Source organism: Toxorhynchites rutilus, chromosome 3, assembly GCF_029784135.1.
Source record: "Toxorhynchites rutilus septentrionalis strain SRP chromosome 3, ASM2978413v1, whole genome shotgun sequence".
Taxonomy (NCBI): domain Eukaryota; kingdom Metazoa; phylum Arthropoda; class Insecta; order Diptera; family Culicidae; genus Toxorhynchites; species Toxorhynchites rutilus.
Window position 1 is genome coordinate 34,482,411 of NC_073746.1, and position 72,089 is coordinate 34,554,499.

Consider the following 72,089-nt stretch of genomic DNA (forward strand, 5'->3'; position numbering starts at 1 on the left):
TTCAATAGCCTGTTTTGAAAACAATTTTAAGACTATTGAAACAAGTTTTTGGATCAAAAAGTAACAAGTATAGAACGCGTAGACATTTTATCTTTCGAATGAAGTGTTTATCATACCATTTCGTTCAGTTGTTTAGGAGCTATTAACGCTCAAAATCTCGGTCTCCGGCGTAACGCTTTCGTTTTCGAAACTTTGATTTTACACCCCGGTATAGAAATGAAAGACGTAGTCCTACGTCAAAAGCAGTTTTTCTGCTGAAGATGAAATGTTTTCTGCGAACGCTAGTTTGGGTGTAGGATTTCGTTATTTCGCCAGAAAATCCATTTTCACCTTCAAACAAAGATCAATTCTGCAAGCGCAAATAGGGAATGGACTAACAACGCTTATCATGATGTAATTTTCGAACATATGGGTATTCAATTTTCCGAACTTTCCGACCTTCTTTTAGAGTTTTCCGAAAAATTTCCGACTATTCTCTCCTCTATATTGATCTATGGACAGAGATATACAACAAAATAAAGACGGTTCAAATCGGACTATTCCTTCTTCGGGGTCTGCGCTTAAAGGGTGTGTCACATCAAATTGCATCACGGAAAAAACGCTGTAGAAATTCGCCCAGTAGACCGATCCTTTTGAAAATTTTAGACAGTAAAATAAAAACTATGAAACAACTTTTGGCATTTTCTTTTTATTCATACTTCGAGCCCAAACCCGTATGCTCGCACCTTCCTCTTTACCCCGTCCATAAGGTTCTGTACAACGTCAGGTTGTAGTTTTTTTTTTAACAGAAATCCATTTTCTCTTGAAGTCCGCCTCCGATTTGACAACTTTTGGGTTCTTCCGGAGGGCCTGCTTCATAATCGCCCAATATTTCTCTATTGGGCGAAGCTCCGGCGCGTTGGGCGGGTTCATTTCCTTTGGCACGAAGGTGACCCCGTTGGCTTCGTACCACTCCTTTGAATAGTGGCACGAAGCGAGATCCGGCCAGAAGATGGTCGGGCCCTCCTGCTGTTTCAATAGTGGTAGTAAGCGCTTCTGTAGGCACTCCTTAAGGTAAACCTGCCCGTTTACCGTGCCGGTCATTGTTGGCGCGTTCCTCAGCGCCAAGGCAGTGAACTGTATAAGTGGAAGACTGGTCAACTGCGTGGAAATAAAACTCTTCTTCCGCCTTGAAAAAGGCAGGCAATGGTTTCCACAGCAGTCTACTAGCCAGATATCGATGGTGCGAAGGTTTGCTCGGAAGGCAAGAGTGCAGAATGGAAGTCAAAAAAACACTGGTACTTTTCTCCTAGGTTTTATTTAACGATGTTGTGTGTATAACGCGTAAAAACTGAATACCATAATTCCTCGACCGCCACATCATTTTATGTGAAAGTGAACGTGTGGCGCTAGCGATGTAATTCGGTGCACAGTGCTGTCGGCGATGAATAAATCTGCCCCGCGCATGTGTGCATCGATGACGTCATTCCGGAGCGGTCGAATCGGGCGCGAACAGTCATCACGAAGGGGGCGCTCCGCTTTCCGCAAGAGCAGATCGCTTGCCACACCATGTACTTTTTGGCAAACTTGGATAGTTTTGCTTGCGAATCTCCTCCGGAACGCTGAATTTGTCCTCTGCGGAGAAGAACAACCAGCCCGGCAGCTGACGAAAGTCCGCTTTGACATAGGTTTTGTCGTCCATTACCAGTCAATGCTGCTTCGTCAGCATTTCGGTGTACAGCTTCCGGGCTCGCGTCTTCCCCACCATGTTTTGCCTTTCGTCGCGGTTAGGAGCCTTCTGAACCTTGTATGTACGCAGGCCCTTCCGCTGCTTGGTCCGCTGGACGAATGAACTTGACAAATTCAGCTTATTGGCGACATCCCGCACCGAACTTCTCGGATCACGTCTAAACTGCTTAACTACGCGCTTGTGATCTTTTTCACTGACGGAGCATCCATTTTTGCCGTTCTTCACCTTCCGTTCGATGGTTCTCGATGTATCGTTTTAGTACTCTGCTGACCGTGGATTGGACGATTCCCAGCATCTTACCGATGTCCCGATGTGACAACTCCGGATTCTCGAAATGAGTGCGCAGGATAAATTCACGACGCTCTTTTTCGTTCGACGACATTTTTCCAAATTTACGAAAAATTGACAGTGAAGCATGGCCAACGTGATCTATACACTCTTATCTGATTATAAGCGAAAGCTGAAGATATAATTCCTAAAAATTAAATTTCTGCAGCGTTTTTTCCGTGATGCAATTTGATGTGACACACCCTTTAAACACTGAAAAATACATTCGATATATGTTTTAGGAAAAGTAGTGTAGGCAAATGATGTTGTGACAATGTATTTTGCAAGAAAGTTGAAAAAGGGTCATTTGACCCCTCGTGGTAGGTTTAGTGTTAAAACTCTGAGCTAATATTCATCAGTAACGGTTTGTTCAGATGGAACAAACTTTTTATGGATAATACTTTTATATAATTTAAGTTTCGGAACTGATTTTTCATGCAAGCTGTGCTGTGACAAAATGCATAAAATGCTGATAAATTCGCCCAAGCTAAATCGCCCAAGCGTAGAATCCATCAGGAATGGTTTCACACATACTTTCATCATCGATTGATATTTGATATTTGTAATTTTATAACGAAATTCCCTCACCCACTAATAATTAAAACGAACGGAATGATAACCTCTCTCATGTGATGACGGTTTAATTTTCGTGAACCATTTGCTATGGGTATTCAATTATTCCCGATCAAAATAATTAAAACGAGGAACATCAATAATATCCACGTTTGCGTTCAAATCTCGCATAATAGCAGCAATAATGAAACTAGAGTATTTGTCGCGCTCGTTGTCTACCCAGGCAGGAGGATGCGTATCCCTCGACATTGTCGTTCTGTGCACCCAATGTATCAGCGCGTTTAGTGAATAGATGAGTTCAACGGGTGCCACGTGTAGGGGAGAACTGCACAAAACGCACTGGTGGGGTAAAATAGCCCAACCCATAGATTGTTAACAATCTTTGCATTTGTCATATGAAATGATAGATTAAATCAAGATAATGAGATACAAATGGAAGAATACTAATGGCTTTGCATTTGCATACAGGCATTTATATTTACTGTTTTTCAAGGTTTTGGCTAATGTTCTGAGTGCAGGATATTTTCACTCTACCTTCACAACAAATTATTGAATTTTATAACCACGCCTAAACATTTGAACAACTTCTTATATTTTTACAAAAAATGCCAAAATTTGTCAAAACAAGAATTGGGCCATAATCATCTTATATCGTTTTTGTTCATTCGTTTTGACGTAAAATCAAGAACGACAATCGATCGCATCAGATCTATGACAGCGCGGTTCGCGCTCAAACGAAACCCATCCCAGGTTCCACTATTCGTCGAAGGCCTCCCAATCCATGGTAGGATAGCCAATGTTCCAAGCTTTTTGTGGAAAAATCGAATGCATTTAAAGCTTTTCGGAAACGTGGAACCCCTGATAATTTTCAAACGTATTTATCCCTTGAGAACCAGTTCAAAAATTTGATCAAAGGGAAAAAACGTGTTTATTGGCGAAATTTCGTGGGAGGTTTGTCACGAGAAACGTCAATGAAAAAATTATGGAAAGTGGCTCGAAACATGAGAAATTGCTCTTCAACGAATTAAAGCGAGGAATATTCACATCGATGGAATTTTAATTTTGCACGGAAGGTTTGTCCTGATTCCGCTCCTGTGCAAAAAATAGTTCGAGATATACCACAAGATATGTGCGATTTTGATTCCGAGTTTTCGATGGTAGAATTCTCTCTTGCTCTGCTTTTATGTAACAATTCTGCTCCGGGATCGGATAGAATTAAGTTCAACTTGCTGAAAAACCTCCCTGATGTGGCGAAACATCGCTTGTTGAATTTATTCAATCGGTTTCTGGAGCATAATATTGTTCCAGATGATTGGAGACAAGTACGAGTTATAGCTATTCAAAAACCCGGAAAACCCGCGTCCTACTTCAATTCGTACCGCCCAATAGCAATGCTGTCTTGTATACGGAAATTGTTGGAGAAAATGATCTTGTTTCGCCTTGATCGTTGGGTTGAAACGAATGGCTTACTCTCAGATACACAATATGGGTTCCGCAGGGGCAAGGGGACGAATGATTGTCTTGCGTTGCTTTCTTCAGAAATTCAAATAGCTTACGCCGAAAAAAAAACAAATGACTTCAGTATTCTTGGACATAAAGGGGGCCTTTGATTCTGTTTCAATAGAGGTTTTGTCAGACAAATTACAATCTCGGGGTCTGCCGCCTCTATTGAATAATATGTTATATAACTTGCTTTGTGAGAAACATTTGAACTTTTCTCACGGAGATTCGGCAGTAAGTCGGGTCTCTTACATGGGACTCCCCCAGGGCTCATGTTTAAGCCCCCTTTTGTACAACTTCTACGTAAGCGACATTGACAATTGCCTTACACAAAATTGCAGCCTAAGACAACTTGCAGATGATGTAGTGGTGTCCGTCGTAGGATCAAACGAATCCGACCTGCAAGAACCCTTACAAGATACATTGAACAATTTTTCAACCTGGGCCATTGGGCTAGGAATCGAATTCTCCACGGAGAACACAGAGATGGTGGTTTTTTCTAGGAAGCATAGACCAGCAAAACCAAAGCTTCAACTTTTGGGTAAACCGATCACTCATGCTATGTCATTCAAGTATCTTGGGGTCTGGTTCGACTCCAAATGTACTTGGGGGGCCATATTACCCATATTAGGTATCTGAGTAGAAAATGCCAACAAAGAATAAACTTTCTCCGCACAATTACCGGCACCTGGTAGGGAGCCCATCCAGAAGATCTTATAATGTTGTATCGAACAACTATTCTCTCAGTGATGGAGTATGGCAGTTTCTGTTTTCAATCAGCTGCCAAAACACATCTCATTAAACTCGAGCGAATTCAGTATCTTTGTCTCCGTATTGCTCTGGGATGTATGCCCTCAACGCATACCATGAGCCTCGAGGTTTTGGAAGGCGTACTCCCACTGAAAGATCGCTTCAATTTATTATCTCTTCGGTTCCTCATCCGGTGTAAGGTTATGAACCCATTGGTGATCGGAATTTTTGAGCAGCTGATCGGGCTAAATTTTCACTCCGGATTCATGAGTTCATATCATGAATTCATCTCCATGCAGGTTGATCCTTCTTCGTATATTCCCAACCGTGTTTGTTTTCCTGACTACATCAATTCCTCTGTGCATTTTGATCTTTTCATGAAGGAGAAAATCCATGATATTCCAGATTATCTTCTATCGGGGATCGTTCCTACGATCTTCAATGCAAAGTATGGGCGTAACAATTGTGATAATATGTACTTTACTGATGTGTCCACTATAAACGAGTCCACAGGATTTGGAGTGTTCAACGAACTTTTTAGCACCTCCCACAGTCTTCAGAATCCTTGCTCAGTTTATATTGCTGAATTGGCAGCAATACACTGGGCGCTGGACAGCGTCGCCTCACGACCTGTTGAACACTATTACATTGTAACGGATAGTCTTAGCTCTGTCGAAGCTATCCGTTCAGTGAGGCCGGAAAAGCACTCGCCGTACTTCCTTGAGAGAATACGAGAAATTTTGAGTGCTTTATCCAGACGCTGTTATGTCATTACCTTTGTCTGGGTCCCTTCACATTGCTCAATTCCGGGTAATGAGAGGGCTGACTCATTAGCAAAGGCTGGTGCAATTGATGGCGACATTTATCAGCGTCAAATCGCCTTCAATGAATTTTATTCTTTAGTTCGCAAAAATACCATCGCTAACTGGCAACTCAAGTGGAATGAAGATGAATTGGGCCGGTGGTTTCACTCGATTATCCCAAAGGTAAGCCTCAAACCGTGGTTCAAAAGTCTGGATTTGAGTCGGGACTTTATTCGCACCTTCTCCCGACTCATGTCCAATCACTGTTCGTTAGATGCACTACTCTTCCGTTTCAATCTTGCCAGCAGCAATCTCTGCGTTTGTGGCCAAGGTTATCACGACATTGAGCACGTTGTTTGGTCGTGCGAGGTGTATCTGGTCGCCAGATCGAATTTAGAAAACTCCCTTCGGGCCCGAGGAAGACAGCCCAAGAGATGTGTTGGCTCGGTTAGACCTTGATTACATGTCCCAAATATATGTTTTCCTTAAAGCTATCGATGTTTGTGTGTGATTATCCTTATATCCTTATACCCTGCTTTTCTTCCTTTACGAGTAATTGGTCCCCTTGCTTTAATCAGGAGAACAAGTTGAAATGTATATTCACAATAGATATACGAATAGATTTAAGAATTAAGTGTGTGTGATTATCAACATTGTAATAATTTCCTTATATCCCATCCTTTTCCTGAAAAATTATGTCACCCTTCTTAACTCGAGTCCACCGCGAGTAATCGGTTTCCCACATTACTAACCATAGATTTTAGAAAATTGTTTGTATATATATAGTTTTAAAAACATATTTAAAACAACATTTAAACATTAATATATTTTCCAATTAACGCGGTTTTTTTACGCGGATTTTGGTATTAACGCGGTTTTTTTACTAGGTACGTATCTCCCGCGTAAAAAAAGCCTGGGTGTATGAGAAATATACACTTCACTGCTCTACACAAAAAGTTTGGTTTGCTAGGAGCGTCGTGAGAAGTATAGGGATTTATGATATGTACAATGCACATGTCACAGCCTCATTGAAACTCGCAAAACAATTAGCATAACTGTAAATGTAGCACTAGCTGGTTGCATATTGCATAAGTTATTTCGAAATTTCTATACTAAAATAAATCGCCAAAATGTTTGTTTGCGCATCGATCGTCGGATAAACTGTCTATTTTTTTGTATTCCGCTTCGCCCAAGGAGGGTTTATACAACGAGAAACAAGTTTTAATTCAACGCACCTATGACGCAATGACGCATTTATTAACTGGTTCAATGGGTTTGACTATTTATTTCAAAGGAGAAACTATTCCTCCATTGTCCATGTACACTTTTCATAATTTTATCCATACATAACGCAGGAGTCACCTCGTTCAGGGCCATATAGGGCAGTTTTCAGTATTTCTCATTTCGTCATCTTTTATCGTGATTTGCACCATCCAACGACTATTTATCATGCCTCTGCTATCATCACTGGATTGTAGCATTGATGGAGTGAACAATCAGTATCTAACAACCAAAACTGAAGGGCCTCTTCAGGACCACATAATTATGAAAATATATCCAAAATCAGTGTGAAACAAATAGCCTAACGTAATCAACTATGCTATGCGGTCGTGTCTCGGATACAATCCTCCTGCATTATCGAGATGTTAATATATGGATTTGGATTAACGCACAAAGGGTATTCTAGAACTCGCGTACCATATGGCGAAAAAAGATGAATATTGATATATCCAATCAGCGTGAAGTAACACTGATTGTCTAGTAAGCATTTTTCTAAAGAGTTCACCATGCACCCTCATTGAAAATATTATGCTATACCATGCATGCCATAGAAAACGGATAATATAATACAATTTCAAGTTTAGGCCCGTTGTAAAGGTGGCATTTCGCACAAAAAAACATTTGTCTTTTTTGTTTGTTCCATTCAGTTGTGAGTTACGGGGTGTTAAAATGGAACTTTTTCGTGAAATTAATATGGTTTTTGGATACAATAGAGCCTTCTTTTTCATTTGACTACAAAAATTGATCTACGGATACATAATCATGGTGACAAACTAAAAATATGTTTAATCACATTTGTCTCAAATTCCGAACACCATTTTTGTCACTGACTCATATTCCGAACATTTTTGTCTTAAATTCCGAACAGCGAAAATGCAATTTTATTTAAAAACCATAACTTTTGAACTACTAGACCGATTCATATACTCGATATATTAAATTAAAGTCAATTAATCTTTTTTGGAAAAATGTTACACTCGCAAAAAATTTGGATTTTATTTGCGTAATTATTGATTGCATTTGTTTTTTATAGTTAACATGGTTTCAGGACCAAGGTCGCATATTTTTTTCTTAAAAGCTGAGGTTTTTTACATAATATATCGAAAAATCGGAGATGTGATCTTTTTTCGTTTACGAGTAATGATTTTTCAAAATTAAGGTGTTTTGGTTGCGGTAGCTTATTGGACAGAAGATAGGAACATGGGAATCCCATTTTACTGAAGGTCTAATATTTTTTCAAAGAAGATCGGTTAATTAGTTTTAATTTAATATGTCGATCGTCTGAATCGGTCCAGTAGCTCAAAAGTTATTAAATAAAAAAGTGATTTTCAAAAAAAGGGGAAAAATTTATTTTTCTGACTAACGGTTAACTTTGAAAACCCATAACTCAAAAATCACGTCTCTGATTTTAGGATATCTGATGTGAAAAAACCTCAGCTTACAAGAAAACCATGTACCGTTTGTCACAAATGCGTCGTGCGTTGGAATTTGATTCAAATTCCGAACACTACTTAAATGCTAATTTTAATTGAAATTTCTGCATAAAAAATATTTTTTTCATCCATTTATAGTAGATTCTCATCTTTTCTAGCACTTAACATGAAGACAGCAAACAAAGTAGTTGAAACAACTGCCAAAACTGAAAAACTCACGATGCTTGCTTTTTACGGAATTTCACTGTCAGGGTTTTCATTATTCAATTAATCGTAACATAAAAGTTTAGTAAAATTACATTTACAAATGAAGTGTTCGGAATATGAAACAAAACGGTACGTGCAATTTAATTAATTTTAATTTTTTTTTTAAATTGTTTTTTTTATTTTTTTTCAGTGCAATACACATCTCTACTGTCAACAAATGGACCGTTTGAAGCAAACGATTGACCAGAAACGTTCAGAATTGGCTAACAGAAGAGGCGTTGTGTTCCATCAGGACAATCCAAGGCTACACAATTCCGAGAGTTTGATTGGGATGTTTTAATGCATCCCCCATATTTTTTTTCCAAAATATGTATTTTTATGCCGGAGTTCAATATTTTGACAGTTTTTCTTATTATCTATGTTAGTAATATGTAACCGATTACTCGCGGTCGGCTCGAGGTTAGTATTACAAGTGTTCTCGTAATTGGGATGTTGCTGTCTCCAATGCTCTGTACGTGTGCCCGACACGGGATACTTCCTTTTGGGATGCAGCTGACCCCCCTAGTAAAGGGTGTGTCACATCTAATTGCATCACGGAAAATACGCTGTAGAAATTTTATTTTTAGGAATTATATCTTCAGCTTTCGCTTATAATCAGATAAGAGTGTATAGATCACGTTGGCCATGCTTCACTGTCAATTTTTCGTAAATTTGGAAAAATGTCGTCGAACGAAAAAGAGCGTCGTGAATTAATCCTGTGCACTCATTTCGAGAATCCGGAGTTGTCACATCGGGACATCGGTAAGATGCTGGGAATCGTCCAATCCACGGCCAGCAGAGTACTAAAACGATACTTCGAGAACCTAACCATCGACCGGAAGGTGAAGAACGGCAAAAATGGATGCTCCGTCAGTGAAAAAGATCACAAGCGCGTAGTTAAGCAGTTTAGACGTGATCCGAGAAGTTCGGTCCGGGATGTCGCCAATAAGCTGAATTTGTCAAGTTCATTCGTCCAGCGGACCAAGCAGCGGGAGGGCCTGCGTACATACAAGGTTCAGAAGGCTCCTAACCGCGACGAAAGGCAAAACATGGTGGGGAAGACGCGAGCCCGGAAGCTGTACACCGAAATGCTGACGAAGCCGCATTGCCTGGTAATGGACGACGAAACCTACGTCAAAGCGGACTTTCGTCAGCTGCCGGGTCTGTTGTTCTTCTCCGCAGAGGACAAATTCAGCGTTCCGGAGGAGATTCGCAAGCAGAAACTATCCAAGTTTGCCAAAAAGTACATGGTGTGGCAAGCGATCTGCTCTTGCGGAAAACGGAACGCCCCCTTCGTGATGATCGGCACGGTAAACGGGCAGGTTTACCTTAAGGAGTGCCTACAGAAGCTCTTACTACCACTATTGAAGCAGCACGAGGGCCCGACCATCTTCTGGCCGGATCTCGCTTCGTGCCACTATTCAAAGGACGTGTTGGAGTGGTACGAAGCCAACGGGGTCACCTTCGTGCCAAAGGAAATGAACCCGCCCAACGCGCCGGAGCTTCGCCCAATAGAGAAATATTGGGCGATTATGAAGCAGGCCCTCCGAAAAAACCCAAAAGTTGTCAAATCGGAGGCGGACTTCAAGAGAAAATGGATTTCTGTTCATAAAAACTACAACCTGACGTTGTACAGAACCTTATGGACGGGGTAAAGAGGAAGGTGAGAGCATACGGGCTTGGGCTCGAAGTATGAATAAAAAAGACGAGTGGGTAATGTCGGGGACATAACCGGAGTGACGTAGGACTATAAAAAGGGGACAGCTTTTGTTAAATATATATTTTAAATATATTGTTTTATTTTCTTCTCCTACGTGAATACCTACCTATCTACCTGAAAAATGGATTAGTTTACTGTTTACTCTTTATGAATATGTTGATGGTTCTGAAAAGAACCTTTGATGTTGTGTTTTTGTTATCACTCGATATTCCCATCTTGTTCGGTTAAACCTTCCTGTTTAGCTATTGCGTTTGCCACTCGCCACAGCTTTCACAGTTGGAAAATTTCTTCCCATCCAGCTTGTGACATGTTGTTCAGTAAATTACATTTAATGCGACGTGCCGGAGAAACACTTTGCCACTCACTGAAACTAATTGTTGCCTTGATGAGCGCCGAACCGAAGCTGCTCTGTTCTTGATGCGGGTTTTCTGATTGTCGTGAGCAGCTTTGCAAGCCAACTCGAGCACTCCGACGGCCGAAACTCTATAATCGCTGTTAGGTATACTGGTGCTCCGGCACCAATCCGTTCGGCCTAGTTACCCTTGCGGAGCAATCAGTGAATGCGACCAACAGGGAACTGGAGACCTGTACGGTTCGAGTGAGACTTTGCCTTTCCCTTAACTTGTCCTCCTATGTTACGTCACGATGCCGATGCCGTACAACCACACGGGTTTACGGTTTGAAAGAAAATAAGATATTTTTTTGGGGTCCGCGTGTTTTATACTCTAGCGGTACACACTCACAGGATAGAGACAAATCGGCAGACTCAGCCAGAGGGGCGAGTCCAACGAGATGAACGAATGAGCGTTAAAAGGGAGCGATGGCAAAAAAATACATTCATTACGATTTGTTCGCTCGTTGGATTCACATGCAGGCTAAAAAGGGTCCTTTTCAGGATCACAAAATGATCTTCAATCTAAAGAGTTTATTGTTCTGTTATCTCTCGATATCCCCATCTTGTTCGGCTAAACCTTTCTGTTTAGCGATTGCATTTGCCACTCGCTACAGCTTTCACAGTTGGAAAATTTCTTCCCATCCAGCTTTGTGACATGTTGAACAGTAAATTACATTCAATGCGACGTGCCGAAGCACCACTCAGGGTCGCATTGGAGGCGATTTTAACCTGTAATTGAACATTTGCGATGACAGTGGTACAGTGTCGACTTTCAATTTGGGTCATAATTTGGATCTCTATGTTTACAAAAATGTCCAACTAAATAAGTCACATTACATGTCCGTCCAATTAGCTAAATGTCGAACTAATTGTAAATTAATGTACTTTCAATCTGGGAACAATTTAAGAATTGGTGAAAATTGAATAATCAGGAAAGTCCCCAACTATTAAGCTCAGAACAACTGCCAAATTCACATACTCATCAGATCCTGGCAAACAAATTATGAAAACATCAATTTGTGTTTTATTATTATTTTGGATAATGTTTTAGAAAGCATTGAACTTTATTTCCTAAACTCTTTTTTGGAAGGTTTAATGGCCCTGAAAAGCGCCTTGTTTTATGGAATGGTTCCAATTTAGAAAACTTAGTACTCGTGGTTTTGAAAAAAACCATTTCGAACGCCCTCGAAGCCGCCTTGTTCTGGATTTGCCACCAAAGCAGTTTATATAAAGAACAAACTTTTTTCTTCTGCTACCTGATGCCGTTTTGCGATTGCGTTTGCCACTCGCCACTCGCTGCAACTGCCTGTTGTCTTGATGTCCACCGAACCGAATGTGTTCTGTTCCAAATGCGGGGTTTCTTATCGTCGCGAGCAGCTTTGCCAGCTAACTCTGATCACTTCGGCGGCCGAAACTATATAACGCCGGCTCGGCCTAGCTACCCTTGCGGGAAACTCCAGACCAACACGGTTCGAGCGGGATTTTGCCTTTCCCTTCACTTTTCCTCCTTTGCCATGTCCAGACATGGCTGCTTGGGTTGGTTTGTTGATGTGTTGTGATGCGAACTGATGTGGTGTACGGTTTGAATGAGAATGATCGTTACGGAAGGAAGGTATTGTATTATAGAGACTTTAAACTTTTGCAGTTCATTCGTCTCTAGCCTTGAGAAAGGCCCTTTGAAAACTCTACTCTACTTTACTCCAGCGCTACCACCTCCGCCCTCTTGCCTTGAGAAAGGCACTCGATCCCTCGCCGTCCAGCTCGTCCAGCAACGATGTTGTCCAGTCGGTGTCCACACAAAGAATGATCGTTACGGCAGCGGAGCAGGGATTTTTAAGCTGACTGGCTGGCTCGAGAATTACGCATGTGTGAGACTGCGACCAATGTTTCGTTCATATTTTTTCTTTTTCCTTTCCAATCGTGCTTCATTCTATTTCGCTGCTGCTCTGGTTGCCCGTTTTGGTCGGTACGATTTGAGGAGTACAAAATGGACCAATCAAAAATGGGCACATAGTGCATTTTGACAATGCTTGATATTTCACAATTATTCAATTATTTATCTCAAGAAAAATGAAATGTTATTTGTTATGATAGATGCGTAGATATATTTCCTATCAATTGATGCAAAAACCTTTGCGATCTATTGAGAAATGCTCGAGTTATAAGCGTTCCAAATCTTGCATTTTTTCCTACTTGTTCAGTGCCTAGATTTCCATTTCACCCCCTATATCTTCCGGTTAGACGTAGTCCTACGTCAAAAGAAAATGCCAAAAGTTGTTTAGTAGTGTTTATTTTACTGTCTTAAATTTTAAAAAAGATCGGTCTACTGGGCGAATTTCTACAGCGTTTTTTCCGTGATGCAATTTGATGTGACACACCCTTTATGTACCCCATATCTAGCGTGGTGCGTCTTCTCGACTCGAGGAATCCAGGATAGAATGGTCACTAGCCGGCGCAATCATCAGCTCGTGTAGAGTTGTCATGAGCGGTACAACCTTTGGCTCTTGTTGAATCATCAGTGGACTGCACAACCTTTGGCCCGTGCATCTGTAAAGAGTGTGTGTATGTATTGCCGCGACTAAGTAAAAGTTTATCGATCGGATAGGAGGGATATGAAACAGGGACACAACGAAGGAAACATCATTAAACGTTGACATCGGCGTTTCTGAGGAACAGGTATAGATGAAGCAGAAGATCAGGATCACGGCTACCTAAGATATCCCGGACGGGGATATCCGATTGTCTGCCTTGTGCTCTCAGTGCTCTAGAGAGCTGAGAGCGAGCAGCATGGAACCGGATACACGACCAGACAACATGCTCGATGTCGTGGTAGCCATCGCCACAATCACAAAGATTGTTTGCTGCGAGCCCAATGCGATAGAGATGCGCGTTTAGGTTGTAGTGATTGGACATAAGCCGAGATATCACGCGAATGAAATCACGACCTACATTCAATCCCTTAAACCAAGCACTCGTCGAAACCTTAGGGATAATCGTGTGTAACCAACGACCGAACTCATCTTCACTCCACATGCGCTGCCAACTTACGAGCGTGTGCTGACGAGGAATGTGGAAAAATTCATTATAAGCAATTTACCTTTCAAAAAGTGTGCCTTCTAAAGCGCCCACCTTAGCTAGCGAGTCCGCTTTCTCATTCCCCGGAATCGAGCAATGAGAGGGAACCCATGCTAAGGTAATCTTGAATAATTTTTCGACCAAAACACTCAATAGTTGTCTTATTCTTGTTAGGAAATAAGATGAGCGTTTATCAACCTTCATTGAGCGGATTGCCTCTAATGAGCTGAGACTGTCTGAAAATATAAAATAGTGGTCGATGGGCAATGTTTCAATGATCCCCAGTGCGTAGTATATCGCACCCAGTTCAGCGACATACACGGAACAAGGATCTTTGAGTTTAAAAGAGGCACTGGAATTTTCATTGAAGATGCCGAAGCCAGTGGACCCGTTTATGTATGAACCGTCAGTAAAGAACATTTTATCAGATCCAACTTTCCCATATTTTTCCGAAAATGAAAATATCAACGGAATAACATTGGAGCGTAGGTGATCTGGTATTCCATGGATTTTTTGTCGCATAGACAGATCAAAAATGACAGAGGAATTGCAGAAGTATGGGAAGCAAACTTGGTTGGAGATGCCTGGTGAAGGGTGCACGTCGTGGGTAAGGTACTCATGGTATAAAGACATAAAACTTGACTGAGGAGTCAGTTGTAGTAGATTTTCGAAGTTATCAATCACCAATGGATTCATGATCTTGCAACGGATGAGAAATCTGTAGGATAATTCTGTGAACCGAAGAGTAAGCGGGGGTACTCCTGCCAAAACTTCGAGACTCATCGTATGTGTCGAATGCAAACACCCCATGGCTATACGCAAGCAACGATATTGTATCCTCTCCAGCTTGAGAATATGAATCCTGGCAGCTGATCGGAAGCAAAAACTGCCATATTCTAACACTGATAATATCGTTGTTTTGTACAACTGGATGAGGTCTCCTGGATGGGCACCCCACCATGTTCCGGTAATTGTTTGGAGAAAATTGAATCTTTGCTGGAATTTCTGTTTCAAATACGCAATGTGTCTCCCCCAGGTACACTTAGAATCAAAATATACACCCAGGTATTTGAAAAACATAGAGTGTTGGATCGTTTTGCCGGATAGGTGAAGCTGGAAAAACGACCATTTCAGTTTTCTCCGTAGAGAATTCGATACCCAGCTTGAGAGCCCACGTGAACAGATTGTTCATGGTATCGTGCAACGACTTTTGCAGAGCGACGGGATTAGTACCCGTGATGGAAATAACTCCATCGTCTGCAAGTCGTCTCAGCGTGCAGTCTCTAGTTAGACAATCATCTATATCATTGACGTAAAAATTGTACAAGAGGGGGCTTAGGCAGGAGCCTTGTGGTAGGCCCATAAAACTGTAACGAGAAGATTTTGAGTTGCCATGAGAGAAATTCATGTGCTTTTCTGACAGTAAATTGTACAGGAAATTATTGAGAATTGGTGAAAGTCCACGATTATGAAGCTTCTCTGAGAGAATTTCCATGGAAACTGAATCAAATGCCCCTTTGCTATCGATAAAAACGGAAGCCATTTGTTCTTTGCGAGCAAATGCGATTTGGATTTCAGAAGATAGCAGCGCGAGACAACCATTTGTCCCTTTACCTCGGCGGAAGCCAAACTGCGTATTTGACAGCAAATTGTTCGTTTCGACCCACTTGTCCAAACGAAGTAGAATCATTTTCTCTAACAATTTACGAATACAGGATAACATTGCAATCGGCCTATACGAATTGTGATCGCAAGCCGGCTTGTTGGGTTTTCGTATGGCTATCACTCTCACTTGTCTCCAGTCATGCGGGACAATATTCAGCTCCAGAAACTTGTTGAACGAGTTCAGCAAACGCTGTTTTGCCAAGTCGGGAAGATTCTTCAACAAGTTGAATTTAATCTTGTCCGACCCCGGAGCTGAATTGGTACATGAGAGGAGGGCAATTGAGAATTCTACCATCGAAAAATTCTCATAATCGCATTGGAGCGGAATATCGCGTACGACGCTTTGTGCAGGAACAGAATCGGGACAAACCTTCCTTGCAAATTCGAAAATCCAACGGTCACAGTATTCCTCACTTTCATTGGTATGGTTCCAGCCACGCATTCTCCTAGCCGTATTCCAAAGAGTACTCATAGCGGTCTCCCTTGACAAACCATTGACGAATTTCCGCCAATATCCACGCTTTTTTGCTTTAATCAAACCTTTTAGTTTGGCTTCTAGAGCTTGGTACTTTCGAAACCATTCCACTAATCCAGTTTTCCTGAATTTTTTGAAAGCGGATGATTTTTCAAGGTAGACCTTTGAACACTCCCTGTCCCACCAAAGTGATGGAGGACGACGTCGGAAAGTGGTAGCCGGTACACGTTTCTTTTGAGCTTGAAGTGCGCTATCGTAAATCAAACTTGATATAAAATTATACTCTTCAAGGGGAGGAAGTTCATGCATCGAAATGATTGCTTCAGATATTAATTCTGCAAATTTTCTCCAGTCAATATTCTTCGTGAGGTCATACGCAATATCGACTGACTCACGAGAACCTGATTCATTGGCGATCGATAAAATTATTTGTAGGTGATCACTACCGTGGGGATCTTGGATTACCTTCCATGTGCAATCCAGGGATAATGAAGAAGAGCAGAGAGATATGTCTAGCATGCTTGCCCGTGCAGGAGGGTTGGCTATCCTAGTTGCTTCCCCAGTATTTAAAACTGTCATGTTGAAGTTGTCGCACAGATCATAAATCAACGTGGCACGGTTGTCATCGTAGAGTGACCCCCATGCTGTTCCATGGGAGTTGAAGTCACCTAAGGTTAACCGCGGCTCCGGCAATGCCTCGATAATATCAAAGAACTGATGGCGGCCTACCGTAGTCCTGGGAGGAATATATATCGAAGCAATGTAGAGTTCTTTGCCATTGATTTGTATCTGGCAAGCGACAACTTCAATGCCTGTAATCGATGGGATAGTGACTCTATAGAAGGAGTGACGTTTTTTGATCCCCAATAGTACGCCACCAAACGAGTCGTTACGATCTAGGCGAATAATGTTGAAATCGTGAAAATTCAGCTCGTCGGCTGAACAAAGCCATGTTTCACAGAGAGAAAATACATCACAGTTAGAACTGTGAACTAAAAATTTAAATTGGTCTAGTTTAGGGATGATGCTTCTGCAATTCCACTGTATGACAGTAGTCAAATCCTTGACCTCTTGCGCTGAATTAGGCATCGAGGGAAATGAACGCTGCTAAAAAGCCACATTTTTCTTTCAAAAATGTTCTCACAACCGGAAGCAAACATAATACTATGCTTTTAAGAGGATCATTTTTATTTAAAGCATTTAAAATGTTATCCACAAGGTCTGAAAGCGCAAGCAGGCCAGGTAGTGGCTGTTGCTTCGACCGCGAAAATGGAACAGACGTGTTCGTTGTTGTTCCGGGAAGTGCTGAGAACCCCTGGTTGGTTCCTTGACCACGTAAACCGGGAGGTACTTGCTTCGGCCTATTCTCAGCACGTTCAGTTCGAGGCTTCATTCCAACTTGGGTAGTTTCGGTATTCTTTCTGGGGAGTGATGGAAAAGAAGTAATTTTTTCTTTTCCTGATGGCACCCTGCGATGTACCGGAACATCCGGCATTGGGAGCGTCAGCAACAGGCTCGTCGTTCTGCAGAATGGAGTAGGGATTGTCCTGTGTCGTTGGCACGGAACTCTCAAGCATTTCTGCAAAAGTCCGCTTGGAACGTTCCTTTAAGGAACGCTTGAGTTTTTCCCCTCGTTGTTTGTACACCGGGCATTGAATAAGATCATGAGGAGTTCCGCCGCAATGAAGACACTTGTGCTCTTTCGCGCAAGGATTCTCATCATGACTCTCTCCACAATCTGCGCAACGTTTTTTATTGCAACAATAGGCGGCCGTGTGACCGAGTTGCATACATTTGTTGCATTTCATTACCCGGGGTTCAAACAACCGAACAGGTAAACGAAGTGCCCCTATTGCAACGTAATTTGGAAGGGCGGAACCCTCAAAAGTCACACGAAAAGAGTTTGTCCGATTGAGAATTCTTTTGTCATTTTTATGTGACACAGATTTCAGTCGATCGCATGCAAGAATCTTCACAGTTTTTAGTGTGGAGTTCTTGAAGCGACCGACACCATCGATTATCTCTTTTCGGGTCAAACCCTTTTCGGTTATTACGCCGTCTATTTCGACGTTGCAACAGGGTACGTATACACGATACTCAATCGCAAAGAGGTCGCAGCGCGTTATTTTGTTCGCTTGGGTCCTGCTTGAGACGACAACTCGTACTTTGTCTGGCCCCATCCGTGTAATTTCGGTAACGTCAGAAAAATGTTGAGTTAGTTCCTTGGAGATGCGAATGACATTGAGAGGTTTGGATTTTCGTCTAAAGAACATAATGAATGGGCCTTTGGAGCCTTCAGGGTATTCTTTAGGACGAAAATCCTGTTTTTCGCCGATTTCCTCATCTTCGGAACTATCAACTTCGTAAACAGAATTTTCTACCTCAATTTCTGCTTCATCCTCCTGCTCTTCAAGAGGAGGTTCGGTATCAGAAATATTCAATTGCGTCAACGGGGGGTCCTTTCCGCCCTCAGCCATATTAGAAAAATCGGCCAACTGTTCGATATGAACAGAATATAATAATTATCAAAATGAATAAGTAAAAAAAAATATTATTTGGTAATGCTGCGGATAATATTTATATTAATTTATTTTATTTATATAAAATTCTAAAATGAAAAAAAGTTCCAATAAAATTTCAACGGTAATGTAACCAAGAAAAAATAGACACCCCTAATGCCAACGTTTGCCGATTTGGTAAACACACAGATGAACAATGGTGTAAATCGAGCACAGATGGTAGAAGGAATGATAGGAGGACAAAAGAAAAATAAACTTATACTTGCCGCTGCTGTGTGGCGTGTGTGATAAATCTGTCTGAATTGTATCCTCTACGTCTCGGTCGCGCACCACTTTGAGCTTCGCTCTACTCGCAAGCGCAACCGATGAAAAAAAAAACACAGTCTGAATCGATGTGGAAAAAAACACCTTTGTTGGATCGTTTCGAAAACCTGTCCGATCTACTTGCGAGTTATCGAACGAATGTTATAGTTTCGTCGGAATTGGTTCGGTAGTTCAAAAGTAAGGAATTTTTAGGGGTGGAAAAAGGGGAAAACATTATTTTTCGGACCGTCGATTAACTTTGAAAATAACTCAAAAACGAAAAAAACGCCTCTTTGATTTTGAGATAAGTTATGTAAAACATTTCTCAGCTTTCAGACGAAAATATTTAAAAAAATAGTACCCTTGGTCTAGAGACCATGAAAACTAGTAATAAACAAATACAACCGATTTTAACGAAAACAAAATTAAAATTTTCTGCAACTGTTGTATTTTTCTAAGGTTTTTCTAATAGTCAAAAGTTATGAATTTCTGAAAAAAGTCATTTTTTAGAAAAAGGCGAAAAAAATTGGTTTTTCGGACCACCCTAAAATGGAAATGAGTAGCCTAATAACAAAAAAAAGCTAAAAAATACGGGTCTAATGTTTTGCGATAAAGAACAAAATAACCACTTTTGACCAAAATCTGAGAACCACTATATCGGTTTGGCGTGGAATGGCTGATATTATACATGAACCAATTGCAACAAATTGCAATTATTTGCTACAACCTGGAGTTTTGTACCATTCTCCCCTTTGAAAAAACCTGATTTTGAAATGGGGCGCTCCTACAGGGGGTCGGCAGCTCTTTCATTGAATATTAGTTTGTGGTTGGATTGCTGATTCTGTGCCACGAATAGTGATAACCGATATGGCGACAGATAATAATGTACTCACATTGGTTTCCCACTTTCTAATTGATTTGATAGCTCTCTCCGCGACCACTCCTTGTCGTCATAGATGAATCTGATGGAGCCAAATAAATTATGCACCACCATTTTCGCCAAACAGATCACGTCCGTACATCATTCATCCAAATAATCAATTTACAAATGACGTTCAAGTTCAATCATTGAGGTGATCAAACAGAGGCAACAGCATAAATAAATAGATTTTGTTCTCAATCAATGGAAAATTAAATGTCTGCGTCCGTTCTTCTATCACTTTGAGTCACTCAGAAATTTGTAGTCTACTATTTTCAACATTTTTATATTTTGCTTTATGAATTGTACATAATTTCCAAATGTGCGGACACCCCCAACTGTCATTATGCATAACGATGATGTTTTCCAAGCTCCAATCAATTCACTCAGAATCCACTCCGAAACATGATCTCAGCTCCCATCAATTCACCTCAATTCAATTAGTGTGTAATAAGGCACAAAAAGCACCCCTTCCGCCGCGCAAAAAGTTGTTGGAAGCAGTTCCATCGAATCAAACGCATGATTTATTGCGCTCCTTTTGCGCAACCATCATCGTCACGGTTGATAACGGACTCGCGATGCTGGCTGACGGCTTATTTGGGTACACGAGGCGCTGGTGCTCAGCCAAACGCCGTGCGAAACTTTGCCAATCATGCAGATGGAAAGAATTAATTCATCACTCTCTGCCTGCCTGCCAGCCAGGGTATTCATTCACCAAAAGCGGCTAACGAGGGAGTGAAGCGTGCAATCATTGCCAGATTGTTAATGGGCGGTGAACATATGTTTATTCGGTAAGCGATATTGATATTTGTCGGTGGGGGAGGGATTCTATCATCCGGTTGGAGCTACCGTATGAAAAAAAGGTAGCGAACATGTTACGGTACACAGGAATAACTCAGTTCTTATTCAGATCTGTTCTATCCTCTGGAACTCCACTGGTGGGGATAATCGCTTCAATTCAACGACCAACTACGTGGTCTATGGAATCAATAAACCACATTAAACCACAGTAGTTAAAAATGAAAGCCCGATGCAAACGATCCGACGAGACCAGTGCTAAGCGGTTTCCCATCGATGAGAGTATTAACACATTATCGCAAACATGGTTTTTGAAACGTTGGGTCTCGCGAAATAGAGCAAAAAAAATATCCCGATGAGGACTTCTGAATGATTTCAATCTATTCACGGTGTTTATCAACGGGTAAATACAGACCCTGCAAAATTTATACTACTCCGCAAGCTTTGTTATTAGTTTTGTTCTACTCGTACCGAAATCAGTCCAATCTGGCAACTAGTCGCAGTTCGAGAAAAAATCTATACCAAACTGCCAGGTGTCCAGTGTTCAGTGTGCTCGACAAAAACATTAAAGTAACAGAATGCGAAGCCGAAAATTTTTAGAGTTTTTCACATGCTTTAACTTCGTGAAAAATCAACGCGTAAAGATAGAATGAATATCATTTTAAGCTCCAACTTTTGGGTATTAGAATATTTCACGCACATATTTTAATCTTGGTGTGTGTGTGTGTGTAGTGAGCAACAATATTGGAAAGAAATAAAAAACCGAATTTTTCTTGTTTTTTCAAAAAAAAATCTGGACTAACACAAGTTCTTTGCTAGCCATTTCAACAGCAATTCCAAATCTTCTTCTTCTTAAATGGCTCTAACGTTCCTAGAGGATCTTCGCCGTCTCAACGTAGTATTACTTGCGTCATTTTTATTAGTACTTAGTTGAGATTTCTATGCCGAATAACACGCCTTGAATGTAATCTGAGTGGCAAGCTGTAGAACACGCGTGACCATAGTGCAAGTCGGAGAAAATTTCTTTGACGAAAAATTCTCCCGACCAGAACGGGAATCGAACCCGAACCCCCAGCATGATAATGTGTGACGCTAACCACTCGACCACGGGAGCACCAATGTTATGCTTAATATTGTTTTTCTACATAGCTTTCAATTTCCCATGATTTTTCCGATTTTTCGTATTTTTGGATTAAGCTGTTATGCTTAATATTGTTTTTCTACATAGCTTTTAATACGTTATTCTTAAATTTTTTTAAGTTGCGAAACGTGATATAATCCGACAGTTTTTCCGTTTAAATCTTCCAATAGATAGCAAAACTCACCTACTTTTTTCTTAACAATTGCTTCTACGAATTTCGGTACTAATTTGGCTTTTATGCCTTTAGCTTTATCTGATAACAGATGATTTTTCCGTAATAGTTTTTGCCCTACGCCAAATTCGACTAGTTTTCCCGATCTCAAATTGTAATTTTTGGAATATTTATCGTAAGCAGTTTTCAAATTTCTTCTGACTTGTTCGTAAATTTTCATCATCTTTTCGTTATGGTCTTTCTCACTTGACCCTATTTCACTATTTGTGTCCCTTAATCTTTGGTATTCCGTACCCGAACTTATTTGGTTTCTCCCAAAGTTAGTAAAATATGGAGAAAACCCACTCGACGTGTGTGTCGCATTGTTAATTGCATTAGCAATTTTGTAAATATCCTCATCCCACTGATCATGATTCTCCTTCAATAGGGCTCGAATCGCTGATGTTATGACGCGATTTGTTCGTCGGTATTATTTACCTGTGGGAAATAAACCGGTGTGAGCCATTGTGTTACCCCATATTTTGCTAAAAGCTGACGAAATTCTTTCGAGGTGAATTGTACCCCGTTGTCCGAAAGAACTATTTCCGGTACTCCAAATAGCAAAAACACCATATTTTCTAAAAAGAATACTAGTTGTTTAGCTTTAGCCTCTTTTAATGGCTGAATGATCACAAACTTGGTGCAAATATCTGTGATCACTAGCAAGCATGTATTACCGGACCTTTTTGCCCGGGGAAACGGACCAACATAATCTATTGATATTATCTGCCAAGGTTGGGTGGCCAGCTTTTGTTTGCCCATTGGAGGAACATGATTTATGTTGTCAGATTTAGATTTTTTACATGCCATACAGCCGTTAAAAAATCGTTTGATTTCACTGTACATCATTGGCCAATAATATTTTTCTCGAATTTTCTGCAGAGTTTTGTCAAAGCCTAAATGTGCCTCCTCATGCGTCTCGCGTATTATAGCCATTCTCTCTTCTCTTTGTGGAATTAATTTCCACTCAAAACGTTTGTCAGTTATTCTCGATTCATCTCTTACCAATTTGTATATTTTGTTATCCACGACTTTAAAATCACGGTATTTGTCTGGGTTGTTTATTATTTTGTGGATCATCATTTTATAATCTGAATCCTCCCATTTTGTTTGAATGGCATTCACTGACCTTGAAAGGCAATCCGCGGTAATATTTTCGCGACCTTTTCTATAGGTAATGCTGAAATCAAACTGTTGTAATTTTAAAGCCCATCTACAGAGTTTAGCTGATCCTTTTTCAGCACTCACTCGAGAAAGCCAGACTAAACTTCGAGCGTCTGTAATTACTCGAAAATGAGTTCCCTCAATGTAATTCCGAAATGCTTCGATGGCCCATAAAACTGCAAGACATTCTTTCTCTACTGCCGCATATTTTCTTCGTGTAGAGTTTAATTTCTTGCTAAAATATGCTATTACTCTTTTATTATTATCTTGCATTTAAGTCAATACAGCACCAACTGCCAGATCCGATGCATCTGACTCAATAGTGAATTCTTTTTCGAAATCAGGATTCGCTAAAATTGGTGGACTAATCAAGGCTTCTTTTAATTTCCCTAACGATGTTTCGGCTTCAGCTGTCCACGAAAATTTATTTTTGTCTTTCTTCAATAGGTCCGATATTGGTGCCGTTATTTCACTAAAAAAATTTATAAACTTTTGGTAAAAGTTCGCTAAACCAAGCAACCGCCTAATGTCTTTGACCGTTTTCGGTGTTTGGTAGTCCAATATTGGTTTTACTTTCTCCATATCAACGGAGATTCCTTTTTCTGACACTACATAACCCAGATAACGTACACTTTTTCTACAGAATCTCGATTTGTTCAGACTTATTGTGAGATTAGCCGCATTGAGTTTCTTTGCAACCTTTTTTATCAACTCATAGTGCTGATTGAGCGATTTTGTTGCTACGATTATATCGTCCAAATATACCCAAACATTTGGTTGTAGTTCTGTCCCAATCACTGAATTCATTAATTTGGACATTGTGAAAGGAGCACCTTTTAAACCGAAGGGCATCACCTTAAACCTAAATAATCCATTTTTTGTTCTGAATGCCGTATATTATTTCCTTGATGATTCGGAAAGTGGAATTTGCCAATATGCATCTTTTAGATGTATAACGCTGAAATATTTCGCTTTCTCTATTCTATGTAACACTTCGTGTAAGTTGGGCATTGGATATGCATCATTCTTTGTTATTTCATTTACACGTCGTGAGTCGAGACATACCCTAATCTTTCCGTTTGCCTTTTTTACCGGAAGAAGAGGACTTGCATATTCCGAATTACATGGTTCGATAATGTCCATTCTCTTCATTCGTTCGATTTCTTCATCCACAAATTTCTGAATGTAAGGCGAACAACGATACATAGGCGATGCCTTTAATTCAGCTCCAGGAATCAAATTAATTTCGTGAGCTAATATTTTAGTACGACCTATTTTCTCATCTTCGGAAAACTTGAAATTACCTATCGCGTTAAGTAGTAGTTGGCGATCGTGTTCCGCGAGTTCATGTTCTGTTTCTATTTTATCGACAGATATGCACTGAAAATCGAGTGTTGGAATTTCAAGTGAAATGTCTTCCTTGTCATTTTGCTCCTCTATAACCGATCCTACGAATCTTGAACATTTTAGCGAAATTTCTTCATTTTCGTTTGCGTTCTTCTCTTCACAAAGTACCGAGTTTATGATCTGCGGATTGTTTATATTTTTCAAAATTTTCACGCGATTATTAACTGTTCTCATCGCTGGGACAATTTCAAAAGCTTCCCAGAAATTCACTCCGAGTATGAGTGGTTTTGTGAAGTCTAAGACTATATATACACGAAGTACACGAGTCATATCATTGAAGGTAATTGGCAAATTAACAAATCCGATGCATTTATGATTTGATTTCCCAGCGGTGTCTATCGTAATATTCGTTTTGTGTAGTTTAAAATTATATTTTTCTGCGATTTCTAATGAATTCGACACCGATATTTCTGCGCCTGAATCTAAAAGTGCGTTTATTTCAGAATCAACTACTTTTACTCTAATATGAGGACACTTCTTTGGTTTCACCTGTAGTTCAAAAATTTCTACCTTTTTGAGTGTTGTTTGAGCACTTTCTGTAGGGTTTGACCAAGTTTTTGGAAAAGAATCACCCTCTATTTCTTTTCCCTGATTCCGTTTTTTGGACCTCGAGAAAAATGCTTATTTGGACAGGTGTAGTAGGTTACTCCTGGAGTCCCGCAAGCATGGCAAAATAAAAGTTTTTGCTGTTTGCAGTCTCTCCAAAAATGGCCGTATTTTCTGCAATTCCAGCAAAGTGCATTGGGTTCTTTGAATGTTCTTTTTTCTGCAAACTTTGGTGAATTTGGTTGTGAAAATTTATTCCCAACCGGCTTCCTGTCTATGTCAACAGCGCAAACTTCAATATCATCTTAAGATGACGAACCGGAATCCGAGGTTACATCAACCTGCCTAATGTTCTTCTTTACTGGCACCAAAGTATTGGCATATATTCGACCACTGTCTTTGTCTAGTCGCTGACACAGCCTGTTCAGATGTGCAATGTTCTTAATTTTGAAAAATGATAATTTGGTTTTATATGACCTACGCATGTTGTTTTTCAACACCTTTAATCTTTTCCGTTCTGAATACTGTTTCGTCATTCTTTCAAACATTCCTTCAATTTCCGAACAAAACGCTACAAAAGCCTCACCTTTTTCCTGTTTTCTGTCCTTAATTTCCTGCAAAATTTTCTTGTCTTTATTAGGATCTCCGAATCGAATTATTAATTGTTTAGAAAATTTATTCCATGTTAAATATTTTCTTTTGTAGGTGAAATACCATCAGGCAAAATGTATGCCTGATCCAGGAAACAGTCATCTGGAATTCTTTCGGCAGTTATCAGTTCATTCACTTGGAAGACGAAGTCGGAAACTTCCATTCCCTGAGGATCACCACTGAACTGGATACCCCATTTATCCAAACGGAAATGGCGAAATTTATGATCTCGTCGATAAGATTTTTTGTCCTTGTCCGGCAGACTATCTAACGAGGACGTAGATGAGGAGCTCGTTGAAAGCAAACTGCTTAAAGAGTCCAATGAAGAGCTCTCTGAGTCCGGAGACGAACTCTCGGGTAATTTCTTCTTTTTATGTTTCTTTTCCTGCTTGTTTCGTTTCTTATCCTCTTTTTCAGATTTCACATTCCTCTTATTTTCATCGCTTCCTGCTGCACCTGATTTTTCCGCTACCTTACTATTCTCTGTATGGCCTCTTACCTCTTTCCTGTCTACCTTTTCCTGATCATGTTTTTTTGATTTTACCTTCTGGTCCTTGCTGTGATCTTCAGAAGTTTCATCAGCTGTTTTAATGGGAGAAATTTTCCTAACTTTCATCCTTTCTTTTATTCCTTTTGCAAAGCTACTCTCAAATTGTAAGCTTTGATCCAACAACGTGATATTTTCTTCTGCCTTTACTTTACTTTCCGGCGATTCCGATTCCCCGTTTTCTTCTCTATCACTCAAGTTCATCAACCTTCTCGCTTGCGTTTTATACGTCTCTATTAATTTCGAAATTCGTATTAGCGTCTCAAATTTCTGATCTTCTTGTGCCAAATCTATAGTTTCCTTTTTTTTAATTCTTTCTCGCCAATGACGCAATTGCGAAATCCATTTCACCTGAACATTTTCTTTCAAACCTGCTTCGATTTTCTTCAATTTCCTATTTACCAAAGGTAATTCCTCTCCCATATTACTTTCTATATTCCATGTATTACTTCCTTTTTCCTCACTCTGAAAAATATTTCTCAATCGTTCTCTTTTCTGCTGTACTGATTCCTTGATATTCTGTTTTCTAATTCCCAACTCATATTCTAATTCATTGTCGCTTAAATCATCTGGATTTATCATCCAAATTTCACCTTCAGCCATAATGCTAAATTGATTCCCTTTCTTTTCTTTTCAGGAAGTCAACCCAAGCAGAATGTAATCGAAAAATGATTAAAATAACAATAAAAAGAAAAATGTCCCACTACCAAAAATTTAAAAACAAAATAAACCTTCACCACAATTTCCCGAATTCAATCTATTAATTTATCTACCTAATCGAATCAGACTTAAATTTTCTAAGTTCAAATTATTACTTACAACTAAAATTTCCTATATTTCAAATATTAAAACTACTTAATAAGAAATTAACCTAAACGTAGTTCACAGGGTCGTGAATTAACAGTTGGGCGCCAATGTAAGGGGGATCCTGCTCGGGTCTTCAAAATCTCCGACTTTCGCGCCAGAGGACCACGGCCCTCTGTCGGGATTCAAAGTTATGGTTGCCCGGACTAGCGTTTTCGCTTGGCCACGCGACAGTATCCACCTTCAATTGACCTTTCAACCAACTTACCAACCAACTTACAACCGATCCGAAATTTTCGATTTCGGAAACAACCAAATCGACCAAATCAGAGAATCGAACGATGACGTTGCAGCACCGGTGATGGAACGATGGAGCAGCCTGATGTTTGCTGATGCGCTCGCACACCGTTCAGCAATTCCAAATAACATAATCAATTAGCTTTCATCTGGTTACTTGAGTATTTCTGTAGGAGGATTTCTGTAGGACCTTTCCATACAGAGCTATTTCTGAATGGAAAATTGCCAAAAGGAAACTGGATAAGGATGTCAATCCTATCTGTATGCGTTGATTTTTCACGAAGTCACAGTATGTCAAAAATCACTCAAAATTTTCGATTTCGCACTCTGTTCCTTTAATTTTTTTTTCGAGTGAATATTAAAATAACTATCCTTACATCAAACGTTCTTGAAATATAACAAATTTGCGAATAAGTTGAAGTACTTATTTAAATGCTGCTTGGTTCACAACATTACTTTCTACAACTCTTCTTGCATTTGAAATAGCACTGATTGCACAATGTTCCCAATTGTGTCGCAAAATTATACTCTTCAAACTAGTACTGGTAGTACTGGTACTAGTACTAGTACTGGAACAAGAACTATAACTATAACTATAACTGATTGATGCATTGCTGGTACTTCCTTTATATATGCTGAATCGGAATGCGCCACATAGTTTCGGAGGAACGCAAGTGGCGCGTGTTGTCGCTCGCTGGTGATGTTTTGTTTTCGTCTTCATCGGTACAGGCAGGTATTTCTGGAACTGATGACAGATGTTTCGGCTGACATCGATTCGTTGGTACTGGGTGCATTGATGAAGTTTTCCGGAATTGGATGTTGTGGCTGGTTTCGATTAAATATTGTGGTGCTAACTTGGTCTGGTGCTAATTGTTGAATGTTGTGGCTTATTATCTGGTGCTAACTCTCCCCCGTTTAACATTTTGCGGACCGCTCACGAGATTTCTCGTGTTTCGCGTTCCGTCTGTCACTGATGGATCACGAAATAATCCGTGTTTTCTACACTAGATGGTTAAATCCTTGGTTTGCCAAGAATATAACAAAGCCTGCCGATGGCTCGCCTTCGTCTCATCCACACCGAAGGAATCGATCCCATTCGTGGAATTTGAACAAATAAAGCGTACAAGTTTGCCCCAAAACGTGCCGTCCTTAATATGTTAAATGACTTTGCTCTTAAAGTCAAATAGGTCGATCCGCAGTCCGCATTCTCAAAAAATTATTAATTTGTTGTATCCTCTCTTTAGAAATGTCAGGATATGATGATTTGTCGGGTTGATTTTCTTCAGGTGCTGATGCATTTTCTTGCTCACGTAAACTAATTTCGATATTAGTATTTCGAGATTGCTTTCTTATAAAGATGAAGTAGACAGTAATTATAATTGCTATCGAGAACAATGTTGAAAAACTGATAGTTCCATATAGGTGAAGTTTCCATTTGAGTAAATTGTTCTGCAAGTATACATGAATTATCATTGATCTATGCTTCAATGTCAAATTTGCTAAATATTCAGGTGGTGGGATATCAATAATGTCGTCTTCATATGCTAATATTCCAGTTGTTGGTCTAAATGATTTCTTTGGGCTCTCCATGATCATATTTGTATATGGGTTGTGTTGCATCGTTGATTCTTTTAATTATTCCCGTTGAATAAACTTTCTCATATATGCAGTTCGCATGGCGTAGTTGAATCAAATTATTGATACATGGATTTGCAATTTTTATGATTCAGGTTCACATAAAAAATATTCAGAATCCTTTTCACATTCCTTTGATACTTCGAAGATATGAGATTTGTTGTTGATGATACAAAATTGAATTCTTGTTTGATTATGAATCAATGGGTTTATATATTCATAATCGTAAACTTCGTTTGAAAGTTGTGGTATTTTCATCATATATATAACATGTGTTTTATTCATAGCAATCTGTGTGTTGATTTTTGTAAGCAATTCCTCGAATGATGTTACAGTTGTATTTTGCTTTTGTAGAAATTTGTTTATTTTTAGGTAGTCTTTCATAGACTGAGAATTCCGTTTTTTGCAAGTAAAATAGCATCTTCTAATATTTCTAGTTGATGTTGTACTTTGTCTAAATTATACAGAATCGCCAGAAGCTTGATTTCGATTACATGTTGCTGTTTGGATTTGAAATCCAATTCCAGTAGTTCACTGGTGATTTGGCTTACATGGGAGTTGAGAGCTTCGTTGATAAACATTTGTTGGTTGTTATAATCAATTAATGAGTTCATAGTGTCGTTGATTATTTTTGAATCATCAGCATCAGGCGTTCCAGCAATCCACTTCAAAATTCATCCTGCATCTTCCCATCGTTTTACACGACTTTGTGATGTGTTGTGTGGTACAATTTTCAAATATGTTTGATATAATAAATGATTTCTATTTTCTAACAATCGATATAACTGACTATTGTATACATTTTGCTTTATCAAATTATCAAATTTAAGAATTATTTCATGAAGATGGATAAGATCTATAGGTTGTATCATTCTTATATGTCCTATTTTTATTTTCGCTTTACCTAAAGATATTGTTGCAATCGGGTTTCTGTTTAAACCATGGATTTGGATTTCTTCTTGAATTATTAACATAGTGCATATTATAAGTCTGAAAAATAAAAAAAAGTAACATATACCATTAGTTTTTTCTCAAATTTATTTTATGTATTTTTCTATCATTGCTATCGATAATATATGTATCTTTGATTTGTATCTTTTTATATCTACTTTTCCGTTTGGAAATTCCTTTCGTTTTTGCAAATGCATATGATCCTGGCTCAAATGCCGGATAATTATTATCTTCAATGTTTTCATTTTTTCTTGAATATAGATTTATTATTTTTTCATGACATTTAGTTTTTCTCTTGTTTATTTCTTCTATACTTAAATCTTGATTTGTTTCTGCTATATAAACCTTATGAGGAGTGTTTTTGATAAACCTGTGAATAGTATTATTATATTTATAAACAGTAAATCGAATTAATTGCTATTAGCTATTCCTCTGATAGTAGAATGGCTTCTTTCTATCTGACCGTTAGTCTCTGATTTGTTAATTGGGGTTTGATGAACTTCAATTCCCAAGTTTTTCAAACGTTGCTCAACCACATTTGAACTGAAGGAGCTTTCATTGTCCATTACACTAATTTTTGGTATATTCCATTCATGAATTAAATCAAAAAGAGCTTCTTCTATATCTAAAAGTGATTTGGATTCAATTGCTCTATATTTTATAAATTTAGAAAATTTGTCAATTATTGTTAGGAATAGATTATCTTGCTTATATATGAATATATCTATATGTATAATTTCTCCTGGTCGTGTTGGAATTGGTGTTTTAAAAGGTATTATTTTTTGAGGATTTCTTTGGTATTTTTCTGTTTTACAAATTTCACAATTTTTTACGAACTGTGCAATAGTTTTATTCATTTGAGGGGAGTAAATTTTTTTCAATAATTGCTCTGAATTCTCTTTAGCATTTCTATGAGCAAATTGATGATTTTTTCAAATTTCTTCCAATTGTATTTCTTCATTATTCAAATCTTGAACTTTAATTTGCGAAAACCTAGCTTTCATAAATCTGGGATTGAATGTTTCCCTGTAAATTTCTTGAATTGTTGCCATAGTTGGTTCAGTAGTGTATATTCCATTGATAACATTCGGATTTAAGAATTGTTTTAACTTTTTTAATAAATTTTCTCTTGAAAAACTAGGTTCAATGAAGATGTGGCTTTTATAATTATTAAACAGAATAACTAAACCGTAACTTGATCTTGATCTATATTATTATCTTATGATAAAATTTAATAAAATTTCCTAGAGTGTGCAATGCCCAAACAATTGCAAGCATCTATTTTTCATTTATTGCGTAATTTTCTTCCGCACTAGACAATGTTTTTGAAATAAATGTGATAGGTCTTTCTCCATCGTGACATTTTCGAGATAAAACGGCACCAATAGCTTTATTTGAAGCGTCAGTTGTAAGTAAAAACGGTTTACCAAAATCAGGAAATGCTAATACATCTTCTGAAGATAAAATTTCTTTTTAATATTCTGAAGGCATTTTTTCCTTCGATGTCCAAAGTTATATTGTATTCTTTAGATTCATGCTTTGAAATTTGTTTATGTCCATTTTCTTCTTTAAACATTTAGTTAATGGCTTGGCGATTTTGGCATAATTCTTAACTAATCATCTGTAATATCCTGACAATTCTAAGAAAGCACGTAATTCTTTCAGATTACGAGGTTCTGGATACTTTTGGATAACTTCTATTTTTTTCGGATTTGGTTTTAATAGGCTCTAGGGCTTGGGTCCCTATCCTGTTTCGGCAGGACTCCAATTAATACCAAGCGCGATCTCCAACCTTTCCAGTGGAGTGACAGATTCCCTTATTTCCATCGTCGAGTTGTCAGCTGCCGACGATTACTAAGGTGTCTTTTCTCCACGGCTGCTTTATGCGGTAGTGTTGTTTTTTCGGATTTTTCTCACTTAACTATTCGGGCGCCAGTTATATTTCAATACTACTTTTTACATAAAAACATATTTTTATTAATCGCCCCAGTTCTTCCATAAAACGGAACTGTGATAACTCAATTTGTTCATATGTATTCAGACCACTTGAAGTTCTCCGGAATTTTAAGTAAAAGTTGCTTTGTTGTTGAATTGATTCTATATACTCGTGGATTCTATGCTTGGAAAAAACGAGTGAATGACTAGCTTTGCGCAGTGGCGATATCGTAACCAATAAGGTTTATCCGAAGTGCGATTATTGCAAGTTTAAAACAAAAAAAAACCCTCGAGAGAAAAATTTCCGTTGATAACTGAGAATAAAAGTAAACAAGTGACATTGAAAAAAAACCGAGCGAATGATCTGAGGCAAAAGCCCTATTTCTTTTGACGATATTTTTGGCCAATAGTTATGGAAATAATATCTTTCAACAATTCACATGCGCTATCATACTGAAATACATATATTCACATATTTCATAATGTTTTCACGAAATTAAATGTCTTCGCAGTAAGTCAAATGTCTTCAAAATGAGGACATGTCTTCAAACCCGGCACATCTGATTCACTCTCAAAGCAACGCGAATAAGTATTTTTCCGCAGCAAAAGCTTTGAATTTTCCATTTTTCTTCACTTTTACGCATGTGAACCCGCGCTTCGTTCTGATTGGTAAACCGAAAAAATACGCAGAAATTCGCACATTTTTTCTCTTATTGTGAAGAGTTCAAAAGTACAATATTTCTTACATCAGAATGTGTTCTCAGAATATGTAAAAAGCAAGCAGAGTGAAGAGTTTTCACTGGTCCGCAGAAGTGAAGCAGAAGATAAATATTGGCTGGGCGAGTATAAAATAAATCTTATTTTCATGTTAATTCCACTCCCGCTTCAGCCAACGAGCAGCCGAAAGCTTCACACGGAAGTTTTGCCCAACGCAAAGGTACTAGGAATTTTATAGTAAAAGGTAGTTTTAAAGGGAAGATTTTCTAATCAATGAACAGTTCCTATGAACGTGCGCTTAGTAAAAAAAAGCCTGGATGTGATAACGAAAAATAAATTATGGGCGGGGCGAAGTTTGCCGGGTCAGCTAGTATTATATAAATGTTGAATTATACTTTGAAGCTTATACAAACATAAACTTCAAACTTCAATGACCTTTCAAGATTCTCTATCTTATTTCACCTTCGATGAAAAACTTGTCCCACTTGTCAGAACATTCAAGCAACCAGTAATATAACAATCCCAGACTGCAAAGTTTAGCGTTGCGATGTCAGAAAAATACATAGCTTCACAACATCTCACGGAGCTACCTAATGAATCCCTCAATGCTCTTCGGAAAAGTCTTACCGATGAAGGGAATCATGTTCACATGGTGAAAATGCATATCCTTGCAAAGCACACACAGAGGTCCCATCAAAGCAGAAAATACGAAAAGTCGGGGTACCCATCTGAATGCTAATGATTCGCGCCGACGGAGTCCGGAGGAAGACGAAAAACGCGAAACTTTTGCAGGAGATGACAAAGTCTGCAAGTGTATATGCGAATCACTTTTTGGAAGTATCGTCTTGCGTCAGTATTTCAACTGCAGACACGGTTTTGGTGTCTTTAACCTTTTTATTACCGATCGTGGTGTTCATGACCTTTTCAAACCAAAAAGTCAACGTCTCAGAAAAAGAAATTTGTAGACGAGCTACAGTGGAACTCGATGATACTTTACCTTCCAAGTTGAAAACTCTTGTACTCTGTGAAATCTTTTCTAAAGCCGTGAAAATTAATATCCAACTCTCCTACACAACTATACTTTTTTTTTGTTTGCGCTTTCCTCACATTGAATCGAGATGGTACACGTGAACGTGCTCTTTCCTGTTGTTTCAATTATCCTTCCGTTACCTCCAACAAAACAACAATAACAAACATACACGAATCAGCATTTTCCACCCGAGGCTTGTCCTTCGCCGGGAAATGGCAAAAGCGACAAAAGCAACACCACACCACACTCCATGGCGCTCCTGATTATATGTGTGTGGGTGTGTGTTTGTGTGAAAAAAAAAAAGAAAAACAATGCGAGTTTTATATTCATGCACCTTGTTTTCTTTTCCTCAAGGTTTCATCGTGCTAGCTCGGAGCGATCTTCTACGGAGAGAAAGGGAAGGTTGTCCGTAGTTCCCATACGGCGTAATTGGAACATGTACGTTTAATTAAAATCCCTTCGTCATGTTTCTGCCGCTGGTTTATGTTCTCCCGAAATGAAGAGAAAAAAAGGTGCTGATTGAGTGTTTGTGAAAGTGTCTTACCCTTACCCGTGCCGAGTGGTGCTGATGTTTTGTTTGTTTCATTATTCTGTCACGGTTGTGTGACTGCAGGGTTCTGAGGTGCTGAACCACTAGGACACAAAATATGTTGAAGTACATTGATACATTGTAAAGCCTCGTCCAAATCGCACGCACTTTTGAATTAACATGTGCCCTAAAAATAGCTCTTTCAACACTTTGATTGAGTAAAATTACGGATATGAAGCAATAATTCAAACGAAAACTTCTACCGGTTATCAGGGTTGAAGGGAAGAAATAAGTAAGTTTTTCTTTCAACTTTTTCTCTTTCCCTAACTTCACCGAAGGTGTGGCTCACTGCCGACAGCAATAATTTCAACTGCATGACAGCATCAGCAGTGGAAAGTTTCTGCACCTTTTCGAACCGCATTACTTTTACTTTGATACTAACTCCTTCTCCACTAAACTATGTGTCAAAGGAAGCATTACGAGATTTTTTTTTTTCGAGTCTACAAGTTTTATGTTTTTGGAAGTAGGGGAGGTGGGGAGAATACGGACATGTTAAGAAAAATACCAATTATATCTTTAGAAGCTCATGTTTCCTCAAACTTAAATGCATTTCCTTGCAATTCAACAGACTGTTTTCTGAATTATTCGGTCAAATGTTTTACAAAAGTGTTATTTAATTTATTTTTTTTTCGATGAATACCCTCATGGACATATAGTAGCAGGGAATATGAACAGGTTTAAAATATTTTCATATGTATATCTTCGAAAGTTCATTCAAATATGGGAACAGGGTTGAGTATTTATCAGAACTAACGACGAGATTAGTAAAACTTAACGACAAGAGCGGCCGGCGAAGAGCGAATAAAATTTTAAAAGACGTGCGGACGGAAAGTGTTGAAATAAAAAAAAAACGTAACGGGAAGGCGTTTATACACTCGACAAATTAAAAAAAAAGGAACAAAGTGCGAAGCGAAATTTTTGGGTGATTTTAAAAATGCTTTTGAATTCTACACACACCAAGATAGAAATTTCCTAAACTTGAAAGTTAAAAACTTTAAAATGATGTGCATCTTCATGAGTTTATAAAGGGTGAACACGAAATTATTGCGACACATTCAACAGGGCATAACTTTTTTACCATTGGGTAAAAATCAACCAAATTTTGCACACTCATTGATGCATATTATCTACATGCTGTCAAACTCGAAGTCGTGTTTTTCGATTCAACGAAAATGGAGGTGAACCGACGCGAGTCGAGAGAACAAATTCTTTCCAAACACCTGGAATTTCCTGACCTGTCGCACCGGCAGTTGGGAAAAATGTTGAACATTCACCATTCAACCGTCTCCAGAGTGTTGAAGCGGTTCCAGGAGCGGTTAACGTTGGACCACGGCAAAGGAGCTGGAAGAAAACCGGGACCGGAGAGCAAAAAGACGGAGGGAAAGGTGAAGCGGATGATTAAAGCAAATCCCAACGTCTCAAGCCGAGATTTGGCTAAAAAGATCGGCATGTCGTAGAGCTACGTCCAGAATGCAAAGAAGAGAACTGGACTACATATATACAAGGTACAGAACTTTCCAAACACTCCGACAATCGACAATCGACGGCTAAAACACGGGCATGGAAGCTCTACGAGAAGATGCCGACAAAATATGGCTACTGTGTGATGGACGACGAAAAGTATATAAAAACCGATTTTAAGCAAATTCCGGGGTTGGAGTTTTTCACCGGCAAGAGCAAGTTCGATGTGGACGACAAATTTACGAAGAAGAAAATGTCGAAGTTCGCCTCCAAATATCTCGTTTGGCAGGCCATCTGCTCTTGCGGGCTGAGGAATGAGCCTTTCGTGACAAAGGGCACAGTGAATGGCGAGATCTACAAATCTGAGTGCCTCGCGTAGCGCCTTTTGCCGTTCTTGCAGCAGCACGATGAAGTTCCACTATTTTGGCCAAATTGGGCATCATGCCACTATTCTAAAAGTGTCCTGGAGTGGTATGAGGCCAATTCTGTCCATTTTGTTCCAAAGGACATGAACCCGCCAAACTGTATGGAGCTGCGCCCGGTGGAGCAGTACTGGGCAATAATGAAGCGGGAACTTTGGAAGAGCAAGAAGACAGTCAAAGACGAGAAGTACATGTTAAGAAAATGGAAAAAAACTGAGAAACTGGTACCGGATGACACTGCAAAGACTTTGATGGAGGGCATCAAGCGAAAATGCGTTCAATTATACACTCAAGGCTCCACCGATTAACTTTTCTTTTGATTTTTGAAGTAAGTATATGTATAAAACTATCCTAAAATTTTGGTTTGATTCTAAACATTATAAGAAAATTGGCATGACATTTTCGGTGTCGCAATAAGTTCGTGTTCGCCCTTTATTTCTTGAAGTTACTTCACGAGCACTTCAAAACTCACCTAAAATTTTCGATTTCACACTCTGTTCCTCAATTTTTTGTCGAGTGTAGTTAACAATGGACGATCCTGGATAACTTGGTGTCCGTTTTGACATTTTCGAAAAAGAAATTGTAATGGATCCGTATTTTGATCTCAAATCCGGGAATGAATCATGACTTTTGCACTCAGCTCTTTTGTATATTTCTAGTTTGAAAGGAAAATGATAAATAAATCATTGTATTCATGTCGATTTATATGTCAACTCGGCTGGCTATTGGCTGCACCATCTCTGATTGCACTGAAACGTTGTTAGTCTAAAGACATTGGACTTTTATGTAACTTTGCGAAGGAACAAAATCGACTACCCTTTGAGAAGGGCCGAAGTTTTTTTTCTTAAAGGGCCTGGGTAAGGGAGTAAAAAGTGCCCCCAAACCAAATCACCAGTTGTATGGCAAATATTGTATAGGATATGATATAAGAATTTTTGGTGGTTTATTTGAACCCCTATGTGGTTTGACGTAGGATCTATAGTGAAAAACGTACTTTTTCGTTTATTTCACGCCATCCTCAAAAGCTTCGAGATAAAAATTTGAAAAAAATACTGAATGTGCATCTTACTACGGTGTATCAATAAAAATTATCAAAAAAAATTTATCTAATATTAAAGTATTAAAAAAAATATTGAAATTTTGAAATTTTTTTATTCGGAAATGATCATGGTTTGCCCAAAAAAATGATCATGGTTTGTCCGGTTTTAGAAATCTCCATTTTTGAATGAAAACATTCGAATTCACAATTAGATGTTGCATTTATCATTGCTTGAGTTTACTGTCATCATATTGATTCATTCATAATTTAGGCTTTCTTCAGAATATTGCCTTTTCTTGGGCATTTTAGAAGTATTCACCTCAACACAATCAACACAGAAAAACCATACTTCTGCTATGCGCGAAGCACACCATAAACAAACATAAACAAACTGCAGCGCGCCAAGCGGTTGCCATAGAAATCATGTGGACAAAACAACATTATTGAATTGGACAACTCATGATCATCAAAATTGAGTTCATCAAAATGCGTTAATTTAATGGTTTAGCTATGTAAATCCGATACAAATGGTGAGCAAGCATGATGTTTACAATATTTATAAGTGTTGTAATCCAGGAAAGGTCTGAATACGTGCCAAATAATCATCTGGTGATCGATTAAAAGTTAGCTCTAATGAGGGGCGCATTGACACAAATAGAAGGTGTATTTTATAATCCTTTAAAACATGTGATTTCGTAAAAATATACTATCAAACTACTACAAATCATGTAAAAGGCAATTTCATTTATATGTTTCGAAACATTCGAAGGCCTTATTTGACACAGGAGCGCTGAATTAGAGCATTCAAACAAGTGGGCAAACCATGATCATATTTTCGACTGGACAAACCAAGATCATTTACCCTACTCTAGCTAGTTAAATTATATATTTTCAGGCATTTCGAAATTTTGAAAGAAATATTAATTTGAGATCCACTTTTGCTCTAAGTTTTATTTAAATGCATTCGTGTGTGTTGTTTTTCCACACGTAGCTTAATTTTTTATTGAAGTTTTAAGAGGATTGCGCGAAAAAAAATATGTTTTTGGCCTTTAGGCATTTTTAGTTTATTTTGAATTTAGAGAGCCAGTACTGCTCTGACATATATTTAAATTTTGTTTTTATATGTCTAAATTTTGTCGGTATATTTAGAGCATTGCGCTGTACAAAGATTTTTTCTCATATCTTGAAACATATGAGATTATCTTTACATTGGATTTAGATGGTTTACCAAATTCATAGGAGTCAGCAGTACGATAGAGCTCTGTGAGAAAAAATGAAGTCCCTGTGGGAAGATCATTCAGATTAATGAGAAAAATAACTCAATTACAAAAACGTTCCAATTTAATTTTTCTATAGAATCCGATAGATGAGGTTCCGGCCTATCTTCCACATTGTTAATTACAGCTGAGAATGAGTTTGCAGCTAAGTTATGACCAAAAGAGAGAGTCGATGTACAGAAATCGATCAAATCACTTACACCCCTCTTTCATTCTAATCGATACATCTTAGTAAGATGTACTTTCAGTATTTTTTCCATATTTTTGTCTCAAAGCTATTGAGAATGGCGTGAAAAAAACGAGAAGGTGCATTTTTCACCATAAATATAAAGGGAGGCGAAACAAATTTTCAAAATTTCAATTTTTTTTAGTACTTCAATTTTTGATAATTTTTCGTGATACACCGTAGTAAGATGCACATTCAGTATTTTTTTTCAAATTTTTATCTCGAAGCTTTTGAGGATGGCGTGAAATAAACGAAAAAGTACGTTTTTCACTATAGATCCTACGTGACACACGATGAACAAAATGAGAAAGACAATTCATCCTCGTTCGAAGCTCGCCGTTAACAATGACCGCCAAACGGGAAGGGAAAATTTCTTAGTGAATTAATGAGACTTAAACTTTTGACGTAGAACTACGTCTTTCAGGAAGGGTGACAAATCAGAAAACAAGTCACGTTTTTATGAAATAAAGTTAACATTAATAACTATTTTCACTGTGAACGAATTCTTATGATTTGCATACCAATCGAATCGGATTTTCTCTAAGATTTGTTTGATATGCTATACATTACATTTCGCTGATCTCTAAACGGTTTGAATTCATGTAAACTGGAAGAACTTCCTTGTTCCCATACATTTGTTCTGCCGGTTTGTGTGCTAGCCCTACCCGTATTTCGAATGCTTATAACTCGAACAGTTCTTAACAGATCGGAAAGATATTTGCATCAAATTGATAGGAAATATTTCTACGCGTCTATCACAATTAGTAAAATCAAACAAACTCATACTGTGCAGTGAGAATATCTCCGTAATAAATCGAACTAATCGATATAATCAAACACTAAAGTGTAGTCCGCTTAGATCGGAAAATAGTGCCAACAGTGCAGCCACACAGCATCCAAGTGAAGGTGACCCCAAGGCTTGGCTTGAGTCGACCACATGTGGCTTGGGTCCACACAATAGAATTGAAACAATAGCTGTTTCGACAAAAAGCGTCGCGGCGTCGGGCGTCGGTCATCGATCTGCCAATTGTTAATTGGTTTAGAGGTAAGCGAGTAGAAGCATGCGACTAACCCATCAGACAATTGTTAAATGAAATTAGGAGCAGACAGATATTGAGCATTTTTCTGATAAATTGAGTTGTACGGTTTCACGTTTGAACGATTTAAACTAACACGAGGTGGTGGTTACTTGAGTGATCAGAGCTGTGCATTGAATTCCTTTCGTCATGCCAGCCGATTTATGAGCATTGAGCAAACAAGAACGTTTTTATTTCGATACGCTCAACAACGTGGTTAAATTTGTCGATGGCTACGATCAGGAGCGTGATGCCGGACAAGTAGCGGGGTGGAAAGACCGTTTAGATGGAATTTTAGAAAATTTCTTGAAAAACCGCCTGCAGATCGATATGCAGCAAGATGGTGATACAAAAGACGAGAAGGAACAGGAGGAAATCAGTCGTAAAACACTTGAGCAGTTTGAGAAGTGCTATGTGAAAATAAAAGGTTTTTTGGTAAATGCTGAACGCATGACTAAGTCACAGTCAACCAGCAATGCAGAAGTGGTTGATTCTAGTACGAATTCTAGTCGGACGAAGCAGATGGGTAGAATAAAGCTTCCGGAAGTCAAGCTTCCTACTTTTGACGGGTCAGTCACGGAGTGGCTGACATTTCGAGACACTTTTAAGAGTCTAATTCAAACCATAACCTCTCTGATGTCGACAAGTTCTCTTACCTTGTCGCATCCGTTACGAAAGAAGCTAAGTGCGTCGTCGAATCGATAGCCAATTACGCTATAGCTTGGCAAACGCTAACCAAACGTTTTGACAACAAGAAGCTGGTTGTCAAAACTTATTTAGATGCTCTACTTTCCGTGGAACCTATTAAACGGAAAAACTACGATTCTCTTCCTCTCTCTCGATTCATCGATGAATTCGATAGGAATTTGCAAATGATCCAGAAGATGAATATTAATACGGACGGATGGATGCTCTCGTCTCGATACATCTACTCTCAAACAATGGGAGAACCACCACAAGTCAACAGAGGTTCCCAAATACGAACAACTCATCGAGTTCCTGCGTGGTCATTGTATAGTTCTTCAGTCCATCGCACCTGTAAAGTCACGTCTCCCTGAAACATCTCGATTGGATCTAATAAAGGTTCCGAAATCAAAGGTTAGCAGCGTTCATTCCAGCATTCTGCGAAGTCGTGTGGTTTTTGTAATCAGTCCATCCATTCACCTTTCAAATGTGCTCACATCCAGTCGCATTGCTGTAGTTATAGTACGCAGCTGAAATTCCATATTTTGAGTTCCGTAACCCGTGAGCTGCCCGCGAACCCCATCGACGTTACTGAATGGAATTTTCCTACTGACATGGTGCTCGCTGATCCCCAGTTCCATATGGTAATCGATATGATCATTGGAGTGGACAGTTATTACGACCTACTTCTCGAGGGTTTCATTCGCCTCGGTTCAGGGCAGCCGGTGCTGCAAAATATATTGCTTGGATGGGTCGTTCCTGGTAGAGTCGGACCTAGCCGACCAGATCCGAAAATAGTCAGTATCGTTCACATGTGTACTCAGTATTTCGACGAGAAGCTATCCAGATTTTGGGAACTAGAATCTTGCCAGTCATCTAGCACCATGTCAGTGGAAGAATCGATTTACGAGGCTAATTTTGCTGCGACGACCATGAGAGATTCCTCTGGCCGATTCATTGTCGGACTTCCGGTAAAACCGTCCGTTGTGTCCATGTTGGAAAACTCCTACATCCTCCATCCTCCTATCGCCAAACGTCGCTTTCTGTCGGTGGAACGTCGTTTACAAGCCAACCCTCAACTCAAATCCGCATACTCGGCTTTCATCGAAGAATATCTTCTGTTAGGACACATGGAAGAAATTACTGACACCACGGTACCCACACAGTACACCTCCTACTACCTCCCACACCACTGTATTCAGCGTCCGGATAGCTTGACCACGAAGCTCCGCGTCGTGTTTGACGCGTCTTGTATCACTGAAACTGGCATTTCACTTAATGATGCGCTGATGGTGGGGCCAGTAATACAAGATGATCTTGTATCTATTATTTTGCGTTGGCGAATTCATCAATTCGTATTTATTGCCGACGTGGAAAAAATGTTCCGTCAAATCCTGATGCATCCCTCGTTTCGATGTCTTCTGTGAATACTCTGGCGAGATGACCCTTCCCAGCAAATTCGGAACTTTGAACTGGCACCATACTTGGCCACTCGATGCTTGCAAGAACTCTCCAAAGTAGGTCAACAGTCTCATCCTGATGCCGCAGAAGTTGTAGGCAAGGACTTCTACATGGACGATTTGCTAACGGGATGTAGAGATACAGAATCCGGAAGAATTCTGGTCAACCAGCTGCTCCAGCTTTTGGGCTTTGCTGGATTCCAATTACGGAAATGGTCATCTAATTCTCCGGAGCTTCTCGCCCACATTCCGGAATCTTTGCGAGATGAACGCAACGTTCTTGGACTGGATCCTGGTGCCTCGATCAAAACCCTAGGGCTAAGGTGGGAACCAGCATCTGATATTTTTGGTTTTCACGGTCCCAAATGGAAGGACTACTCCCATATCACCAAAAGGATTGTCGCTTCCGATACTACCAGTCTATTTGACCCGCCAGGATTTCTCGGACCCGTAATAGTAGTCGCTAAAATGTTTGTCCAGGATTTATGGCGCCGTAACCGTTCCTGGGATGAACCCCTTAAGAATGAAATCCAGCAAAGTTGGCTGCAGTTTCGTTCTCAACTCGTCATAGTCGAAACAATTACCGTTCCACGTTGGGTTATTCCGATTGTAGATCCAACCCACATCGAACTCCATGGGTTTTGTGATGCCTCTGAACGAGCCTACGGGGCATGCATCTATTCACTTGTCGTGTCTACCAGTGGGGACACGTCTGTGAAACTTCTAACTTCAAAATTGAAACTAGCGCCACTGGGAAATACTCGCAAACAGAAAAAGATTTGTCTATAGCTCGGCTGGAGCTATCATCGGCATTATTATTATCCCACTTGTACCATAAGATCCAGAAAGCATTGAACCTCTCCATGAAGTGCTTTTTCTGGACTGATTCCACGATTGTGCTCCACTGGATATCGGCAGCTCCGTCCCGTTGGAAAACTTTTGTCGCCAACCGAGTTTCGGAAATCCAACATCTGACTGCTGATGGATTGTGGACTCACGTTACAGGAAACGAGAACCCGGCGGATATAATCTCCCGAGGAATGCTACCAGCCACCTTGGCTTAGTTAACCGAACCGATTTTGGCCGCCTCTGGTTCGCCTCACATCTGGAGACTCTCCTACTGACGATCTCGAAGAGCGTTCGATAGCACTTACCATTCAGACTAGAGAACCAAATCCTATCTTTGATTTACGATCCTCTTACGTCAAACTGGTATATCTAGTGGCACATCTTTTGAGATGTGTCCACAATTGCAAGCAACGGATGCAGCAGAAACGAAAAACTGGTTTTCTCCGTATCATTGAATTTAACGAAGCACGGAACGTGCTCGTTCGTATCGCCCAACAGGAAACTTTAGCCGACGATATCCACGCCATAGCAACTAACGTGGAAGTTAACCGCAACTCAAAATTGAAGACTCTGACACCCATTTTGGTAAATGGAACACTCAAAGTGGGTGGCCGCCTTCATAACGCCCCGATTTCAGAAAACCGGAAACATCCCATGATTCTTCGCGCAAATCATCGATTCACGGAGATGGTAGTCACACACTATCACCTGAAGCTCTTGCACGCTGGACCACAGCTCATGATCGCGAGCCTGCGTGAACAGTTTTGGCTCTGAGAGTCCGCAACCTGGCGCGGAAGGTGGTGCAAGGCTGCATAAAATGTTATCGTTGCAAACCAACTGTCCGAGAGCAGCTAATGAGAGATCTTCCCAGCGAACGCGTCACACCAACTTACCCCTTTTTTGAAAACTGGTGTGGACCTCTTTTCTATCGCCACGTTGGCCGCAAAACTCCACCGGTCAAATGTTATGTCACCATTTTCGTGTGCCTGACTACAAAGGCTGTCCACCTCGAATTGGTGGCCAATTTAACAACCGATGCATTTATTTCGGCCCTTAAACGGTTCATCGCACGACGTTCGAAGCCAACGATTATCGAATGCGACAATGCAACGAATTTTCGAGGAGCCTCCCGAGCGATAGCTGAACTTCTAGCGCAATTTAGATTCCAGCAACATTAACGTGCAGTCGTTTCGTCTAGAAGAGGGAATACAATTTAAATTTATACCCCCTCGCTTCCCAAACTTCGATGGCCTCTGGGAAGCCGTCGTGAAGTCGTTTAAAAAGCACCTCAAATTAACCATCGGCACAACAGTGCTGTACAAGGACGATCTAGAGACACTAACTGTCCAAATAGAGAGCTGCCTCAACTCTAGGCCGCCCACCCAACTGTCAACCGATCCTGAAGATTTGGAAGTGCTCACACCGGGGCATTTTCTAGTACACCGTCCATTAGTGGCCGTTGCAGAGCCGTCATTGGAATCAGTGCCGCAGAATCGACTCGATCGTTATCAGCAGACCCAGGAATTTGTGAGACGAATATGGAAACGCTGGAGTACGGATTACCTTTCCGGTTTACTTCCGCGTACGAAATGGACTCGTCAACGGGACAACGTGACTGTTGGGACCTTAGTCCTCCTGAAGGAAGATAATCTCCCTCCACTCAAATGGTGCCTAGGCCGTGTCGTTCGAATTTTCCGTGGCGACGACGGCAATGTTCGCGTAGTCTCGGTGATGACGAAGGATGGCGAATTCAAACGCGCCATCAGCAAAGTTTGCATACTTCCGATCCAGCAGCCAGCAAATTCGGGTGACGATGATTTTTTTTTTATCTCATTTATTTATTTATTTATTAGGCTTATTAGCATTTTAGCTGTAACAGAGCCGGATTTTAATCGTGTACATGTGCATATGTTTATGTTTCTATAAATTGTAAATTACACAGTAGTTAGTAGTAGCCATTTAGGCGTTAAGTTTTCTGATACATTACATTATGGTAAATTACACAGTAGCAGCTATTTAGGCGTAAGGGTATTCTTTCTGTTCATCCATTGTTTAGTAGACCGGACAGCGGAGACAGTTGATATTGATCATTGTTGAGTTATTCATAGAACAGCAGCCCGATGTGTCTTGCAGAGCAGAGCAGTTGTATGGATGAATCGATCTTATTTCGACCGTGGATCGATTTCCATCGCCGATGATGGTTGCGTGGACGTAGTTATTCTATAACAACACAAAGATGGTCAATTGAGGGCCCTGAGTTTGAACTCACGATCGATCGCTTGTTAAGCGAACGCGTAACCAAGTGGCTACGAAGACCCCCCTGGGTGACGATGATGTTCTCGCTAAAATGTAACCTTTTCGCTTACTTACTGCGCGATAGCGCTTGTATGTTGTGCCGTTAAACCATCAATATCGAAACTAATGCTTACTATCGTTCCATGTCGTCAACCGAGCATAATCATCAAAACTAGCTACTGTGGATAGTCATCGTTTATACGTCGTCCGTCGTCTGAGGGACATCGCAACTGCTGACAAGCTACCACACCATCTGGAACGTACAACGTACCGTACCGTCAACAGCCAGAACAATCACCACGCCCGCCAAATATTCTTTAAGATTATTCTGCATCATCATATTATTTCCGGTTTACACTTTTCTCTCATTGGATACTACATAAATTCTCCGCTCCGAGGATCAACTGCACAACCAACAACCATGAATGACGTCTGATGTACATCACTCATCCACACGCCTACCGACGAGGAAGACTAATAAGAAGGACGAAACCTGTGCCAACGAGAACGATCGCATAGCCATCTCAAGGTCGAAGCAGATGTCCACAAACCGAAGACGAATCGTTGAGCCGACAAAGCACGCGATCAACAACGACGAAGCAACGTCGAACCGAGGATTATCCGACTGAGCACACTATCATAAGCTACTCATATCACTTACTCAGAAGATCAAGCTAGCGGAAGAGTAGGAATAGGCTTTCCTGTGAGTTCGAGTTAGTGATCGGATTCTGTGCGTACTATATAACGCGTATACAGTAGGCAGCTCAGCCTCACTTAAATAAAGATCATATCCAAGAGTACATCTTATCGCGAATAAAATCATACCTTTTCTAAAAGGTCAATCCGAATACCGAGCCAATCTAGTGTTATTTCTTACAACTGTAAAATGTCAAGCGTTATTTAAACGCCCCAACTGCCAAGTTTTGATTGGCCCGATTTACGGTTTACACAACACAGACTTCAAAATCGATGTGCATGTGGAAATCCGCTCTGTAAATATACATAAAAGACGGGGGTATTTTTGTTCCCATCAAGTTGTGTGTAACGATTCAGAGAGAGCAGAATCGGTGACGTGATTATTAGCACGTCACTTGCTTGGAATGTTGTATCCTGTCGCTAGAAACACAATCCACGAGGATAACGAGGAAGTAATCATGACGGTGATGGTAAGCCAAATCCCACTGTTCCCGATCCATCTCCTTATCCTTACATTTCCTAACTTAAAGTTCACAGTCCTATCCCTACATCAGCTGTCATTTGTGAAATGGCTCTCCTCGGCGAAAGCCCCGGAACGACAGCCTTGACGGGGCGAAGAGTCCTGATGGTGGATACGCGACGAGTGACTAGTTCTTCTGGATTGAGCCGTGAGCGAGTCAACACGTTAATCGACATCCTCATTTGATTAGTTTGTCGAAAAATCTCCTTCTCCATTGTAGTTCCGCGAGTGGAAGTGGTGTACTAAGTAGAGGCATCCGTTTATCGCCACAGTCAAACGTGCCAACCGGAAGAGGTCGTGGGTGGACCACGAGGATAACCGCCAAGGAGTCATCGAGTCCCCACAAGTGGAAGCAGCTTCCATCTAGACGTATCCTGAACCGACGGGATCGGTCGGTGGAGGTAAGCCTGAACCTGATTGTGACCTGAATCAGCGTCCTCATCGAGCGTGCGAGGAGCGATTAGGTACAATCAGTTCCTGTATTTGACGGGTGAACGTTGTGTCACCGTGATATTCTCTCTTTTCGTTGCAGACCCGCCCTGCCCTCATAGCACTACCGACAACGCGAGCTGCTTTCGAATAAGAGAGATAGAACGAACAAAAGAAATCCGCACATGCTTTCGCATGTGACCAACTAGTTTATTAAATTAATTAGATTAGTTATTACTATACGAATTAAAATACACTGAATTCAAACGCTTTTCACATCTGCCGAATAAATCCAGTTACATGTGTTTCCCTAACACGGTCTTCAAAATAAATGTGCCTGGGGGAATCCGCTTTATCAAAATAGAGGCGAATGAACTGAAAAGTTTAAAGCCTCTTTAATTCAACATCATCATCATTTATCAAAACATGCAAGTCGGGGGTATTTTTTCCCCATCGAGCTGTGTTTCCCTAGCACGGACTTCAAAATTAATGTGCCTGTGGAAAACTGCTTTACAAATACATGCATGTCGGGGGTATTTTTTGGTGTTGAGTACTTTTGTACTCGCTTGTCCTTGTGCAGACCGGAATATGTTTCCCTAAAACGTACTTTAAAACTGAGAAGCCTGGGAAATCGTCATTTCAGATACTAGAGGTGAATGAAATTTCGCGGCTCGAGAGCTACGTAAACATGAGATGTGCAATAATTTCAGAGGGAAATGTAATATACAATGATCGTTTGAAAATTCTTCCGTTCACATATTTTGGTAGTCCTAGGCATAATATCAAACGTAAAAGGATGTTCATCAAATTTATTTGTCACGAAGAACATAATTTATTACAAAAATTTCGATATATTCTGAAACAATATTCGAAGTGGTAAACAAGTAATATTAGGCTGTCAAAAGAGTCCTGCGGTATTTTTTTTAAATTTTCATTTGTTCATAAAATTAGTTACAATCATCTGTTTTAAGTCAAATATGCGCCGTTTTGTTCGATGACTTGTTCCCAACGAGATGCCAACTTCATAATACCCCTGTTATAGAAGCTCGCTTCCTTATTGGCAAAAAAACTCGGATAGCCAATATTCACAGGCCTCTTTTGTGGCTAACTTCTGACTATCTAGCTCGTTCGCCATGGACAAAAACAGGTGGTAGTCACTTGGTGCAAGGTCCGGACTATACGGCGGATGCAAAAGAACCTCCCATCCGAGCTCCCGGAGCTTCTGACGCGTCACCAAAGAAGTGTGTGGCCTGGCGTTGTCCTGATGGAAGACAATGCGGTCTCTGTTTGTCAAAGATGGACTCTTCTTCATGAGTGCTACCTTCAAGCGGTCCAGTTGTTGGCAGTACAGGTCCGAATTGAGCGTTTGGCCATAGGGAAGCAGCTCATAATAAATTATTCCTTGACAATCCCACCAAACACACAGCAGAACCTTCCTGGCCGTTAATGAGGGCTTGGCCACCGTCTGAGCCGCTTCAGCGGGCTTCGACCACGACCGTTTGCGCTTCACGTTGTCGTAAGTGACCCACTTTTCATCGCCAGTTACCATCCGCTTCAGAAACGGGTCGATTTTGTTGCGATTCAGCAGCGATTCACATGCGTCGATACGGTCAAAGATGTTTTTTTGCGTCAACGTGTGTGGCACCCATACATCGAGCTTCTTTGTGAATCCAAGCTTCTTCAAATGGTTAATAACGGTTTGATGACTTATCCCCAGCTCTTGGCCGATGCTACGGCTGCTACTAGGCCGGTCTTTCTCGGCTAATTCAGCGATTTTGTCGCAATTTTCGACGACAGGCCTTCCGAAGCGTGGCGCATCTTCGACGACCTCTACACCAGAACAAAAACGTTGAAACCATCGTTGTGCGATGGAAATGGAAGCTGTATTGGGTCCATAAACTGCACAAATTTCATTGGCAGCTTGAGATGCATTTTTGCCTTTGTCATAGTAGTACTGTAAAATATGTCGGATTTTCTCTTTATTTTGCTCCATATTTGCGACACTATAACTCACGAACGACTTAACCAAACAAAACACTGTCAAGGACTATATAATAGCGCGCAAAAATATACCTTTCCAACAAGCTATAGTATGACTCGATACAATGAATACAACTAGAACTACGCGCTTACAACGACACCTCGCGGAAATACCGCAAGGCCTTTTTTGACAGCCTAATATAATTGGGTAGTTCTACGTCGAAAACATGCGGTCGTGTCCAAGATACAACCCCTTACAATTTTTTGACATAGGACTATGTCTTTATAGGAGGGTAACTCTACGAAAAATGTAATGATTCATTAAGAGTTTTCAAACGCATATTACTCAAAATTGTTATCGCGACACCTGTTGTGTTATATACCATTGGACAGCAAATTTATCCAGAATTTTTTTTTGGCAAGAGTAAATAGTAAAAAAAGTTAACAATTTGCAGATCAAATGGGTATGTTTCTTTAGATTTTGCTAGCCTCGTTTTCCCCCACAACACAACGAGCAATCATTTTGCCTACAATTAGGCGTTAGCTCATAAAGTGATTAAATGTGTATTATGAATTATTCTGAATTTTGTTTGGTTATGTAAAAAAATGCATTTAATGAATTCAACTGGCTACTGATTTAGAAGTTCAAAAAGGTATACTCACGCATATGTTCATGACTTCCATTTGATGTGTTAAAAATACAAAAAATACAGATTTTGAACAATGAAAAATCTCAATTCAAATTCAATTACTACACACAATCACAGTCCTATGTCAAGATCGCGTCCGAGCCTCTAGGCCCAGACCCATCAACTTTTTTTTAACTTTTTCAGTGCATTCGTCTCTAGCCTTGAAAAAGGCCCTTGGCTCCTTTTCAGCTACTCTTTCTCATCCATGCCTTGAGAAAGGCATTCGATCTCTCGTCGAGACTCGGCCAGCAAACGGTGTTCACGCCCTAACTGCCACGTTTTGATTGGCCCGATGTACGGTTTCCCCAACACCGACTTCAAAATCGTTGTACCTGTGAAAATCCTCTTTGCAAATATACATGCAAGTCGGGGGTATTTTTGATCTCACCGAGTTGTGTTTCCCTAACACGGACTTCAAAATCAATGTGCCTGGGGGAATCCGCTTTGCCGAAACATGCAAGTCAGGGGATATTCTTTGGTATTGAGTACTTTTGTAATCGCTTGTCGTTTTGCAAACCGCAATATGTTTCCTTAAATAGAACTTTTGAACTGAGAAATCTGGGAAAATTGTCACTAATATTCGAAGTGGTAAACAAGTGGATTGCATAATATAATTGCGTAGTTCTACGTCGAAAAAATGCGGTCGTGTCCTAGATATAATCCCTTACAATTTTATTGCTTCCCTGTTTTCTTCCCCTGTGGTTTCGAAGTATGTGCTATTTTAGTTTGCTCATTACAACAATGAAGAAATTCACACTCGAAAATACAGTTGCGTTGAATTATCGCTACCCATTTTTTACGGAATTCGTTACAATCCTAATGGACACACAATCAGAGTGAACGTCACCCGTTTTTGGGGAAGGTACGAGCCACGAGGAACAGCCATTCGCAGCCACATTATATTAATTGAAAATTAAACACGGCGACTAAGCTGTGGGCGAAAACCATATTTAATAACCATAAACTACATTGTTTGCTAATGGAATATACAAGTTTAAACATAGTTGCTATTCATACCAATGATATGAAAAAATGAATGATGGAACTTTAATTAAAATGCCGATAGATGGTAGTGACAGCATTTTGAGCATCAGCTCACATCAACGCATGGTATTATCATCGAAGCTGGTGGAATGGGGAAATTAAATTCTGCCTGTGAACGATTTCATCAAAAACACATTTTTTTTCGCAAATCCTTGATGAATACAGCTGTATGAAGAGTATTTGAACCAGGGTAGAGATATCGCGTCAAATCTTACATGCCATCGCTGTGAACCATTCTATATTTTCCAATTTGAAATTAAAGGTACCGGACCGTATAATCCCAGCAAAATGTCTCCCAGAGAAACTTTATCATGCGTTGGTTAGAGTCAGGTTGTGCGATAATCGCCCCACACGTCAATCAATTCATTACACAGGAGATACAATGCCACCCACATCCACCGTCTGCCACCTTTTCAAGCATCCCTCTTGTTCCGCTATTGTTTATGATGCGTGTACAAAGCCCGCTTATCAGTTTTGTTTATCCGTACTTTGATTTCTACTGCAGGATTCCCTCTGCTCTGTACATACTCTCAGACTATCTCGATTATCGATGTCTCAAACAGAAGCCGGGCTTCAAGTGTGTTCGATTATTACGCCCTATTCACGCCATTGTTGTTTTGGTTGCGTTGCTGCTGTCAGCCACTTTATCTGAGCTCACCAACTGATGCGTGTGAGAAAACTGTGGTTTGCGATGAAATTTTGGCGCGGTAATTTCGGCAGCCACCGCCGGAATGGAACATACATGATTGAGGTAAAATTGGTCCCGGTGAAGGGTGTTTTTACCCTTACAATTCTCAAGAATATTCATTCCAACAGTTTACGATTCTGGTCGTCCCAATTAGGAAACTGACACGTACTGGAATCTTGCAGAAGATAAGTTTGCCAGCAATTTATAACCATGTGACTGCACTTTGTCCACGTAAAGAGATAGTGTCCTGTTCCCTAGCATTGCGGACCAAAGATTTCCAATGACTAGCTCCAGTTAGTCAAGTAGTATTGGGCTGGTGGAGAGCGGAAGGGATGTACTCAAAAATGTAATAGGCTAGTAACATCTTCTTTTCCGTCCCCTTCAGTCTTTGTCTCTTGCCAAAAGTAGCAGACGATATTCTCTACTGCTGTGCTGTCGTTGTCTTGAATCATGTGCGGATTTTATTTATGCAACATAATTAAATTCTGGCATCGATAATAAATGGACCGGTAAAGATAAGATAAAAAATCATTTCGTGACTCCACGTAGGTCAGCTCTTATACGCCGGAAAATTGCATTTCGGTGTATTCGTGCATTTCGGCCAGTTATTCATTTGATTTATGGGTGCTAATTTCAATGGTTATACATTCTGGCTTAATCGGTATGCAATCGCCAGCACCGGGTGAATAAATTTGCAGATGTGTTACTTTTCGGATTGCTTCGAGGCATTCTTACTGCAAGCATACATTCCTCTGAAATTAGAGGAGATTGATAGAATATTCACCGAACCAGAGCAAAAAAGTGCGGCCCCAACAATAAGACAAGTGTTTGACAAGCGAGACGAGAATTTAATTCCAAACTTCAGACGAACAGCTTAATAATGCAAGCGAGAGCTAGCGCTTATGCAAGCAGTAGCAATTTTCCGCAAGAACCGTCAAATTGCCCGCTGCCAGAGCGAATTTGGAGTATTTGCGAGAATTGTGCGCGAATAATTATTCACGCTCCGGCGGATCACGATGAGATGATGGTGTGTTGACTTTCGGATTAAAAGTCAAGCTAGTTTTTACAATGCAGATTCCACCGGCGTTGTTGCTCCTCCTGGCTGTGACAGTTGAGCGTCAGAATGGATCTGGCGATTGCAATGCAAACAGCTCGACAATTGGATGTGTTGATTCTCGTGTAAGATGAGACCAAATTTAAATTGGAACATTCCCCGAGCAGCAGCAGCATGACCGGTGAGCGGCCTGAGGAATCATTTGCAGAAACTGTTTGCATAATTTAGCCGGGCAGTTCCTTGTATTTTCTAGCCCGGTTCGAGTTCAGCTGGTGTATATCGCGAGCCTTAATTAAAATGATAAGTCCTCTGATGGAATTGTAGTTTTTGACTAGGAAACTCATTTTACCTCATTTGCTATGCAGTCTTTTGTCTTGAGCATTCTCCACTGCGTTTCATCATTATACAGCCACTCCATATTTCTGAGTTCCCAGAGATATGTAAGAAGTCGGCTAAATTGAAGTATATAGAGTAGAATACAATAACTATCTTCATTTATAAGACTGGCCATTTGAACTTCATTGTGGTGTTCGAGCGCGAAACATTCAAAAAAATTAAATTCCAGTTTCATAACTATAGAACCGGATGTAAAAACAAAATTAACGTTAATTTCACATGAATTACAATAAATTTCTAATTCGTAGGTCATTTTTAGTTCTCAATCAGTTCCAATAAGCCATTCGGAATGGTTTCTACCATGCTGCGCCATGTTGTAGTGTGTTTCTCGTTCTACACATAGGATACTGCTCGTATAAGCTCCTCAAATCACTCATACTGCTTGTAAGCTGCATCTACTGTTCATTAATGTTGATGGTAAGCTGTCTGAACCAGGGCTTTTTGAAACTATTTCCTCAAACCTTCCTTATAAATGAAGATAGTTATTGTATACTACACTATGTACTTCAATTCAACCGACTTCTTACATATCTCTGGAAACTCAAAAAAATTGAGTGGTTCTATAGTTATGAAACGCAGTGTATTAAGTGGGCTTCACTTTCAATTATATTGTAAAACTCCTTGACAACCTTCCTGACTCTATAAATCCTACTATCTTGAGGCTATCGAGCGAGAATGAACATCAACTTAGCGCCCTTGACGGAGAAAAAATCTACTCTTTTGTTGTATTTATCACCTTTGTGGATTTATTTGTACCGTTCTGAATCATATTTCGGACGCTTAAGGCATATGATGCAGAAAACAGATCTAAACTTTATGCACAGGTATTATTTGGTTGATATTTTTAATAAATTAGTTCAATATGCTTTCAAGCTTTCTACTTTGGTACTTATTTGATTGAAAACATAAAAAAAATCATCGAACAAAATGCTTTTCAAATGAAGCGAATAAGAATCAAACTTCGGACACTAAATCTAATTTCGGACAGATTGAATTCAAATTTCGGACACTTTATTTTGTAATTTTTTGGACGAAAATTACATTACACTTGATTATATTTTATAGTCAACTGCGAAACATTTACCAAGTAAACTGTTAACGATGATGAAAACTGATGAAACACAATATTCAAATTTCTCGAATATTTATGAACGGGTAAATTCTACGTGCTCACGCTAAGCAAACGTCAAACACAAACGATAATGAGTAGTGTTGTAAGATTTCTGACGATTATGTTATAATTTAAATGTAGTTCTCATGTGAAATGATTGTGAAATGATAGTGAAACCAAGAGATTACTCTAAAGAAGCAATTGTGATATTAATTTGATAGTTATATCATCAGTGCATTAAGATATTAGAACAAAGTGTCCGAAATATGATGTTGTCCGATATATCATTCAGAACGGTATATCACACATCTTTCTCAAACATTCAATTTAACATTAAAAACTTGTACACCCAGATTTTTTTACGCGGTTTTTTACGAGGTTTTTAACGAGGTTACGAGGTTTTTTACGAGGTTCTTCCAACTAATCCGGTTTTTTTATGCGGATTTTCCAATTAACGCGGGTTTTTTTTACGCAGTACCCGCGTAAAAAAAGACCATCTTCCCCTCAGCTCACATTTTTCTCTTATGTTCCCTCAGAGCAAATTACGGTAATAACGGTAATGCTTGTAACGGCGCTTAGCGCTTAGCTCCGCATCTTATCACGATTCTTACGTGGATTTAAGGTGTTGGGTAACGGGTAGCTCGCCGGGCGGATTCGTGAATGCATTTCCCTGTCAACTTAGCTCTGGACGGTCCAACAGTGGTACTGCACGTGCATCGGCAGAAGAGTGAGGAAAACCGAACTATAGCTACCAGTAACAAACGAAATTGCAGGAAAAAACTACGGGTTTTCGGAAGCGAGCAACACTCAACTTTTTACTTATTTGATATCTATTAGGTGACATGTTTTTTTCTATGCGGATTTTCCAATTAACGCGTTTTTTTTTACGCGGATTTTCGAATTAACGCGGTTTTTTTAACGCGGATTTTCGAATAACGCGTTTTTTTACGCGGTTTTTTTTACGAGGTACGTATCCCCCGCGTAAAAAAAACCTGGGTGTATATCTCAAAACGAAATATTTCTGAAATTTGTATACGATGTCGAAAATAAGTTCCATTACATAAAATTTGTTTTACATCAAGAACGGTTAGAATGAAACGTTTTGCATAGGCCTTCGTATAAAATCTCGTTTAGGCTCAGTTTTTCATATTACTTTTCTTGAATGGTTACGGTTCGCAATGTATTGCAATATTATAAATTTTCTAAAAAATCATATCTTAACTTTTATGAATCCGACACGGTATTTCCTTTTTTCCATCAAAACCTTTTTAAAATATCGAAAAGAAGGTGTTTTGAGATATATAATTTTTCAATATTAAATTAAATTTTTGAGTAATAATTTTCACGGTGTATTTAATAAGTTATATTTCTTAAATATGTCACTGATTTTTCAACAGATTTGGTGTACGTCTTGTTTAAACCATCTTATTTTTAGTTACTCTTTGGAGTAGAACTACATATTCCAGGAAGGGTTCCAAATCATAAAACAGGTCACGTTTTTATGAAATAAAGTTAACGTTAATAACTTTTTTCACAGCGAACGAATTGTGATGATTTGCGAATTTTTCTAAGATTTGTTTGATATGCTATACATAACATTTCAATCCCTAAGCGGATCAAAGTAATGAAAAATGGAAGTATTTCCTTTTTCCCATACATATGTTCTGTCGATTTGTGTGCTTAGATTCCCGTGCTGTCTATAACGAGTAACTAATACATTCGTTTCTGCCCGTTTTCAACTTATTTGGTATAAATAAGTCATCCGCGATTTGAAATCACACCACTTTTCGTTTGGTGGTTATCGAAGCAACAGGATTCTGTACGACATACGACCAATTTAGTGTCTAACCATCAAGAGAGTGTAAAAGTGCACGGATAAAAAGTAAAACAGTAGCATTCAGTATCAACCTACTCTTGATACAAATCAATTCATCAGAATATGTCTAACTGTTGTTGAAGGGAAACTACATCAGTATCTAGTTGATGACAAAATACAGCTTGAAAGCTTTCGGACAGGACATATTTTGGAGAAGTATGTGCCATTCAAATACATGCAGCACAAGTTCAAATGGACCGAGATGGCTGTCCTGGAGCACATCAGAAAAAACAGAGGCAGGTTGAGAAAGATTATCATCTAGAGCAATTCCACGTCAAATCAACCGGCCTCTGTCTCGACCCTCTCCGATTTTTTAATAATTTTTTAAATTTTAATAAATTTTAATTTTAATAAAACTTTTAAACATATTAAAAGAGATTATTTACTATAAAAAAGATTATAAATTAGAAATATGTTTTTAAATATTTCGAGAATGGCTACATTTAGAAGGAAATTTATAATGACCTTTTTTTTAAAATCACATCAGGATTCATAATTTGTGGCTAAAAATGATTGTGAACATACAAAAATTCGAAGTTTCGAAAATTCCTAAAAATTCGATGTTACACAAAATTTGTCAAAAATAGTTTTACCATCTTGGGCCCATTTTTTAAATTTTCTGCCTGACTTCTATTTTGTGTGAAAAAATTATAAATTGGTATTTTGAATATTGCAAATTGAATTTTTATTTTGTAAATAAAAAAAGAGTGCTAATTTTTTTTCTCAGTGTACATTTTTTTCATATTCAACCATCAATACTCTATAACTCTTTCTAAGACACTTTTTCGGTACGACTCATAGTTTTTGAGATATAACATATCAAAGATTTCTCTTACTCAAATCGATACGCCCTTTTCAAAAGTTACGCTTGAGTCAAAAAATTCCCAATTGATGTGGAAAACTCATATTTCCTCTAACCCAAACAGAATACACACTTTCATTCGAATCAAAAATACTCATATTTTGTCATTTGTTGATTTCATTTGAAATTACTCAATAATGTTCGTGAATTTTCTGTACGATGGGATCCTCAGTTGTAAAGACCAACAGCGGTATTGATAGTCTACTATTTCACGAATATAGGTCCAATATAAGCCGTCTTTATTTTGTTGTAGTTGTCTCTTTCCGCAGATCAATGTTATGTTATGGTTAAAATTTTGAAGTTCTATCAAACATGTATTCCATGTAACGGAGAACCATGTTATTTGCAAGTAAATTAATAAATTGGAACGAAAATTATGTCTGAAAATAAATGTATATTATATTGGTATTGGAGTTTTGGTAGAAGAAATACGAAGATTGTAGTTGCAGGAAATCGTAAAGGGCCAATTAGAAGAGTTATGCGATTGAACCTACGAACGTTTGGTTAGTAAGAAAACGCGAATTTTCGAATGAGTTCATATCAAACAAATAATTTCAGGCGAGACTAAGTTCGCCGGGTCAGCTAGATTATAATGAAAATTTGCTAAAATGTTGGTGAACGAATTTGTTTTTTGGAATTTCATTGAAAATAGAAATCACAAATAAAAAGAATTTTTCGTTTGATCTTGAGTACGACCTAAAAGAAAGAATTTATATATTTTTTTCCCAATTAAGTATCTTCAACTCGGTTGGGAGATAGATACAGCACACAGACGAAAATTGTTTGGTTTCAACTATTTTTTTAAAACATTTTTCGAAAATTAGATAACATATAACACAAGTAAGTACGGCATGGCTTTTGTTGACATTCATAAAGCAGAAAATAATCTAGTCTTATACTGGTTTATGCTGACTATCAAGCTATTGGTTCCCTCTATTCTACTTCTTAAGTCACTATTCCGATTTCTAGTGCTTCCGAGCCACTGCCGCAGTTCTCTGCAGAATTTACGGCAGTTGTTTTTGTGGCGGACAAAATAATTTGAAAATATACGTGTGTCTCATTTTGCCACGAGGAGAAGATGAACGCAAACTGAGTTTGTGCTGTTGCATTGCAGAAGGGGTAGTGTGGGGATGGTATCTTTTTTCCCCGTGCTAATGTAAGCCCTCCCCCCGAGAAGTATCCCGGGAGAATTCTCGGATTCACGAGAGCAGGAAACTGTGCACAGCGCTGGACCAAGCTGCGAAACAGTGACTTACCAGATGCGTCCGCACCGGAACAGCGAAAAGGAGGAGCACATGTGTGACAGCGACAGAAACGAGATTATAAATTGAAGCAAATGAAAACAAATGGGAATTTAACTTTGTAATTTTTCATCTCTCAGCGGCGATCCACTCTATAGCGACCACTATACAAAGTTGAGGGTGGCGTTTTGGTCGTTTCTGAAAAATTGCTTTTCAGAAATTCATCTAAAGCAACCTCTACGTGTTTATTAACTCAACGAGAGAAAACATTTTCTTTATTTCATTGCAAATAATCCACAGCGCGCCTCACATTGGAATAATCCAGAAATACACCGGATCGAAGCTCAAACGTGACACTCAACTAGACTACCTTTGCTCTCTGTCGAAATGGTCGAATTATACCATATGCAAAGTGTCTATTTGTGCAAGCGATTGGTACATCTGTGCAAAAATCGTGCGAAATATGCGGCAGACCATCGAGCAAAGCGCGGAAATAGAATAAAAATTGTGAAATGTCATATCCGCTATGGACTATAACGATAGCAATTCGATTCAATATTAATGCAATCACATCCATTCATTGCATCGCACTCGAGTTGTCAGATGCTTCCGGAAGTTTTTGCCACTGTGCAATGGATGATTGGGTACTGGAATACTGATACCGTTCGAGAGATTCTCGGAATGCATAATCATTCAAAGAAGGAGTATTATAATGCATTCCATTTCTGAGTGCCACTTGGTATTCGACTATTAGCATATTTTTCATTACTGTGTTCCTATAATCAATTGGGGAGGCAATGGCTATTATAGCCGCTCTCGGTACGGTGTTGATCAACGGCCTCCCATAAATAGTCGGTCAGACAGAATAAAAAAAAATTGATGCCGTTTTCCACATATTTTTTAACGAAACAAATTCCTGAACACATCTTATTTATTCCGAATATCCCCGTTGGTTATAATATATTTACGCGACTGTATGAAAATGGAAGAAAACGAACAAACTGATTCAGCATTTCAATCGAACAAGAGATGACTTAACGATCTTCCAAAACATTAACCTCAATCTGGATGGAATAATACTCAACAAGTATAACGGAACCACGCATGGAAATTGAAATGTAAAGCGACGAAAGTAATAAGTGAAAAATAACACCCCATGAAATCCATTACACCACGCGAGGTCATTAATTTTCAATACACTCGTTGAATGTAATTGGAATGGAATTGTTTTTTTTTTATTTAATTATTGTTTTTGGTGGTTTCATTGTCCCAGACAGTATTTTGTGGGGGGTAGTTTTAACACAATACATATTAGGGGACTGTCTGCTTTACTAGGTCAAACAGTTGCTTTTATTCGTTGGAGTTTCAATAACTAAAATTCGTTATTATTCTCATATTGGGAAGAATAAAATATTGAACAATATCGTGGTATTATTTGTTTACATAAGAGAACAATTTTGTGGTAGAGTTATTCCATTTGAATTTGAAGGTCTGTGGCGAACCTTACTAGTCACCACATCGTTATAACAGCAGATAAATCTATCTTCACGCATACACACACCTATCCAAAGAACCAACAATATGATATAACAATCAATAAATTTCCACACAAGCTGTATATATAATTGAGTATACAACAGACTATCGGACAGAGTACACGCGTTTTATTACTCCTGAAACCGATATCGGAAAATTCTGCAAAGGTCTTTTTTTTTCTTTTTTGTATTTTTTTTTAAATTTGGTTCAAATTTTGCAGATGTATTTTCCAGAACCAGGAGAGACAATTTGTATCATCGTTTTCATATTTTGAGCCTTACTTCTGAAAAGGTCCTAAACAAAAATAGCTCAAAAATTTAAAAACAGTATATAACTCAGAAATATGTGTTCTGTTCATTTGGTTTTCTGCAATTTTTAGGTTATTATTTAGGTTATCGGCTATATGGATAAAGTATGTACTGTTAAAAAAATGTGTTATTTTTATTTTATTTCAAAAATAACACTTAATATTCAATTTTTGTGTTTTGATTTCTTTCTTATATGTTGTAGCGGACTGCTGAATGATTCTTTTAAATGTTTTTTGACCCAATTTTATGAAAGTACGCATGATTTGCAATGAAAAAGGTGCATGGCAAAATTTTGCTAACTGCCACCGTTCCCAAGATACAGTGATTTCAAAATAAAGTTTACTGAAAATCACTGATTTTTCTTTGTTTCTTAATGCCTACATTTTTTTTTTACTCTCATAAAAGTTCGAAAACTTTTACTTTATCTACGAAAACTGGAATAAATGAATGTTTTATTTTTGTGTTCCTTGAATAGCAATCGTTTTCGAATATTGTTCATAAATCTGTTGCTTGTTATTTTCATACTCTGTTGTGGTTGCATAGGAAAAGAAAATTCGCTTTCGCTTTTGAGCGCTTTTGATTGAATAGTTCCAATAATTCCTCTGCATTTTTGATGGGATTTTCACGTTATTTGGCTGGACTGTCTCTTGAAGCCATGCGTTTTATTGTTCCTCTTAAGGCATCGCAAAGACCCTTGTCATTCCATTTAACATCTGTATCATAGTTTTTCTTAAATTGGTAAAGACTGGAAAAGTTCTTTCTATTTTTATATTGTGATGCAACTCCATCGGACATGACATAAATTCGGTGGTTTTATTTCCATCAAATTAACTTCCGTATTTAGAGCAAAGATGTGTTTTCTAATGCTGTAGACTATCTCGTGATATTTCTTCATGACATTATTAGCAGAACTAATGTTTGCCTCATCTATTAGCGCTACGAGTATACTTCAGATTATTGATTCGTTGAAAATATCAATAGCAATTATTTGGATGTATTCATGAACGCTAGAGTCCGTTGTCGCAATAGATGTTGCTGACGTTGCTTCTAATGATGTTCCTCTTCACTACTGGATAAATCGTCACTACAAAATGAAGCAGACGACATCAATCGCAATTTTTTTATTTTTTTATAAGGCTGGTTTTCTTCTTTAAATCCTAGTTCCGCTAATTTGGCAATATTACTTTCCGTGAGATTTCGGAAGTTTTTTTTTAAAGGTATATATTTTGTACTTAATTCTTCCTTTCTGAACTATCTCTTGCTTTTCACTAGATTAACACCCGCTTGTTAATTGTTTATCACTTGCTTGTGCCTTTGCTGCATCAGCACTGTTTTATATATCAACATGAGTACCATAAACCGGGGCAAATTGATCACTGTTTCCAGAAAAATGTTAATAATTCCGATTGCTTTAATTAGATTTATACCCAATTATTTTTTATAAAGGGTGTGTCACATCAAATTGCATCACAGAAAAAACGCTGTAGAAATTTTATTTTTAGGAATTATATCTTCAGCTTTCGCTTATAATCAGATAAGAGTGTATAGATCACGTTGGCCATGCTTCACTGTCAATTTTTCGTAAATTTGGAAAAATGTCGTCGAACGAAAAAGAGCGTCGTGAATTAATCCTGTGCACTCATTTCGAGAATTCGGAGTTGTCACATCGGAACATCGGTAAGATGCTGGGAATCGTCCAATCCACGGTCAGCAGAGTACTAAAACGATACTTCGAGAACCTAACCATCGACCGGAAGGCGAAGAACGGCAAAAATGGATGCTCCGTCAGTGAAAAAGATCACAAGCGCGTAGTTAAGCAGTTTAGACGTGATCCGAGAAGTTCGGTCCAGGATGTCGCCAATAAGCTGAATTTGTCAAGTTCATTCGTCCAGCGGACCAAGTAGCGGGAGGGCCTGCGTACATACAAGGTTCAGAAGGCTCCTAACCGCGACGAAAGGCAAAACATTTAAAGTGCCTACAGAAGCGTTTACTACCACTATTGAAGCAGCACGAGGGCCCGACCATCTTCTGGCCGGATCTCGCTTCGTGCCACTATTCAAAGGACGTGTTAGAGTGGTACGAAGCCAACGGAGTCACCTTCGTGCCAAAGGAAATGAACCCGCCCAACGCGCCGGAGCTTCGCCAAATAGAGAAATATTGGGCGATTATGAAGCAGGACCTCCGGAAGAACCCAAAAGTTGTCAAATCGGAGGCGGACTTCAAGAGAAAATGGATTTCTGTTCAAAAAAAACTACAACCTGACGTTGTACAGAACCTTATGGACGGGGTAAAGAGGAAGGTGCGAGCATACGGGCTTGGGCTCGAAGTATTAATAAAAAGAAAATGCCAAAAGTTGTTTAATAGTTTTTATTTTACTGTCTAAAATTTTCAAAAGGATCGGTCTACTGGGCGAATTTCTACAGCGTTTTTTCCGTGATGCAATTTGATGTGACACACCCTTTAATCAGTACTGGTACTAAGGTCACAAAACGTTATAGAAATTTTTGTTCAAAAAAATCCTCAAGCGTTAATTCGGAAATTTTCGTAGCTTCGGGGTGAAATTGATCAATCTATGTTTTTTCAGGATAGTGCATCCGTGGCCGAGTGGTTAGCGTCTCACATTATCATGCCGGGTGTTCGGTTTCGATTCCCGTTCTTGCCGGGGGATTTTTCGTCGGAGAAATTTCCTTCGACTTGCACTGTGGTCACGCGTATTCTAGAGCTTGCCACTCGGAATACATTCAAGGCGTGTTATTTGGCTTAAGAAATCTCAACTAAGTATTAATAAATGACGCTAGTTAATGCATACGTTGAGACGGCAAAAGTTCCACAGGGAACGTTAACGCCATTCATGAAGATGTTTTTCAGGATTTTCTATTGTCATATGCACAAAACTGTATAGAAACACAATTATTTCTCCACTTACGGTCATCTAAATGATAATTCAAGGAGTTTAATGGTACCAAAACCGATTGAATCCACCTGAAAATATTGATCTGCAGGTCATCCGTAGACCATTCTGGTTATCCTAATGTAGCCACAAACCCTTGAAATGCTCACTAATGAGCTAGTTTTGACAAACCAAGACGTTTGATATACCGCATGATGGGATTCGGTTCTGGTCATTCGTGGTGCTTTTTTGTAAAATAGTTTTTTTCTCATTTGTTTGAATAGTAATTACACGTATTTGTTTGCTTATTCAACTCATCAAGTATCGGCTTGAAGTAAATTAAGTTTAGCGTCTATAAATATTGCTTTGATGTGTTGAAAATATGTTGTCAATAAGTGAAAATGGAAAAGAAAATGCTATTAAAAAAAATAATTTTCATGCAATTTAATAGGTGATTCGTTAAGAACTATTGACAAAAAGAACCTTCAGATGGTTCTTGAGCATGTCCGATTAAAAATGCTTAAAATTAACATTCACAATACAAATTTATGTTTGTTTTCAGTAACACGTTTGATCAGTTTCACCCCGGTGATCAATTTGCCCCCGAATGGCGGTACTTGAAACAACTATTAGATACGTTTCTGTCTGACCACAACATCCGGTATGTTTGTTTTAGACAACTGGGGAATGTTACTCCTCTACTCATCAAGTTATTATTTTCGATCTGAACGTATGTTATTATCTTAAATCGATTGAAATATATTTTCCAAGTCGATTGGTTTTTGTTGGTGATTTTATTATTTTATAAAGTTATAATAATTTTGTTAACCATTTTTTTCTATTTTCTATTTTTTCCATCAAAACATTATTATCTGAGAAAATTCTTCTCGGAAAACAAAAAAATTAGATTTGTTAGAATTTATATTTTTTGACACCCCCTTATGCCATAAGATTTAACCACACAACTTAATTAAATCAAGCATTACAGTCGAAAATTCTCGAAAAGACTCAAGAAACATTCAAAAACAACCAAAAGTTGAGAATTTTCAGTAAATTTTATTTTAAAATCACTGTATCTTAGAAGAGGTAGCATTCAGCAAATTTTTGACTAACTGGAAATTATGCGCACTTTCATCTAATCAGGTATAAAACCAATTTTCAATAAGCATTTCAACGATTTTCAATAATCAAACTTAAAAAAAAATTAATTTTTTGTCCATTATTTTTAGATTTTGGCGCTCTGTTTGATAAACTTCATTAGTTGTCCGCTAAAACATATAACTTTGCATCTTTTGAGAAAATTGAGTATTAAGTGTTATTTTCGAAATAAAATTAAAGTTAAACATTTGTTTTAACAGTGCATTCTTTCTCCACATACTCTCAAACTACTATGTTTAAGGACATTGTGGGAGACACCAAGTCAATTGGATCAACCGGTTCTGAGTTACATCTTTTTGAAAATTTTCAAGCAACCTTTGTCTAGGCCCTTCTCAAAAGTAAGGCTAGAGTGAAAATGACAAACCGATAATGCAACTTGTCCTTTTAGGTCATAAATAATGCGTCTGCAAAATTTGTGTCCAATCAAATAATACTAAAATAAAATTTATGAAAAAAATCATAATTTGCAGTCGAACCGCTCAGTATCTACTAGTTTCACTAGTTTGTTTTTTCTCCGCATGATCGAATGCCCAATTGTGTAAACATTCATTACAATGTTCTACAGGAGTGAGATAGAAAGTTGATTCATCTAACTCCACTATGTTCCCTAAGGGAAATAATTGATACTCACTTGAGTCAACTGAATTACCAATCCGTAGATCAAGACGAATATATGAATACATAATGCAGCATGAGTTTGATGAACTGTCAAGTATCTTTGATTTATCTGACAGAAGTTCATTCATGATTAATGTCTCCCCACCAAAGAACAACTTCTAACGAGAAGCTTCATTTCCAGTTACGGACCTCTTCCGATGAGTCCGTAATGTCTATGTTAACTCGATGAAAATAATGCACGTGGAGTGAATCATTAGAGAAGTTGCTGTGATACCTCCACACTATTTGATACATAATTTCACGTCCATTTGTTGCTCCGTTGCTTTTGACTCTGTACTGTCACTAACTCCACTTCCATTCGCGCAAAAAAAAATTGTGAAAAAAATCTCGCAAAAAAAAGTTTGACCCGTCTTCGGCGCGCGCACTCGTCGAATTTCTATTCCCAACGAACCGATGATAGGCAGTGCCAAATCGTATAATTCCAAGAAAATCGCTTTAAAAAATCGCGTTAAAAGAATCCAGTAAATTCTCGACGAACGGCACTATGAAACATACCATGACATACATACGCATTTAGTTTTCCTAGAGATGAGAAAAGTAAGCCGAATGATAACACCTATTCCCGGTAGTTGAAAAAACTCTTCAATCGGAGGAATTACACATGAGTCTGTAAAAGTGCAAGGAAAGATTAAAACTGCCGATCGCATCCACCACATTCACATCAACCGAAGCGTGAACCGGCTGGTTTCCCTTCCTATCTCGATATCGCTCAGATGATAATTGGATTTGCATATTTAAGCTGCATCGACATGTAACGTGCAGCCGTCGTCATCGTCGTAAACATCAGTGCCCACTATAATCGGAGTTGTGCCGGGATTGTGATGCCGATGAAGACACAGGATTCTTCCTGCCTCTGTATCATCTCACATTCAGCAGAAGGCGCCATAAGTGGCACCACTTGCCGACGGGAGCAATGTTTATCTTTCCGAGGCAGGTCTGGTCTGAGAAAAGGAAAAAAAAACTCATTATCGGTGTAGACGGAGGCTTTCGCGAGAAGCTTGCAATCGTCATCTCTGGTGGCTCTTTGCGAATAAATTTCTTGTTCCCTTTTGCGGGTTTCGTTATGGCGGGAAAAGATTACATAATTTATGCTGTGACTATCATTACTCCAATCTGGTTGAAGGTGATGCTCGGTAACACTTCCTTCTTTGGTCTATAGAAATTAATCAACATTTCCGGATTGTTACCATTTCCGCGAACTGGAAAAAAAAACATACGAATGATAATCAACGAAAAATAGAACTTTAACTTTCAAGGTGAACGTCTTATCTATAAACACCAAATCGCCTTTAACGCAGGAACAAGGTAGAAAAGACCACATTCAAACGGTGTGTAGAATGAGTTGTTTTGTGTTTACTGTATCTAATGAGGGTCTGGATGGCGATACATTCAATTTGATGTTAGTGTGATTTGCTTTATTTCAGAAGGCTCAGATAGATGGAAATATTTTCATGATAACGATGCGATTAAAGCATGCTGAATAACTCAGCAGTAATCGCAGACTGCTCATGTGGAGAAGTAATTTATGGGAATATATCTACGTGCACCGCAACAGCAACCAGACTCGCACCAGCTAATGCTGAGCAACAAAGTTCAAACAAAACAGTATTTTTTTCGCAAATGCTTCATATATGATAACCCTAAAGAATGTCAGAGTTTTCATTATTCAATTATTTAGAACAGTTTAATAGAGGGTCTTTGAGATTGAACGCTCACGCAACAAATTTTAGTAACTTCTACAAAAGTGAACCGATTTTTATTTTTAAGAAACGAAAATAAAGCTTATTTTAGGACATTTTCGATGTTACCACCCCTTTTTTCGATAACACGTTTTAAACGTTTTAATGCTGTTGATAATCCGAGTTATTTCTTTTTTAAGTTCCTCTAAATTTTGTGGCTTATTGTCCAAAAAACCAATGTTGCGTGGTAAAGCTTATTTATGTAAAGCCTTTGTCCGTGTATAACAGCACACCATGCGTCTCCATACATTTTATATATTGGGCTGTCAAAAAAGTCCTGCGGTATTTCCGCGAGGTGTCGTTGTAAGCGCGTAGTTCTAGTTGTATTTATTGTATCGAGTCGTACTATAGCTTGTTGGAAAGGTATTTACGCGCTATAATATAGTCCTTGACAGTATTTTGTTTGGTTAAGTCGTTCGTGAGTTATAGTGTCGCAAATATGGAGCAAAATAAAGAGAAAATCCGACATATTTTACAGTACTACTATGACAAAGGCAAAAATGCATCTCAAGCTGCCAATAAAATTTGTGCAGTTTATGGACCCGATACAGTTTCCATTTCCACCGCACAACGATGGTTTCAACGTTTTCGTTCTGGTGTAGAAGTCGTCGAAGATGCGCCACGCTCCGGAAGGCCTGTCGTCGAAAATTGCGAAAAAAAATCGCTGAATTAGCCGAGACCGGCATAGTAGCAGCCGTAGCATCGGCCAAGAGCTGGGGATAAGTCATCAAACCGTTATTAACCATTTGAAGAAGCTTGGATTCACAAAGAAGCTCGATGTATGGGTGCCACACACGTTGACGCAAAAAAACATCTTTGACCGTATCGACGCATGTGAATCGCTGCTGAATCGCAACAAAATCGACCCGTTTCTGACGCGGATGGTGACTGGCGATGAAAAGTGGGTCACTTACGACAACGTGAAGCGCAAACGGTCGTGGTCGAAGCCCGCTGAAGCGGCTCAGACGGTGGCCAAGCCCTCATTAACGGCCAGGAAGGTTCTGCTGTGTGTTTGGTGGGATTGTCAAGGAATAATCTATTATGAGCTGCTTCCCTATGGCCAAACGCTCAATTCGGACCTGTACTGCCAACAACTGGACCGCTCGAAGGTAGCACTCATGAAGAAGAGGCCATCTTTGATAAACAGAGGCCGCATTGTCTTCCATCAGGACAACGCCTGGCCACACACTTCTTTGGTGACGCGCCAGAAGCTCTGGGGCTCGGATGGGAGGTTCTTTTACATCCGTCGTATAGTCCGGACCTTGCACCAAGTGACTATCACCTGTTTTTGTCCATAGCGAACGAGCTAGATAGTCAGAAGTTAGCCACAAAAGAGGCCTGTAAATATTGGCTATCCGGGTTTTTTGCCAATAAGGAAGCGAGCTTCTATAACAGGGGTATTATGAAGTTGGCATCTCGTTGAGAACAAGTCATCGAACAAAACGGCGCATATTTGACTTAAAACAGATGATTGTAACTAATTTTATGAACAAATGAAAATTCAAAAAAAAAACCGCAGGACTTTTTTGACAGCCTAATATTTGTTTCAAATTGTGAGGGTGAATCAAAATGAAGAATCATCTATGGTGCGTCTCCATTGATTTTCAGTGGTTCAAAATGAATACATGGTCTGCCAATGATGTAATGATGCTGAGTATCTGTATGACTGTTGTAACCACTTCTCAGTTTTCCCACAATGATTACATTTGACTTTTATTAACATCTGTATTTTGAGAACAACATAGCCGCTGTTCAATATGACTAAAAATGATATCTTCGGAATCATGAAGTGAATGAAGAAATGTTACGATTAATAAAAACACTTCATTCAACGGATCTGAATAAGCACATCAACAAAACGACATAAAGTTACATTTGTTTTGTTTTTAATTAGGAGGAGAAGTGAATAGAAAATACAAGTTAACTAAGCCCTAATCCCCAGAAAGATGTTATATCCAAAAAATATGAACGCGTATAAAAGCTTCTCATGCTCAGCCCGCCGCCAAATCACATCCCCCAACACAGTCGGATAGTTGCGGTCAACAGCAAACTCATGGCAAACGAAAACCATGGTTTCCAAGGAATCTAATTTATCTCTGGGAGCGAACTCGGTTGTACCTTTACGAAATTGGTACCAGCGAGCAAAACTCCGTCCTTGTTGGACGGATTTTTCGTGCATGTAAGTGTGTGTGTGTACTGCTGCAATAGACGAGCCCCGTAGCGCAAATATTATCAAATATTAAGCATTATTAAATTTGTTACGTTTCAAGCTTCAAAAAACAAGCAGGAGTAGTTGGTATGGTTGCTTCTCCGTAGGGTAGCAATCATTTCATACATCCAAGCGTCAAAGTTGTGGTTTAGAGGTAGATTTTGCTCGGAAAATTGTGTGTTGTTGAGAAACTCATAAAATGTTGTTTATCTCCAGTCAGAGAGTTGTTACAGAAAAAAGGTAGTTCTACCGAAAGTGATTAGAACGGGGACAATTGTATGATGCAGGGTTGTATTTACGCGGGTTACGTTAATTCGATTCTAGATTTTTTGGGGTTTTGTGGATAGTGGTGCTCATGTCTCTTACTTATGCTGACAAGTATGGCTATTTCGAATGTTCAATTAATTTTGAACATCTGCTTTTCTTACACGTGTTCTGGTTTATCTTCGATTTTTGTATATTGCAAAAATGGATAAAAAAATCTGTATCAAATTTTGTGTGAAAAACAAAATTAAATGCGCGAACACATTCCGAATGTTGATTGTGACATCTGGTGAACCTACCTTGGAGCGAAACAACGGAGTTCGAAAAAATGTTCTCGGAGGGTCGGAAAGATGCAAACGACGCAAAGCGTGCCGGAAGCCCGAGCACGTCAACAACTGAAATCGAATACGAGTAATCCGTGGGTGTACAAAAATTGTGATACTTTTAGAAGAGCTCTTGTAGATAGAGTGGTCCACTCTATCCCATTCCATTAAGCATTTTCATAGCCATAGCCGATTTTGCTTCAAGGAACCGGAGGGATTTCTCTAGAGATAGTCAAAAGGCAAAAAACCAAAACACGTGTAAGAAAAGCAGTTGTCTAAAAATTAATTGAACATACGAAATAGCCGTACTTGTCAGCATAAGTGAGACACATGAGTACCAACATAATGCCACAATCTGCAATCGAATATACGTAACCCGCGTAAATTCGAAAGTCGCGATACTTTTTGAACAGACCTCAACCTCATGCATCTGGCAATCCATAATAGATGGGTTGCCATCTGTTATGACTTACGATCAGGAAGAAACCTCCACGATCCCTAACTTTAGCGATTTATTCCGTCGGCAATTCAGCCGTGTTTTTGTTGACAATTCAAAAAGCGACATTCATATCCAAAAAATAGTTGAAAATACGCATATTCTACCTGAAATAGGTCCTCATCCAACCATCGATGCAGTGACTGTTCAAAGCGCTTGTTCAAAATTGAAAGCATCTTCAAACTCTGGGCCTGATAGAATTCCATATAATCTTGAGACGCTGCTCTTTCTCTGCCATTATCGACGTTATTCAACAGCTCTATTCGATCTGGAAGTTTCTCCAAAGCAAGGGAACAATAATTTGTCTTCCCTGTGCATAAAAAAGGCTGCAAGAGAAATAGGAAGAATAATCATGAAATATGTGGCTTATGTACAATGTTCAAGCTATTTGAGGTAAATGTGCTCGATTTCATGCACCATCCATGTAAAAATTACATAACAGAAGAACAACATGTACCAAAACGTTCCACGTCCACGGATTTGCTGCATCAAACATCCTTCATTTCAATTTTCAAAGTGTTGCAATCCAGATTCCAAGTCGACACTATCTACACAGACTTCTCGGCTGCTTTCGACAGGATCAATCATCAAATTACAATTGCTAGACTACACCGCATCGGATTCAATGGACCGTTGCTACATTGGTTTTTTTTATTAATTCGTTTATTTTTGCAGGCTCAGTAAGTTTAAAGGAACCGAATTCTAAAATATAATTTTAAAACTATATATATATATATAAACAATTTTCTTACATCTATGGTTAGTAAGGTGGAAAACCGATTACTCGCGGTGTACTCGAGTTTAGAAGGGTGACATATTTTTAGGAGAAGGATGGGGTATAAGGAAACTGTAACAATGTTGATGAACACTCATTTCTTAAATCTATTCGTATATCTATAGTGTATTTACATTTCAACTTATTCTACTATTTATAGCAAGGGGACGAATTACCCGCAAAGGAAGGAATAAAGGGTATAAGGATGTAGGGACAATCACACACGAAGATCGATAGCTTTAAGGAAAACATATATATGGGACATGTAATCAAGGTCTAACCGAGCCAACACATCTCTCACCGGCACATTGGGCTGTCTTCCTCGGGCCCGAAGAGAGTTTTCTAAATTCGATCTGGCGACCAGATACACCTCGCACGACCAAACAACGTGCTCGATGTCGCGATAACCTTGGCCACAAACACAGAGATTGCTGCTGGCAAGATTGAAACGAAAGAGTAGCGCGTCTAACGAACAGTGATTGGACATGAGTCGGGAGAAGGTGCGAATAAAGTCCCGACTCAAGTCCAGACTTTTGAACCATGGTTTGAGGCTAACCTTAGAGATAATCGAGTGAAGCCACCGGCCCAATTCATCTTCGTTCCATTTGCGTTGCCAGTTAGCGATGGTATTTTTACGGCCTCAAGAGTAAAATTCATTGAAGGCGATTTGACGCTGATAAATATCGCCTTCAATCGCACCTACCTTTGCTAATGAGTCAGCCCTCTCATTACCCGGAATTGAGCAATGAGAATGGACCCACACAAAGGTAATGACATAACAGCGTCTGGATAAAGCACTCAAAATTTCTCGTATTCTCTCAAGGAAGTACGGCGAGTGCTTTTCCGGCCTCACTGAACGGATAGCTTCGACAGAGCTAAGACTATCCGTTACAATGTAATAGTGTTCAACAGGTCGTGAGGCGACGCTGTCCAGCGCCCAATGAATTGCTGCCAATTCAGCAATATACACTGAGCAAGAATTCTGAAGACTGTGTGAGGTGCTAAAAAATTCGTTGAACACTCCAAATCCTGTGGACTCGTTTATAGTGGACCCATCAGTAAAGTACATATTATCACAATTGATACCCCTATATTTTTCATCGAAGATCGTTGGAGCGATCCTCGATCGTTGGTAATCTGGATATCCATGGATATCTTGCTTCATGGACAGATCAAAATGCACAGAGGAATTGATGTAGTCAGGGAAACAAACACGGTTGGGAATATACGAAGAAGGATCAACCTGCATGGAGATGAATTCATGATATGAACTCATGAATCCGGTGTGAAAATTTAGCTCAATCAGCTGCTCAAAATTTCCGATCACCAATGGGTTCATGACCTTACACCGGATGAAGAACCGAAGAGATAATAAATTGAAGCGATCATTTAGTGGGAGTAGGCCTGCCAAAACCTCGAGACTCATCGCAACGCAATACGGAGACAAAGATACTGAATTCGCTCGAGTTTAATGAGGTGTGTTTTGGCAGCTGATTGAAAACAGAAACTGCCATACTCCATCACTGAGAGAATAGTTGTTCGATACAACATTATAAGATCTTCGGGATGGGCTCCCCACCAGGTGCCGGTAATTGTACGGAGAAAGTTTATTCTTTGTTGGCATTTTTTACTCAGATACCTAATATGGGCCCCCAAGTACATTTGGAGTCGAACCAGACCCCAAGATACTTGAATGACATAGCATGAGTGATCGGTTTACCCAAAAGTTGAAGCTTTGGTTTTGCTGGTCTATGCTTCCTAGAAAAAACCACCATCTCTGTTTTCTCCGTGGAGAATTCGATCCCTAGACCAATGGCCCAGGTTGAAAAATTGTTCAAAGTCTCTTGTAAGGGTCCTTGTAGGTCGGATTCGTTTGATCCTACGACGGACACCACTCCATCATCTGCAAGTTGTCTTAGGCTGCAACTTTGTGTAAGGCAATTGTTGATGTCGCTTACATAGAAGTTGTACAAAAGGGGGCTTAAACATGAGCCCTGGGGGAGGCCCATGTAAGAGAACCGACTTACTGCCGAATCTCCGTGAGAAAAGTTCAAATGTTTCTCACAAAGCAAGTTATATAACATATTATTCAATAGAGGCGGCAGACCCCGAGAGTGTAATTTGTCTGACAAAACCTCTATTGAAACAGAATCAAAGGCCCCCTTTATGTCCAAGAATACTGAAGCCATTTGTTTTTTTTCGG

General features: G+C 39.2%; 1 protein-coding gene and 1 pseudogene across 1 annotated transcript; both read left to right on the top strand.

The window, feature by feature from the left end:
* Nucleotides 1–32,007: 32,007 nt before the first annotated feature.
* LOC129780776 (U4 spliceosomal RNA) lies at nt 32,008–32,213 on the top strand (annotated as a pseudogene).
* An 8,721-nt stretch (nt 32,214–40,934) lies between these two features.
* LOC129773017 (uncharacterized) lies at nt 40,935–46,723 on the top strand. Its single transcript, XM_055776567.1, has 4 exons — nt 40,935–41,621; nt 41,775–42,490; nt 46,361–46,541; nt 46,673–46,723. Exons 1-4 carry the CDS (start codon nt 40,935–40,937, stop codon nt 46,721–46,723), a joined length of 1,635 nt encoding a protein of 544 aa, XP_055632542.1.
* Nucleotides 46,724–72,089: the final 25,366 nt, after the last annotated feature.

Coding starts and splice junctions, on each gene's coding strand:
- LOC129773017 (XM_055776567.1), top strand. CDS start 40,935: ATGGTGCTCGCTGATCCCCAGTTCCATATGGTAATCGATATGATCATT. Junction 41,622..41,774: donor ATGCGCTGATGGTGGGGCCA/GTAATACAAGAT, acceptor GACCCTTCCCAG/CAAATTCGGAACTTTGAACT. Junction 42,491..46,360: donor GTGTCTACCAGTGGGGACAC/GTCTGTGAAACT, acceptor TCTCCATTGTAG/TTCCGCGAGTGGAAGTGGTG.